This window comes from Rutilus rutilus (genome assembly GCF_951802725.1).
Source record: "Rutilus rutilus genome assembly, chromosome: 19".
NCBI classification, from domain to species: Eukaryota; Metazoa; Chordata; class Actinopteri; order Cypriniformes; family Leuciscidae; genus Rutilus; species Rutilus rutilus.
The window spans coordinates 2,542,495-2,614,583 of NC_140232.1; the positions used below are offsets into that span (position 1 = coordinate 2,542,495).

At 40.9% G+C, this 72,089-nt stretch overlaps 2 protein-coding genes across 2 annotated transcripts; both read left to right on the forward strand.

Annotated features, from left to right (window-relative positions):
- Positions 1-26,839: 26,839 nt before the first annotated feature.
- Positions 26,840-33,978, forward strand: LOC311278778 (zinc-binding protein A33-like). The gene is made up of 6 exons (XM_084389812.1): positions 26,840-27,490; positions 30,802-30,897; positions 31,112-31,342; positions 31,420-31,442; positions 31,524-31,642; positions 33,054-33,978. The coding sequence occupies exons 1-6, from the start codon at positions 27,089-27,091 to the stop codon at positions 33,539-33,541; spliced, it is 1,359 nt and encodes a 452-aa protein (XP_084245938.1). The 5' UTR covers positions 26,840-27,088; the 3' UTR covers positions 33,542-33,978.
- Positions 33,979-44,661: 10,683 nt separating this feature from the next.
- LOC311278776 (nuclear factor 7, brain-like) lies at positions 44,662-53,640 on the forward strand. The gene is made up of 6 exons (XM_084389810.1): positions 44,662-45,311; positions 46,195-46,290; positions 46,505-46,735; positions 46,813-46,835; positions 46,917-47,035; positions 52,708-53,640. The coding sequence occupies exons 1-6, from the start codon at positions 44,910-44,912 to the stop codon at positions 53,205-53,207; spliced, it is 1,371 nt and encodes a 456-aa protein (XP_084245936.1). The 5' UTR covers positions 44,662-44,909; the 3' UTR covers positions 53,208-53,640.
- The last annotated feature ends 18,449 nt before the right edge of the window (positions 53,641-72,089 follow it).

Genomic DNA, 72,089 nt, shown 5'->3' on the forward strand with positions numbered 1-72,089 from the left:
CGGTGCGGAAACGATCGCTGCACTGCTGTATATGAACGGATCGCCGGACCGCATCCGTGTGCAGTGTGAAAGCTCTGACCTGTTAAAGGAGAACTCGGCAACTCTGGCGAACTCTAGTCACTTCTTCGCATGTTTTCCCCACGAGCTCCCCCTACAGCTGTGGGGGGGTGTATATTTCACAACACGGTCGTAAAAAACTCACTTGCGGCGGCCTCCTCCCCCTCTCTACCGCTGCTCATGTGCGTTTGTTTTGATCGGAGCAAGCCAACTGTATCATGTGGAGCTATGTCTACCGAGGTGGGTAATCTGGTAATACATCATACATGCGTGTGTGTTTATGTCGAATTGCCGTCAATTCGTGTTTCGCGCTCGTTCTCGTTTTCGTTCTCACGAGACTTCCAATTTCTATCTTGCCGGGACGGTAGTCCCCAAGTTGCAAGGTTGGTTTTCCGCCTGGGAAGGCTGGGGGGAGCGGGGAAAGTCACCAATATCACCAGAACAGGTTGTTTAACCATCCAAATGATTTCTAGACAGTTTTATTAAGTTAAAAAAGTTACCAAGTTCTGCTTTAACACTGCACACGGAGTATGTGTGAAACGGGAGTTACACCGTGTCCTAACTATGGAAAGCCAAGAGCGCCAAAAACACGTGCATTTTAGCACGTCAACAACGCGTATTTACGTAATGCGTTAAATAGGCCTACACTTTGAATACGCCTGACAAATCAGTCCGTTAAATACATGGAAAATACGCGTGAAATACACATTAAAAATCAGTTTGAATGGGTCAGTGTCATTGGCTGCTGAAGACTTGGGTCTCACCATTTCTGTGAGCTTAGGGGGGTGTACCATTCACAGACTAGGCTACCACCGTTCAACATGCTATAGACCAGCTTATTCAGCCTATTTATTTTGTCCTTTTTTGTATAGCCTATAGAAATAATATATTTCAATTGCAGTTTCATGAAAATGTAGGTAAAAATAAAATTGCCTTGTTTTTCTCCACTCATGCCTTTTTGTAAATAAACACATTAGTGGACATTATAGCTTTACCATCAAATCATTAACATTTGTGTGGGGAAATCAGTTCCAGTGGAGGTAAGCAGTCAATGCAGGTTTAAGATACAGACCATCGTAATCAATATCTGTCTTTGGGAAACAACGTGAGCTTCTGTTGTGCTTACATTTACAGCTATAGCTAACAGGTGGTGCTTACTGAAACCTTTTTGTTCAGAGATTGGGCACTCATCAGACAAACAGTAATTAGGTACACAGGTGATATTATCAATTTAAATGAATTTAAAGACTTTAATATGGTATTTAAGACTTTATATATAAGTATTGAAGACTTTCAGGATTAGAATGAGAGCTTGTGCTCAGGTCAGGACAGGTATAAGAACTTGATTTGGCTTTCCTGACAGCAGAAGTACTGTACTAAAGTCCTAGGCCACCCTGATCATTGGTATTAAAGCAATGTATCTGTAAAAATGATGAGACAATTTGTTAAAGCACTTTATAACATTAAAATAAACATAAAAATACTAAGTAGCCTATTATGTTTTTTTTTCACACACAGTTGGTTGATGGTTAATTGACTCTAACATTTCCATAGCTTAATTTCCCTGTTTCGGTTTCGGTTTCATTCATCCACTTTCACTTCACCCATGTATGCGTGATTGTGCGTATGCGTTTGTTCCAGGTACAAACAACATATGACAAAAGTACTGCAATTGTATTCACCCATGATATTCATTACATTTTCAGCTTTTGAGTTTCGCATAAGAAAAAGTCATACAGGTCTGGAAAAACATAAGGGTAAATAAATGAATAAATGTTGGGGTGAAATGTTCAAGTAAGGGTTAGGGTTGGTGTCTTTTATCATATTACTGCGGCGATTTTACCATGCATAAGGACTGTTTTAAACTGTGGTAAAATCCCTCTAACACAGCCTTGAGTGACTTACTTTTGTATTGACATTATATCATGCTCTGCGTAAAATGCTGATACGGAGACTAACTATATAAAGGGTAGATTTAACCGCTGATTTGGATGTGCTTCTGGGTTTGTTTATAGCTCTGATTGATTTAATTCTGAATGTCTTAATGGAGCTCAGAAAACATCAACATCTCTGTGGGTCTTCGTGCTTCAGTCCTGCTACATTCACGCTGCCTCAACCCTTACTGCGTACACTGGACTCCCACATACACAGCGTATCACTCCACTACTCCACGGCACACTTCAGACGCACAAACTGAGCTCGAGTCATGGAATATTACTGCAAGCAAAAAACACTGCATGTAGAAAATATTTAATTTTATTGGGGCCTTTATAATATTAATAATAATAATAATAATAGTCTAATAATAAGTATAATACTAATATAAAAAATATTAAATAAAAAGACATGATCAGTAAATCGATTTGAAAGGCTGTGGGATGGGATTACATTGTCATCCTTAATTCAAAATAAAACATGAATTTATTAATAATATTGATTTCTGATAATCCCAGGTTGCTATGGTCACAAGGGTTTGTTTATGCATTAAATGGATGGCCATGAGAAAAGTGTTGTTCCCTCGACGTATAGGATCTCGAGGCCATGACTCCACATCGCGTGGCCACAACTTAAGGATGCTGTTACTTTGACAAAATGATCTCGTGGCCACGACAAAACTAAGTGAACCAAACATGTCCCCTCCCGGTCACCGTACCACTGAGAGTCCGATCAGACAAAACTGTCTCCTTATAGAGCTCCCCCTACAGCTTCGGAATAGATATTTGACAACACTGTCGTCAAAACTCGTTGGCGGCTCTCCCCCCTCCCATCTTATCCCGCTGGCCATTTGTTTTCAAAGAAGCCGGCGAACGCACGGAGCCATGTCCACTGAGGTATGTATGATACACAGAAGGCTAGCATATAAATGTTTAGATAGTGTATGTGTGCAGTGCCGTAAAGCAATTCGTTACATCGTGAGCCCGCCGGCATAAAGTTGCAAGGGTGGTTTTTCTGCTCAAAGGCGCTAGGGGGAAGGCCACCATTCAACCCGAAAACAGTCATAAAACCATTCCAATGACTCCAAAGCTGGTCAGTTAGGGTAAAAAAACCTGCATAGTTCACCTTTAAAGGTACACTAAGTGAGATTTTGCTTATGTATCGCTGGCTGTATTTGTCCCTATAGTAGCTCTGGTTTAGGACTCTATACCTACTCCTGTCGGCCTGGCTGTATTAAAGGAGAACTCCGGTCAATTTTAACATTGAGCTCATTTTTTTGTCAATTTGGAGTGCTGTCAGTACAGAGAACAACGACAAAAAGTCCAAAGTAGTCGATTGCCGAGTTCACGGGCGTGATCATAGTGGCAATCGACTACTTTGGACTTCGACCGAAATAAGGATGTAAATACAGGTATTTGCGCTGGCTTAAATAACATCATTTTTATCCATTTCTTTCACATCTACTGCAGTCAGATTCACTCGTGTTCACTCTGAAGGAATCACTCACATGGCTGTGCACTTGTAATGACACATCAAGGATGTTAAGAGGCTAAAAGCAGGTTTAAATATTGCCCCATTGAAGTCAACAGGGTGCAAATTTTAAAAAGAGGATAACATGGTGTAGGCAACACCGATTTTTGTCGTTGTTCTCTGTACTGACAGCACTCCAAATTGACAAAAAAATGAGCTCAATGTTAAAATTGACCGGAGTTCTCCTTTAAGTTTGTTTAACCAAAGCTGCATGTTTATCTTTGTTCCGTTCCTATTTGTCCAAGTTTATCTCTGTTTCAACACTACTCACATCCATTATGGACATTCCTGGATTCAGTCTGAACAATATTTAGTGCACAGGAGGTGTTTAGTGTATTCTGAGGCGGATGCTTTATTGCTCTGTGAGTCTTCTCCCTGCAGCGGAAGCTGTGACGGGTGTGTGTTCATGCTTGGTCCTGTGTGTGATCTGTGTGTGGGAGATGCTGAGGTCATTGCAGTTAGTTTCATCCAGCAGGAGCAGCGTGTCTGGACATTGTGTTTTTCCACTTATGTCTGAGTGAACACCATTTTAAAGATTTTTCTCAAAAGTGTTTATTCATTTGGGTAAAACTTTCAATTAGCAAAAAAAGACTGAAAGCACCTTTAACTGTGCAAGCAAAAAACACTGCATGTTGAAGATATTTTATTTCGTCTGGTAATTAATAGGCTATTGGGGGCTATAATAATGTCCATTTCTGATAATCCCAGGTTGCTATGGTCACAAGGGTTTGTTTATGCATTAAACGCATGGCCAAACTTCACATTGGCCATGTGAAAAATATATGATTCCCTCAACATAGGATCTTGAGTTTTCACATTGCGTAAAAATGTTTCTAATGTTGACTGTTTCCAATGTACGTATCTATTTCTTTAGAAGTGTCAAAAGGGAAAATATAGAATTTGGAAAGTTTGACGCCTTTGGATGACCAGTGCTTTATTTTTTCAGTAAGTTCCCTGAAAGTTTCCAGACGTCACCAGATACAAAGATACAAAGACAAGAGAAGACAGCTCGGACAAAAACAGCCTCGCCTGAATGACAGACCATGCAGGCTGACACACACTCTTAGCCTAAACTGCTTGTTTTCCAAGAGATGTCTGTCCAGGTGAGAAGCATACACCCTCCAATATACACACACACACGCACACGCATACACACACACACACATGCACACACACATAAACAAATAAAGCCACTGCTTGTGTTAACATATATATGCCGCTGACTGATACAAACCGCCCTCCTCTTCCATCATGAGGATAAGCCACTTTCCTGTTATTTTTCCTGACACTTCACTGACAGGGGTCACCATGGCGATGTGTGATTGACACCTGTGAGGCGGGGTCCGGTTGCTGTTTCAGCAGAGGTCAGGGGGTGATGCATTGTGACATGAGTTGAGTCACAAAGCCAGCTTTCACCACACACATGCCAACATGAGTCGTGACCCGACCACAGATGCACTGCCAAATTCAAAGAGAACAGTTTGCGGTTGAAAAAGACAAGGAAAATGTGAAAGCATGACATTGCTTTTATGGCAGATATGGAAAATCAATTCCACAAAACAGATTAATGCAGATTAATAGATTTCAAAGATAAAACTAATGCTTTTGATTTCATTTTGGATGCTATTTCATTAATAATGAATTCATTAACAATAATGTGACAATCATTTTGACCTTATTGATAGCCTGATGCATGTTACTCTCTATGGGATTTTCACACTGACTGTTTAGTTTGGAACAGGGCACGGTTTGCATGAAAAATTGGTAATGTGAAAGCTGTAATGCGGACCCGGGTGCACACCAGGGTACCGAACCTGAAGGAGGTGGTCTGAGTTCGGTTGCACTCGAACTGTGCCGCGATTCGCGTGAATGTGAAAGCAACACGGACTTGTGTATGCGCTGGTTCAGAAAGTAAAGTAATCTGTGCATGCGTTTTAGTCGATTACAATGTATTTAGTTCAATAAAACACATGTAAGGTATGATAGTGTTGATGATTTGCCTTGGATAGGAGCGAGAGTGAGCCTGCTGTGTATTCGCGCATAGCGAGTGCAATCAGGGCAGCAAATGTATGGCAATCCACCGTCTCCTCAAAAGAGTTTGTTTGCAAGCAGCAGAAAGCCTTCATGCGACACTCATACAGTAAACCTGTTGTTTACTCTGCTGCGCATCATAGCACCAAAATTAATAAAAAAAACACAATACATTTACCATATTCTGTTGTCTATCATGTGCCGTGCACGTTTGTGATGACGTAAGACCAGACCAACGATGCGAGGGGCGCAGTGTGAAAACGCCCTTAATCTTCTCCTAAACTAAACTATTAATCGAACGGGAAATGTTGACTCTATATCAGCAGCTAAAAGCAACCATACATTGCGTACAGAAAATGTTATAATTTCCCCAAAAAATCTCAATCAACTCTGTCTTGTAGTGAGATGACTTGGTGTGGATGAATTCACCAGACAAAATAAATTAATTGCTTGAACTCTATTACATTCTATTTTAACTTTCAAAAACGTACTCAATTTGTGCAGACATCATCAGCATGACAGAAAAATTATGTCAGGTTTAAGTGTTGGATTTTGCAATTGGTTAAGATCATTGGAAAATTATTTATGAAGGCTGCATGCCATGCCAATAGAAAAACACGTCATATATATGCCTGCTTGATTCGCTTCAGTAATTATCAGACATGACTAGGCCTACTAGTATGATATACAGTTGTGTTCTAAAAAGGAGGCAAATAGCGGACAATAGCTGACCATTGAGTGTGTGTTTGTGCTGTGGTTATATTAAGTCCTTCATGAGGTGCAGATTAAAAACCGGTGACCTGATGCCTTAACGTTCCGTGATGGGGCACTGGTGACGGGATGAAGGATCAGAGAAGGCCAAGAGGGTCCAGGAGGAGGGAGAGACCATATAGGATCCAGCTGAGGAAGGAGCTGGTGGAGCCACGATGATGGATCCGGGCAGAGACAGGCAAGGTGAAGACCCAGGTGGAGCCAAAGTCAAGTCAAGTCAAGTCAAAATGTAGTTCTATAGCACATTTAAAAGCAACAGATTTGCACCAAAATGCTGTACAATAAAACATTGAGCATATAAAAAGAAACCATAAAAAGAAACCATGCAACATACAGAATATAAACACATTATATTCTATTTACATTAAAAAAAAACTAAAAAAAAAACCTTTGATTAATCTAATCTAATCAAAAGCCAGAGAGAACAAATAAGAATTAAGAGCTGATTTAAAAATGGATAATGAAGGAGCAGACCTCACATTTAAGGGCAGACTGTTCCAAAGTTTAGGTGCTGCAGAAGAGAAGGCTCGACCACCCTTAGTTTTACAGTGAAAACGTGGGACAGTTAAGGTGGAGCCAAAGGGACAAAGACCCAGGGCAACACTGCTGGATTGGAGGACCAAGACAGAGCTGCAGGCTTGCGGGACCGAAGACGAAGCCAGGGGCCTCAGCAGACCAAGGTGGAGGCGGTGCATGTGAGGATAAAGGAGAAACTGTAGGGATGGAAGAACCCGGTGAAGCCAAAGGGGTGGAGGGCTGAGGTCCAACCGAAGGCCTGGAAGTCCTTGGTGGAGCCAGGGTGACAATGGACCAAGGTGGAGCTGGAGGGACTGAGGGATGATGAACCACTGTGGAGTAAAGGGAGCGAGGAGTCAAGGTGCAGCTGATGGGTTAACAGGCCGAGGTTGAGTTATGGGGCTAAGAGTCTCAAAGTGGAGCAGGGGGATCCAAACACTTAGGCCAAGCTAAGGACCGGGAAGCTTGAGGTGGAGACAGTCAGCTGTTAGGAACCAGCAGAAGGGAAGGAGCTGACGAGCTGGACTGGACCAGCAAGGATGGTGAGGATTTGAACAACCTCCATGGTTGTGACAAGGAAACTTGAAACGATCTCCATGGATGAGACAAGGAAACTGATAAGCTGAATGGAACCAGCGTTGGAGGAAGGATTTAAGGTGGGACCCGGACTTCAAACACACAGGACAGGACTGACAGAGAAGGAAGACGTTTGAAGGTGGGGAGAATGGTGGGAACTGACTCCCAGTCAATCAATGGCTCCTGGCTTGCCCATTTCCGAGGTGGACATGGCAACAGGCTCTGGCTCCTTCTTGAGCATTGCCTCTGGCTCTTCTTTCATCGTGGGCATTGGCTCTGTGTCTGTGGTGGGATTGATGAGGAGTGATGATGGACTAGGGAGGAGTTTTGAGTTGAGGTGGTACTAGGGAATGAGGAGCGACCCCACAAGGACAGGATTGGTCCTTGCTTGCACCGCTGTCTTCATCCACAGTGTTGGGAGAGACACTCAGCCACAGCACATAATTCAGCAATGAGGTCTGTAGTCCGTGAACTGTGTTCTATACTGGAACCAGAGGAGTGGAAGATTGCAGCCTGACTGGTGATGCATTAGACCAAGGAAGATCTGGGGAAGCAGGAGACCCGGGGAACTCGGGGACCACCACAGCGGAGAAGGGGCCCAGATGTTCAGAAGCGAGGTGGCAGCATATGTGATTGCAAGTGGTCTTGACTTCAGTGGTCACCATTGGGAAAAAAAGACAACAAGGTGATTGTTGGCCATGGCCAGGACAGGAATTGCTTGTGGTAGGGAAATGGCCACATCGGCCATGACAGGGAGAGATAACTCCTCTTCAGCTGTGACAGGTCTGGCAGGAAAGGAGGTTTGGGGTTAGAAATAGAGTTTGCAGCATTCTCCATGGTCGAGGCAAGAAGCGCAGGACCCTCCGAGACCACCAAAAGTAAGAGCTCTGGGACCGCTACACTAGAGACCACAGACTTGAGAATATTGGACTTGGACCAGCTGACTCAAGCTCCGAGATGGACTGGGCAGCGACCACTGACCCTTGGTTGGACAGGGCCTCTTGTGGGAATGTGCACCAATACTAGAGGTTCTGCGCAAGCGGTAGCATTCCTGTCTCTCTCTTGAATCCAACACGGAAGTGAAACTGCAATTCATTGACTGGCCACTAGAGACAGGCTCCAAAAGAGAGTCAATCTCATATATCCATTTGATTTACAGGTGGATTGCTGCTGCATTTTCAGTTATCCGGGAGTGACGCGCTGCCAAGATGACTCCACTTTGGGCTTCAAAAATGCTCTTCAGAAACCTACGGGTAATGTCACGGACACTACATCCATATTTTTTTACAGTCTATGATTCTGAGGCTTGAGTAGACGCTGGAGGATTAGGGAGAACTAGAGTGACTACTAACTGATTCCAGAAGTCCTGGAAGAGATGGAGTGGACTGGGGGCATTGGTAAGTCCTTGAGGATTCGGGAGGATCGGCGAGATTGCCATCCTTTTCAATATCTTCTACCATGAAAGATGAACCATTAAAGTCAAGGCATAGGAGATTTACTATACTGGATTGTTCATTGAGATAATGATACAACACTTTTACAAAAACATAAATATTTCAATGATTCATAAAATTATAGCACATCACTTATTAATCACTAATGAACGTAGTCATGTTTTGTAACTGATTAGTTCATCATTAACTAATAACTTATAAATGACTTCAAAAATTGTTGCTGACATATTCTTACAACAAAATCTAATAACCTAATAATAATGTGTAATATGGTAGCTAGTCTTGTAAGCAGTGCTCCGACATACAGTATAGCACAACTGCACCTCCGGCGACCCGAGTCGATTCCCAGCTCGAGGTCCTTTGCCGATCCCATTCCTCTCTCTTCACCCCTTTTCTTTCTGATCTCTACACTGTCTATTCAATAAGGCCATAAAAATGGCAAAAATAAAAAATTATAGTGTGAATTGAAGGTGTGTGTGTGTTAGGACTCCTCTTGTCCATCACAAGAGATTTATCCTGAAGACTTGTACATAGTGAGAGATGTAGGTAGTCACGAAATCAGAGAATCTCCTAGAATCACAATCAGTCTGTTCACTTTTCAGGAGTGGTCTTAAAAGAGAGGCATTTCACTTCCAGGTGTAAACCTCCATCAGTGTGGCTTGACTGCTTGTGAACGCCTGAGACTGATTGTAATACCATGCGTAAAAACAGCCGCAGAGTTTCCAACAGTGATATAGTTCTACAAATGGGAGAAAACCTCTCACCTCACAGTTTTCCAATCTAAAATGAACCACTGCACGGAGATCATCAAGTTATCTCTCAGAACTAGATGCCTAAATACTCACCATGGTACAGACATAAACGCATAACCCTCCCACATAAACTCAAAGTCCCTGCCCTCTAGCCCTGAAGATAACACAAACACACACACCCTTGAAAGAGTTTGTCCGTGTGCGTAAGCATCTCGCCCATCAGCACTTGCACTCTATTCTAGCAGAAGCATGGGGTTGTCTCCATGACAACAGGATGGACACAGGGGTACTGGTTGCTATGAAGTTGCTAATACTTGTTTCTTTAGGGATTGCAGTTCCAAATCTTCGTGAAGGGCCCTGTTATCCTACCCGGGGGTAATGTTCAAATAGCCACGTAGTCGCTTAATCATGTGAGGTGTGAGTATATTAACCATATGACACATGAATTTTGCTTCAAGATCCCTCTTTTGTGAAAAAAGAACCATAAATGTAAAATTGTACGTTCAAAAAATGGATAGTTGAGACTCTAAATTCTGACTGGAATAGAGCTTTTAAAAACCTTTATAAAATTCCAACATCTCACATTCTAAATCAGTGTTGCTTCAGAACACCTGGTTAGTTGTTATAAGAACTGTATATTCTGATTATTAATATTAATAATGAAACGTTTGAACATTCTTGAACATCCTTTATGATATTGCATTTTAAAGTCGGCATGAAAGTGAAGTTGTGCTCGTCTTTTCTTCTCCATTATGTCGTATATCTGAGTGAAACGCTTCTGGAACAAGAACAGATGTGGGCGTGGCTTGATTGTGTCTGTGTGGGATTGATTGGATGGTTGTGGTTTGCTATTGGCTGATCTCATGTGAGTGACAGGTTATAGCCCCGCCCTCGTCATCAGAGAAGAGAAGAGATGCTGCAAGAGGAAGATACAGTATTCTGATTCAAGATTATTAAAACAATAATGATGATGTGCACCTATCAATCATTTAGAATAAACACTGCAATGTTCCATAAAAAATGTAATTTCATGATAGCATGATAGAAGATTGGTTAAGTTTTATGCATAATAGACCAAAACAAACCTCATTCATGTTAACTCTACTTCTAAAGTTATTTTCTGGTTTTAGCTGGTCACAAGTAAGTTTGTATTAAATAATGTTAGTATGTACTCATGTGATATGCAGTATGAATAATATATTACTTTTAGCTTAGGGCAGACACAATGTACTTTTAGCTCTGGTTGGAGTTTGCAAATGATTTTTCTGGTGAGGAAATTGCTGTTGTTTACTTGATATCGTGCATGTATTGTGTGTGAAAAAACAAAACATGTTTCCAGAAATCATCCAGTGTATAGTCCATGTCTGTCATCTATTGGTTGAGTAGAGAGAGAAAAGAGTCATTTTATTTGATCAAGAAGACAAAAATAATTAAATGAAAAAACACCAGATGAAACAAACAGCTTTGCAGGATTAGACAAGACAACGACCAATGAAGAACTGAACAAGTTGAGGAGTATAGTGGGATAATGAAGAACTGAACAAGTTGAGGAGTATAGTGGGATAATGAAGAACTGAACAAGTAACAGGTAAAAACTAATCAGAAACCATGGAAATGAAAATGAGCGGCTGAGAAAACTAATTCAAACACAGGAAGAAAACTTAATCAATGGAACAAATTCACATCAAAATAAAGTCCCAAAGAAACAATAGGACAGGAGAAACATGACAATGCCCTTTTCCAGTGTCATTACATGAGCACGTCACACACTTATAGGCTGGGTAAAAATATACATTTCTCAATTTAAATCAATTCTCATTTTTATGAACTGATATCGATTCATAAACTCTAAGAATCTATCTTTTGGTCTGTCCTGTTTTCAGTGTATGCGTGAACTGACCATTGTAGTGCGCCTCCCATCCAATAAGCTTTGTTACTTTTGATATGAAACAACGTCTCAGATTTCAAATTTACCGTCACAGCCATTAACACGATAGTTAGCTAGAAAAATAACTTTAGAGAGGAGTATTTTGATAAATATATGAACCATTTTACATATTCATATTTTTCTTTTACTTTTTTTTAAATATTTTCGAATAAATCCGTCAAGATTTAATGGCAGCAACCATTTAAGTTGCTTTATTTTAAAAAACGAATTGGAGAAGAAACATTATTATGTAATTATAAGGTTATTATTATAACTTTATGATGTTTAAAAAGTACTTTATTTTAAGTGTTTATATACAAACAAATTTTATCCTTCAATATTATAGTAATGTAGTAGCCTACTGACATCGTGTTTAGGTACAGATTTTTTTTCCTTGAGAAAATGTGCTTTTTGTTCTTGATATATATATCCAAAATAATCAAAGCAATCTAATCGCCAGCTTGCGAATCGAAATTGAATCAAATCGTGAAATTTGTGTCAATACCCAGCTCTAGTCAGCCCTATAGTGTGCATATAAATTGTATTTTTTAAACACTGTGCTGGATTGTCATTTGTCATAAGTGATATAGTTAAAAAATATGTGATATAAAGAAATAAGGAGAGTCACTTATTTTCCTCTGCTGAAGTTGGAAACCCTAACTGAGATCAAATTTTGGTAACGATTTATCAAAGAATGAGCAGAATCTCTGAGCTCTCTGCCAGCTCACTCAAGTGTGTGGACTTTAATCGTGATATCAGTAATGGTTTAGCCCAGCCGTTGAGACCAGAAGATCAGATCAATCTGCCTATTACACACAGAAAGAGCTTTGATCAGAAGCCGAGAGAAACAGAGCATTACGCTGCGGTAGAAACAGAGGGATAGTTAAGAAAAAGAAATAAAAGGTGAGAATTCAAAAACAGCACGGGCAAATGTGTTTGGGTTTTATGGTGTGTGTGTGTGTGTGAATAAGTGGGAGTAAGCAGAAATGAAGTGTGTGCACATGTGTGCTATTGTGGGTGTTATAATGTGTGCCACAAATGTTGAGGTATAAGGTCGTACTCTGTAATCATCTCCTCTTGCAGCCTCAGTCTTGAGAGGATATCGAGAGATAATAGTGTCACGATAAGGGCGACTAAATAAGAACCAGAAACAATGAGGGTGTTTCTAACATTAAGAGCTCCTGAGACACTTGGACAAAAAGAGAGAAGAAAATACAAATGCATGAATTTACAGGAAGAAGCAATGAGAAGACGTACAGAAAATCCTGTAACACTGACAGGGTGAAGCATGTGCGTTTCATGGATTGCACTGTTGTCTGTCAATGTCATGAACCCTTGAAGTCGACTCATAGCAAGCAATTTTGCGTTTAAAAGACGTCTAATAGCGTCCAAACACAACCGGACTCAAACAAGGCTCGACTAAACCAAGGCAAAATTTGGGCTGTCACTGAAAATGTAATAGACGTCTAAACCATCGCCCAATAATAGACTAGTCATCAATAAGATAAAAAAGAAATGAAACCAGACACCTTGTAATCACTGATGACTTTTCTTACATGATGGAATATCATACATCTCACAAATTATTTTGGCAAAAACGACATGTAACCAAATTCAAATTCAAATTATTTTGGCTAGAAGTGTGTTACTCATAGCCGGACTATATCAGGTCTATAGTTAACCGAGAAATGACGGCTATAGCTTGCTGGGAATATCTGTGAGGCTACGCCATGACTTCTGTGCTTTCAATTTTGTTTGGGGAGGAGCATTTTCTAAAAATACTCTGAATGGACACAAGTCTCAGTCTTCCCTGTCCAGTCCTGTCTCATCTGGCCTCGTCTCAGCCTGTCCTGTCCGTCAGTCTGTGGCTGGCTGGATCTTGTTTCTTTGTTGTTGTATCGTGATCATTCACTTTTGAAATGAGTTTGGGTGACCATGGCTTTAGAAATCTTGGACTGATTTTTATATATAGTTTATAACTGATGCTGCAAGTATTTTGTGTGACTGACGTGATGTGCAGGTTTGCATTTGCAGTTCAGTCATAGTGAAATTCATTTAGTCTCATCAACAATTAGGGGATTATCTTTTTCATTTTTGATTGAATGTTATGCAAAAATCTATGGAAGCTTGTTTCCGCCACTGAATAATAAATAAATAATAATAATTGCGACTTTTTATCTCACAGTTCTGACTTTTTTCTCACAATTGTGAGATATCAAGTCAGAATTGTGATTTTTTTTCTCAGAATTGCGAGATATTAAGTCAGAATTGTGAGAAATAAAGTCGCAATTGTGAAATATAAAATCGCAATTCTGAGAAATAAAGTCGCAATTGCGAGATATAAAGTCGCAATTCTGAGAAATAAAGTCGCAATTGCGAGATATAAAGTCGCAATTCTGAGAAATAAAGTCGCAATTGCGAGATATAAAGTCGCAATTCTGAGATATAAAGTCGCAATTGGGAGATATAAAATCGCAATTCTGAGAAATAAAGTCGCAATTGGGAGATATAAAGTCGCAATTCTGAGAAATAAAGTCGCAATTGCGAGATATAAAGTCGCAATTCTGAGAAATAAAGTCGCAATTGCGAGATATAAAGTCGCAATTCTGAGAAATAAAGTCGCAATTGGGAGATATAAAGTCGCAATTCTGAGATATAAAGTCGCAATTCTGAGATATAAAGTCGCAATTGCGAGATATAAAGTCGCAATTCTGAGATATAAAGTCGCAATTGCGAGATATAAAGTCGCAATTCTGAGAAATAAAGTCGCAATTGGGAGATATAAAGTCAGAATTGCATGATATAAAGTCGCAATTGCGTGATATAAAGTCAGAATTGCGAGATATAAACTCGCAATTATGTGTTATAAAGTCAGAATTGCGTGAAATAAAGTCGCAATTGTGAGATAAAAAGTCACAATTATCTTTTAAAATGTTTTATTTTGTGGCGGAAACAAGCTTCCATAAAAATCAGCATTATTCAGCAACTAATTAAAAAAATTTCTGTTATATTTGTTATTTGACAAAACAAGACATATTTTGGTTTATTATATTTCCAAGCAAATCTTCAGTGTATGAAACGAGTGTTTATCTCAACAGAACCGTCAGCATTCAGATTGACATGTCTCGGCAGAATTAATGACCTGGTATCTGGAAACCGGCGGTTATCATGGCATTGAACTGTGCTGTCAGGTCTGATGGATGTGTGTGTGATTGCTGTTGTCATCTGTCTCCTGTCTGTAATATAACTCAGGCTAGTGTAATTTTCCAAGACCCAGGGAGAACCTGTCTAACTATATTTTGCATACCTTGCTGAAAAACTCCCAGTATTTTTTTGTTTTGGATGCTGACTGTGATTTCAGCTGGACATGAGTGTGGATGAGCATCCTTGATGGTCCTGGAGCTAAAGTCCAATCAACTTGTAATGGTTAGACTCAGGGCTGATAATGGGACTAGAAAGTTGTTCTAAGCTTCTAGAACAACTATAAGCCCGTCTATTGGCCCAATGGCGGATTTCCAATAATACGGGTGAAGGTTTCTGCGTGTTACAGTCTTTCCTTTTACGCAACAAGATTAAATGAAATACATTTTCTCTTATGTATTACCTCGTTATTTCATCTGACTCCATAAATGAAAAAGGTTTTAATGATATCTGGGCATCATTAAAAGTGAGCGAATGTTTGATTATTCTTTTTAACTCTTTAATTAAGTTTTACCCGCTCAGATTAGGAAGCTATATCACTCAGAGGTCCTGGCGTCTTTCACAGGTCTCACAACACAATCTCACCAGTTTTAATTGAGGTAATTGGCTATAATATCTTAGATGGTCGGATTCACCCTTAATCAAAGATACTTTGATAGCCACCATGGAATTGCACACACTTGAACTTAATTTAATCATTTTTCTTCAGTGGAGGTTTTGGCCACTATTATAAATGTAAGTCGACCAACTTTACTTCTCTTATAATAGCTTTGGATTGGCCAAGCCTGTGATTTCTCACGTACACTTTTCTAAAGTAACATTAAATTAAAACAGAGGTAATTAGACACACCTAGATTTAGGTGGACCAAACAGTGTTCGCTGCCCTAAACGGAAATAACTCGTCTCTGCATCCAAAGTACACTTGAAATGATGGCAAATATTAGTCGTTATTAATCTGACGCAAAACTTGTGGGAATATACGAATCCGATAATCTAAATGGGAAAACAATCTCAGAGTCAGTCAGAATAAAATCAAATGTTTTCAATTTATTGACCAGATAATAGAGCAATAATTCAAAATCCAGTTCATACAATAAAATCATCGGTCAATCAACTACAGAAACAATAATTCGGAAATCGAGGAAATAAAGAAACATTTACCTGGCAACGAAAACTACACACAGCGGTCGTGCGGGAAGTCAACCTACAGACTCCTTTTCCTTATAAACCCAGATAATTCAATATTCTTACCAAATGGTGGCGTCTGTCATTATAATTAGATTCTGGTTCCCTATTGAGGGGTTCACAACTGTGAGATCAGGATTTGTACTTGAATGGGTTCTTGTTTTCCATACAGGAGGTATAGTCTGAATGGAGGATCTGGGGGAGGGAACTCCGTTAAGGGACACATCACTTTTCTCATGTTTTATAACTTCTTTTAGCTTTTCATTATGGTTGGGAGAATGAGACCATTTTACCAGGCGCACTGAGACACGATGATACCAAACATGCATATTTACTTTTTGTACACACTTAACATTGCATAGGTTTTCAGTGAGTTTTAGGTGAGGAGAAGAGGGAGACTGTCCAAGTGAGGTGTGAGCTGCGTCTCGGATGTTGCTGTTACGTATGCCGGATAGAGTTCAAATGTTAAACAAACATTCATCAAACTATCATTCCTTTGTGGTTTTAGTGGCTGTTAACGGTTAGCGTTAGCAATAGCCACTTTTCCACTTTCAGGCCAGTGCGAGCCAGGGTTAACCAGGGCTAACAGCACGCCGGGCGGGGCCAATAGCCTCGAACCTGGAGCCGCGAGGCTAACATCAAGGTGTTTCCACTGTTGTTTCCATAAAACCCGCCCTTAACACGCCTCTCTGGAACAAATGTCACACAACTAGCTGACTGAAAACTACTTAAAAGAGAACATAAAGAGAGAAACAGAAGTTATATGAGTTAACCAGAGTATAATTTTTGACAAGTCCAGGGCTGTGTCCAAAATCGTCCCCTAAACCCTTAAAAAGGGCAATATTTGAGGGGGCAGACATTTGTAGTGGTGTCTGAAACCATAGTGGACGTTATTGAGTGCACTCATTCAATCCCACAATGCACCGCAATAACGAGTGCATAACTGATGAGGGTCACGCCGAATGAATTCCCGCATCTCGCCAGAAGATGGCGCCGCAGCTTGGATACATCCATCAATTCTCCAAACCGCTGGTCTAATGTGGCTACAGCATAATATCATACAGGAATAAATTCCTTTTTAATCGATTATTAAATTGTTTAATTAAGGCTTATACATGCTAGTTTATATGACAGAGTTCAAGATACATCTTTTCATCTTACTACTCCAGTTTGCTCAGTTTCAAATGATTATTAAACAGCAAGCACCAACTATGCAAAAGCGGCACTCAGTGTCCGAATTCACTCATTCGTTTTCATTCACTCCTTCAATGAACTATATTAGTGGAGTAATGTAGGGAATCGCAATGGTTAGTATATGTAGCCTTTAGCATCGCATATAAATATATTTCATACAGTGATCTGATCGCAATTGGACGTTGTTTTAAAGGGGTGGTATAATGCCCTTTTCACAAGATGTAAAATAAGTCTCTGATGTCCCCAGAGTGTGTATGTGAAGTTTTAGCTTCAAATTCCCCACAGATATTTTTATATAGCATTTTAAAGTTGTCACTTTTTGAGGGTGAGCAAAAATGCCTCGTTTTCTGTCTGTCCCTTTAAATGCAAATGAGCTGCTGCTCGGCACAAGGGGGCGGAGCTTCAAGAGCTTGTGTCCTTTTACCTCACACACACATGCACTGAACATTTCAAAAACTTTTAGCCTTTTATGTTCAAACCGGAGTCAGACAAAGATGGATAGACTCAAGAAGAAGTGACAACATGTAGAAGCAACAGGACATTTCTGAATGGTTAGTTGATGAATTTATGTAGTTTATGTGTAGTATCTTCTAGTCATTGATTAGCATATTCTGTCATGATAATCTATAAATCATGTTCAGGGGGCGGAGTTTATGTAAATTTTAGGGTTGGTGATGTCACTAACCCGGCAGGAATGTGGTGTAGTCTCTACCAGCCGTTTGTTGTAGTTCTTAAAAAGTGATTTCTGTAAAAGCAAATATCTCCCTTTGCTCTGAACTTTGAGCGTCGTAACTTTGCAGATGTTGTTTATGCTCAAACAGCAACATTACACACTAACTAAAGTTAGAAAAGTGAAATCATAATCAACCACCCCTTTAAATACTTGCTGGTGTCTGAAAGTGAGTTTGAGCTGAAACTTGTTTTAAGTGTCATAGATGTTGAGGATAGCCTGCTATAATAACATGGGAAATGAGCAGCGGTGTTGACCGTCTCCTGACTCGGGTCTTAACCACTCCTTCAGCCCCAGTACGCCCAGCTTTGGACCAAGGTATTAGGTGATCACGGGAATATAATACTTGTCTTTTTGTAGGGGAAGATAAAAAATAATATCTTTGCTTTCAAATTACAAATAAAAATAAGAGAAAATGTCCAAGTTATCTCTCAATTTTCTCAAATTTAACTCTCAAAGTTTAAACTTATCAAAAATTAGCACAAAAATGTAACAATGTCAGTGTTATTTTGTCATTCCATGTTTCCCTGTGTGTGTGTGTGTGTGTGTTTGTTCCTTTGATTGATTCATGCCGTTCACCTATTGTTCATTACTTAACTCATTAGTTCCCTTTGTTTGCTCTATAAGCCCTCAGTTTGAGTTAGTTCTTTTGTCTGGTATTGTTTGTGTTGAGTGTGTAGTTTTGGCTCATATTCTCCTGTGTGTTCTCCTTTGTGATTAAAAGACCCTTTGTGCATGTTTGACTACACGTTTCAATACATCGTTCATGGAACATTTTAGTTGGACGGTTTTTTAAATGTTACTTGTTTCAGAGCGTTCAGAGAACATTCAAAAGTAACTTTCCAATAATATGTGAAGAATTACAAAATGGAATGTTCCATTAAAACATTTTTAAAAACTGGATGTTTTGAACATTCAAAGAACATTCACAAATAACATTTTAATGGGAACGTTAGTAAAACGTTCTTAGAACGTATTTCTGTTAGCTGGGTTGAAACATTATGATTAATAATGCTACATTTTTCTAAATGTCATAATCATTTGTTAACAAACAAGTATTCATTACTTCAATTAACTCATTGTTTCTGCATTAAATTATTACATTGTTTAAATTAATACATTTTTCGCTAACTGTGATTTTGTATATGTACATTTCTGAAATGCGTAAATTAGACAGTTACCTCTGATAACAGATCACTCTAAATTGTAATGTGGACTCCGTAAAGTCCACTTTTCTATAAAGCTGAAATGATGTGTATTGTGGAAAGCGCTACAAATAAATGTGAATTGAATTGAATTAATAAAAGATAGGATTTATATGTAAATTGCCCTCAGCCTTCCAAAAACAAAAAACACCCTCCCTGCTCCACCAGAGTCTGTGTGTCACTGTGCGGCATGTCTTTGCCAGTTTAAGCAATCAGACGTCTGACTGGCACCACTGTGTTAAACGCTCTCAGACTGGGGGGTGTGTGTGTGTGTGTTCGAAGCGCAACCGGCTAGTTAAACCTGAGCGGTGATCGATGGAGGACTCAGCCAGAGCGGAGGCCTGGAGAGATGAAGACACACACACACACACACACACACACACACACACACACACACACACACACTGAAGCGTGGTCATGCAGAAGGGATTGTTAAAAGGAACAACACATGGTAAGCTCAGTTGTACAAACAAGCATGGTATTGATCAGAAACGCTCACAGGACTATTTATACATGTACACGAACACAAACACTTATCCACAGCACGACCATCACAGGCTCTTTAAATAGACATGGCTCTCCGTTCCTGCCTGACTGGACCCGTATCATTCTGATCAGGTGTATCTGAAGGAGATCACAGTGTGATATCATCTGAGACGCACCAGCTGGATCTGCAACTGAGGACACCAAATCCATTCATTTCTTCATATATGCAATTTACAAAAGAGGATGAGACTTTATGCAGACCGCTTGAAATCCTGAGTTATATTTGGTCTTTTAAAGGACATTTTTTTTCCATTCATATTTTTTTGCATTGTAAGTATTGAGTTATTTTTATGTTTTAAATGTGTTTACAATTTTTTAGCTTAAGACCTTTTTTGTGAATCAAAAAGTTTAAGCTTAAATGGATGCTGTCGATCGTTGCTTGTTCTTAATAATTGCATCTTTGCAGAAGCAGTTGACTTTATATAATTTGAATAAAGTACTTTATGAAATGAATGAGTGTATTATTTAAGGACGATGCCCCTTGCTTGCTTAAATTATCCGTGTTCGTTTGGCAACTGCATTCCCTTCTTTCTTACTTTTCTAAACTTTTTTAGTTTTACATTTATAATGCAGTTTCTAGAGTAATCAATTCTACATGAAAATCTTCATTACTTTATTATCACCTTTTCTTATTTTTCCCTTGACAATTCTTTCACTCCCAAGAACAGACGGATAGAAACACGTTACACACAATATTGAACTTCATGATGAAACATAAGTACCAACATCTTTTCTTATACATCTGAGATCTTTCCATATTTTGATGCACATCTGAGTTTAACAGATTATCCATAAAGAATAAAAGGGGCGGGTCTTGGTTCTGTGCATCAGTTGTTGATTGGATGTTGAAATGTGGGCGTGACCTTGCGGGGGCGGGGCTGAAGAGCACTAAAGGATTAGTGAAGTCCTGCGTACATCATCAGAGAGTTTTGATTACATTTTGTTTAAACTATGAAGTCAAACCATTTTTTTATAAGAATTAAACATGTACAGATTAATCGTTCACACAAAGATCTATAACATGCATTTGAAAATAGATGAATTTCCATTTCAGTCCAACTGAGTGATGAGGCTTGTGTTTGTGGGGTTTTTCTTCCACACATTCAGAGGCTCTTTGCTCTTTGTTACGATCTCACATTGGTGGTTTTAGTTTGGGTTATGTGTATGGGTGATGTGTATGTCTGACCTGTCAGTGTGTTTAGAACAACATTAAGAGCTCTTCTCTGTGAGCACTGCTTCTGTTTGCAGGGCTTTTGCTTGAAGAGGGTCACGAGGGCTTCATCTGGGATGTTTTCAGGAGCTAAGAGCTCTCCTTTGAATGCTATCTGCCTAATTCAGAAGATTCATTCACACTATTGCTTGAACACACACACTGATCAAACGCGTACCTTGAGTGCATAGTAAGGTGGATAAAGTGCACTTAAGAGTATTGCTCATATACTTCAAATCCAACAAGTACATTGTTTTAAAAAGTTGAATTTAAACATTAAAAATGTAAACATACTTTCAAATACTCTTATTTTTCATCTAAATTTAAGGAAATATTTATTTAATATACTTAAAAAGTTTGAAAAACTTGGAAGTTTTTCACTTCGAAGTAGTTTTATAGATAGATAGATAGATAGATAGATAGATATATAGATAGATAGATATATAGATAGATGATAGATAGACACAGATGGATGGATAGATAGATATATAGATAGATAGATAGATAGATAGATAGATAGATAGATATATCTACATATACAGATAGATAGATAGATAGATACAGATAGATAGATAGATTGATGATAGATAGATAGACACAGATGGATGGATAGATAGATATATAGATAGATAGATAGATAGATAGATAGATAGATATATCTACATATACAGATAGATAGATAGATAGATACAGATAGATTGATAGATTGATGATAGATAGATAGACACAGATGGATAGATAGATAGATAGATAGATAGATAGATAGATAGATAGATATATCTACATATACAGATAGATAGATAGATAGATATATCTACATATACAGATAGATAGATAGATGATAGATAGATAGATAGATAATAGATAGACACAGATGGATAGATAGATAGGTAGATAGATATATAGATAGATAGATACAGATGTATAGATAGATAGATAGATAGATAGATATATCTACATATACAGATAGATAGATAGATAGATAGATAGATAGATAGATAGATAGATAGATGATAGATAGATAGATAGATGATAGATAGACACAGATGGATAGATAGATAGATAGATAGATAGATAGATAGATAGATAGATAGATAGATAGATAGATAGATAGATAGATAGATAGATGGATAGATACGGATAGATAGATAGATATATCTACATATACAGATAGATAGATAGATAGATAGATAGAGAGATAGATAGATACAGATAGATAGATAGATACAGATGGATGGATAGATAGATAGATAGATAGATAGATAGATACAGATGGATAGATAGATAGACATAGGAAATCTGTTGACTCCTTTTGAGATTCATCCATTCACAATATTGTTTAAAATAGATATTGTGCAATTTTATAACTATAGCATATAATAAAATACGCTGTAGATTTTACTGTAGATTCAGAATAGAAATAAAATCAATCCATCTGGACTCCAGTGACGTACAGCTGTTTTAGGATGAATCGCTTTACATGGTGAAGTTTCAGTCAGAGACAGGCAGGGTCACTCTCTCTCTCTCTCTCTCTCTCTCTTCCCTTTTCTTTCTGTTTCTTTAATTTCATGACCCATCCACGGCTCTATTTCTCCTCCTCACACAAACACACAGACTCGGCCGTTTGTAAAAATCACTCGACAGCTTGTTATTTTGCAATGACTTGTAAATGGGTGATGAATGCTCCACAAATATGGGAAACGTCAGAGATGGGAAAGGTTAATAGACAGTAGAAGTTTTCATGTTTTTTGATAATGAAATTCAATTCACTTCCAATGTATTTGTATAGTGCTTTACAAATCGCTTTACAGAGAACAGAAGAGTGTCGTAAACCCCCAGTGAGCAAAACCACCATGACAAGGGAAAACTCCCGTTTCATGCTGAAGAAAACAACATGTACAATATAAATATGATGTGAGTAAAAGACACTCAGTGATTATTACAGTATTCACGCAGCAATAAATATGTGTGTGTTATTTATGTACTGCTCAGTGGGACTGTAACGGTGGCTGTTGAGGAACGAGAGTGGGATCCAGATGCAGAAAATATTTTTTCAAACAAACACACACACACACACACACACACACACACACACACACACACACACACACACACACACACACACACACACACACACACACACACACACACACACACACACACACACACACACACACACACACACACACACACACACACACACAAAACATCCATAGAAGGACAACACCAGACCAAGAACATGAGAAACACTGGGGTATATTTTAGGGCTGTTGGAACGAATTCCGAAATTCGAATATAATTCGAATATTAAAAAAATCAATACTATTCGAATGCTGAAGTTACTATTCGAATATAGCTTTTTTTTATGTTTTTATTTTTTTAATTATATGCAATCTTGCCTTTCTCGCCAACTTGGCTTACACACGAATGTGAAAATGAAATGCTTTTGTTTCGTCTGATAAACAATACAGTTTTTGAATCGTAACACAATTGTGCGCGTTATCCACGCTGCATCGTCATAACAATACTGTCAATAATGGCGGAGAGCAACGTCTCCACGGAAACGGAGATCACCACTCCTGACAATTTGAGAAGCGATGTGTGGAAGGTGTTTGGATTTCAAACCATAAATGGAAAAATCACAAATAAAGAGGTGGCAATTTGCAGAATATGCTAAATCAAAATGAAATATCACTCCTCAACCAGCAACCTTAGGGCACATCTGACAACGCTACACCCTGACAAGCTAGGCGATCTGTCCAAGGGACCGCCACTAAAACAGGCAAGAATGACTTCTTTTCTGCCTCTCTCTTCATCACGGGGCTTACCAGCTGTCCGCCAAAAGGCGATTACAGACAAATTGACACGGTTTATCTGTAAAGACATGAGACCGATCAACATCACGCAGGGGTCTGGATTTAAAGATTTTATTTACGAGCTTGAGCCAAGGTACACGGTTCCTAGCCGCGCAACAATCACTGACAGAGTTGTGAAACTCTATGACACAACATCAGACAACATCAGACATATGATCAGTGGAAAAAAGATCGCCCTGACCACAGATGGCTGGACGTCACTTGCCACGGAGGCATATGTGACGGTCACCGCACATTTTATAGATAATGACTGGGAATTAAAAGATGTAATTCTCAAAACGGCTGAAGTGCAGAAAAGCCACACCGCCGAGAACGTTGCTGAATGCATCTCAAACATACTCGAAAAGTACAACGTTAGTCGTGATTCAGTGCTTTCCATCACCACTGACAACGCGGCTAATTATATCAACGCTGTCGAGAGGCACCTGCAGGCCGTCAATGTCCCGTGCATGGCACATACCATTAACTTGGCTGTGAGGAAAGGGCTGGCTGTGCGAGCTATAGAAACTCCAATCAGCAGACTGAAGGCCACAGCACTGCATTTTAACAAATCCACTACCGACAGCTACCTTTTGGAATCCAAACAAAAGCTGCTTGGTCTTAAACCTGCTAAGCTAATAAACGACTGCGCTACCCGATGGAACAGCACTTGTTGCACCAGCCGAGCAACAAGCTCCGGTAGCAGCGGTCATCATGGAAAAGAAACTTGGTCATCTCGAGTTGACTACCAGCGAGTGGACCCTTATGGAACAGGTGAGTGACAAAAATTATGTACGCATGCAATGTATGCATTACATGTAATAACCGGGTGACATTGATTGACCAATTAATAGGCTAGATTTTTCATTAATAATAGGCTACAGAAGAGGGCATAGCAGCATATTCATAGCTGCATTACGTTAAGCTGCTAGCCATAAAGTTATTCTAATTATGTTTGTGTGTATTTTCGTAGGTGAGAGCAGTGCTTAAGCCATTCAAAGTGGCCACTGAGGCGTTATCCACCGACCGATTTCCAACAGCATCAGCTGTTCTCCCGCTGAAGTATGTACTTTTGTCAAATCTTCAGCCATCCACCGGTGATCCGACAGCACTCAATGAAATGAAAACTAAGATAAAGACGGACCTCTACAATCGATACAGTCGGGACAAAGATGCCTTCAACCTGCTAAATACGGCTAGCTACCTTGACCCGCGTTTCCATCGGCTAATTCATTTAGAACGAGACCAACGGCATGAGGTACGGGAGAAAATAAAAAGAGAGATAAGTCAGCTGCCAGTGTTTGCGGAGCGAGCAGCCATGGTTACGGGGATAACGCGCCAGGAGAAAACCGCTCTCAGTGCTATGGGGGATCTTTTTGGAGATGTTTACCGCCAAGGAGCAGACGCATCAGGTGGTGCATCAGGCTTAGATATAGGAGCCGTGCTAGAGCAAGAAATGTTGATCTACGAAAGTGAGACCCCACTACCCACCGATAGCAACCCATTATCATGGTGGAAGACGTCACAGTCTAGGTACCCCCACCTTGCTGAGCTGGCACGGCGCTACTTGAGCATCCCGGGGACCTCAGTTAGAGCAGAAAGGGTTTTCTCTACGGCTGGGATTATAGTAAATAAAAAACGCTCTGCACTAGATTCAGAAAACGTTGATCGTCTTGTGTTTTTGGCCAACAACCTTAGGGATTAAATCCTGCCAATGTTTTTTGTAATGTTGAATGCAAATGTTATGCACATTGATTTAGGCATCTTCATTTTATTTGAATTGTTTTTCTTCAATTTGTAAAGAATCGGTTGTGTTCAATAGAAGATGTGCATTGTGCAGTTAGTGATGCAGTCTCAGCACCCATTGTTTTATTAATATAAAAAATGTCCATTAAAGTTGACACATTTTGACAAAGTCATTCATTTTGTTCCGCTGTTTTATTGTTAATAATAAAGCGATTAATGTTAGCTGTCCCTCTAGTGGACAGAACGTGTAACAACAACCAAATGCTATAGTGGCATTGACGATCCATAAGCCTGTGTAATGTCGTAAATATTAATAATAGGATTAATTTGAGCATTTAATATTCGAATATTAAATAAAATAAGGAATGGAATTCGAATAGTATTATAGAGGAAGATTGACAGCCCTAGTATATTTACAGGTATAGTCTAGGGGCCTGTACCATGAAAGCCGGTTTAGGGGGATAGCCAGGTGTGTTTCAGGTTAGTTTGCACCAACCCTGGGTTTTAGGCACCATGAAAGTGGTTTGGCTTTTAGCGTGTTCATCGCCATAGTAACTAACGCTCCACGGTAACCTGGTCCGGGTCAGGTGATGTTCCAGGTGAGAGGTTGCAAACCGAACTTGGACCAATCAGCTGTGAGCAAAGTGTCACATGTCTGATGTGATAAAGTCACTCCACTTGTTTCCACTCTAAGATCACTACACAGCAAATTACTTTTAAAGACAAAATCGTCCGGCTTTTAGAAATGCTTATTTAGAATCATAACTTTGTATGATTTAGATATTATTTATGTAATTATTGTACCCTTAATCGATCACACATGTACAATTTTAGTTTATCAATTATTATTACGCACAGTTGAATTTAATACATATATAAAGGTAACATAAATACGCTTTAGAATCAACAGATAAAGCTATAAAATGACTGCATGTGAGCTTAAATGTTCAATTCTCTCTATACCTTTATCAACTGTATAAACTAACTTCACAACTTTTACTTGCACTGATATAGCAAGACTTTTCCTTTTAGTTGTCCTCATTCATAGACAGCTATTTTCTTCTTGCTGTGTAAATTTGTTTAAATTCTTTATATTTTTCAATCTCTTAATATTCTGTAGTGAATCGCGCTGCTTCTCTCGTGAGAAATGAATCTCAGTTTCCCTCTTTCTCAGCCTGTGATTGGCTGATCGCTACTGATGTCACTCCTAAACTCCTAAACTCAGGATCAAAGCCTGAGCTGACAGAGAATGTTGATGAACAGCATCATGGTACCAACAAAGTCTGGTTGGATTGGTTTGGTTTTGTCAACTCGTCCTGTAACCCTGAGTTTGTTCAACTACCATCATGGTACAGGCCACTGATGTTGTTCTTTGACCTGTTTAAACACACCAACTTGATCAGAAGCTCCACCCTCTTACAACACTAACCAGGAAGAGACGGACTTGTTATTTCTCTTTTCTGTCATTCTGACTTTGTCTCGACAAAAGCAATAAAGAATCAGCGATCGGTGGAGTACGAAGAGAAAAACTTTACAGAACAATTTGAGAAGTTTGTTTCTGAACAAGTTTGTTTCTGATCTTTGTGATTCTCATGGTGATTTATTTTTTAAACCGTCGTTCAGAAAGTGAAAGTAAAGTTTAGATTGCTGGAGCTCAAACAGTGAAAATGGATTCACTAAATGTATCTGCAGAAGAACTTTCTTGTCCTGTGTGTCATGAAATCTTCAAGGCTCCTGTTATTTTATCCTGTAGTCACAGTTTCTGTAAAGAGTGTCTTCAACAGTTCTGGAGAACCAAGGAATCTCAGGAGTGTCCTGTCTGCAGGAGAAGATCCTCAAGAGATCCTCCTCCATGTAATCTTGTGTTAAAAAACTTGTGTGAGTCGTTCCTGAAGGAGAGAAATGAGAGGCGTTCATCAGGGTCTGAGGAGATCTGCAGTTTACACAGTGAGAAACTCAAACTCTTCTGTCTGGAGGACAAACAGCCTGTGTGTTTAGTGTGCAGAGATTCAACACAACATGACAATCATAAATTCAGACCCATCAGTGAAGTGGTTTCATCATATAAGGTAAGACAAATGTTTCTTGATTCACATGTAAAGAATCATAGCGAGTCATAAACACAGATCGTTCCGATTACTAACGTATCCTCGGTTCCCTGAGATCATGAGCACTGCATCAGTAACTGACGCTTATGAGGAAAACTTAGTTTTTCCCTGAATACTGAAGCCTGATTGGTTCACGTCTCTGACCTGTACAGACAAAGGGCTTTTCAGTCCTCCAAAACGGACAGGACCGACTGCCTATTTAAAGCTGCACTCAGTAACTTCGGGATTTCTTCGCTGTATTCTCACTTTTTGCTCGCAGGTTTCTCTCTAGAGCTCCCCCCACAGCTTCGGAATAGATATTTGGCAACACTGTTGTAAAAACTCTTTGGTGATTCTCAGACACCAGAGGCTAGTAGATCAACGACATCAAAGCAGATGGGATATTCTTTAAAACGTCTTCTTCATTCGGGTTCAAACAGCGTGAGGGAGCGCAATAATGACGGCATTTTAGCAGATTTCTTTTGGCCGTAAAGCAATTGTTTACATCGCGAGACCTGATATCACGCGATACTTCCTGACTCCCCAAAGTTGCAAGTGTGGATTTTCCGCTCACGGGCACCAGGGGGGTGCGAAACGACCACCATTCAACCCGAAATAAGTAATATAACCATTACAATGACTCCGAAGCTGTTCAGTTAAGGTAAAAAAAGTTACTTAGTTCACCTTTAAGTCAAACTGAAAGCAATTTTCGTCAGAATTTTTCTACTGATGAGCAGCAGCGTCGACTTGTGTACAGTTGCACGACAAACTAGACAATACTCATTCCCGTTATCTCAGGGAACCAGGGTTACGTTAGTAACTGGAACATTCCCTTTTGATACTGTTCACTCGCCTTGCATAAGTAGCTGACACTTATGGGGAACGCAATCCGATAGCGCCGTGCTACTAGCGCAGAACAGAAGAGAGCTTTATGACCTGAGCTCTAAAGGGCATCTTAAGCCTGGTTTATACTCGACGCGTCCGCACGAGCGCGAAGGTGCGCGCGGCAAGAGTGACGTCATTGCGGTGTGGGCGGTCGTGCGCGTTGGGTTCGCAAGACCCAATTTCGCCTGGCGGTGTGCGCGACATTTTTTGTAACAACGCGCGCGGCGCCGCATCCGAAGATGAACGACTTCGAGCCGAATCTGGCCGAGCTCGAACTTCTCACCACACTGGCACCCAGTTTGCACGTCTAAATGAGTTGCTTACATTTAAAAAATGAGCATACAATAGCATAAAAAGTATTTTTAATGAACATAAAAGTCCATGTTTAATAAAAATGTTCATGAAACAATGAAATGTTTAGTGAAATTAGAAAATATGTAAGAGATCGTTAATTTATTTATATTGTACACATTCTCATATCCATATATTTTGTTTTATTGTCACGAGTAATAATCTCAGGGTTTACTGGGTTTTACACGATTCTTTTTTTAGTGTGGTAACAGTGGTGTCTACTAAAATAAACATTGTCACGTGTGTATAGCTTTCTTCTTCACACTGCTGATTCCTGATGGTTTAGAGGACAATTACTCGAGTCGCCCCCTGTCGTTTCAAAGAATAGTACAACGGCGAGCGCGTCAAGTATAAACGCCTCGTCCGTTTGGGGAGGTGCGCGCGCAGTTTGCGGAGACTCGCGCTGCGGAGCCAGGCGAAAGTATAAACAAGGCTTAAGGCTCATAGCCTTGTCTTGGTCTTGTCTTTATTCCTTAAGCATGTGACAGAAATGTCACACCCCTTTCCATATTTGGAACATCAGCTCCCAAAGCAATAATGACAAGTGATAATGTCGGTACCGTACTAACTTATAAATTCTTATAAATTCTTATATTACTTATAATATTATATTATTATTACTTATATAATAATATTTTTTATATTACTCTTTAATTACTTATAATACTTATTATAATAATATAAGCGCGACTGGACCAGAACTTAATCAGATTGGTAAAGTTTTATTTCATTGGGGACATAATTACTGATTATAATGACTTATACCGTCTTTTTACACGTCGCGCTATGGGGGGAGAACACTTTGTAAGCATAAAACCATGTCTGTATTTGTGATCGTACTCTATACTGCTCAAAACTCGCGTCACTCAGTAGCAAATTATTAAAATATGAAAACATACATACAAACTGTGTCTGTGAGTCAGAAGTGCCAGACTGTACTAGCAAAGATTGAATTACCCACTTTCTAGAATCAGCCTTTGTGCACAGACGGCCTTGTACTCTCGCAGGTTCTGGAAACAGTCCTCCGAAAAATACGCAGCACACAGTCAAATATTTTGGTTGTACTTTTCTGGAGCAGTGTTGTAAATAAAGCTTAACCACGGTTTTCTAATTTTGTCCTCTTTTGGAAGGCCAAACAAAGTAGTTTCACAGCGTCTCCACGACATGCCGGCGCCAACGGCAACAATAATACAGCGAGAATAAAAGTTACACCTTCTTTCTTTGCGTAAACATCTGGGCGGTGTTATGAAACTCTGCGCACATACACTGACGTAGATTTGTGGCGGCGTGTTTGGATGAAGCGTTATAGGAAGGCGTGACTGAGCCTTAACTTTTACAAAGAATATCTCTTTGGGTTTGAGACTTTGAGCTTTGTAACACGGCAGATCTTAAACAGCCACTAAAGAAAAAGAAAAACAAGAAATCGCATCATATCCTTTAATAATGATATTTTCTCTTGAAGAGTTGCTGGATAGCTGCAGGTGTCGAAGCGCTGTTAATCCGCTGCTTGAGGCTTGTTTCAGCGGTGAGCAGAAAGGCTCCTATCTTCTTCTCTTTGGAGACAGCGAGGAGATGATCTTCGCACTTTAAAGAGAAAACTTCTGATGAAAACTGTTTTCAGCGCGATTTAAATATTCAGTCGGCCCCGTCCGTTTTGGCGGGCTGAAAAGCCATTTGTCTGTACAGGTGCACAGACGTGAACCAATCAGGCTTCAGTATTCAGTGTTGATCTGATTGAACAGGACTGCAGTGATCAGGACTGGTTGTGTTTAGACCAGCTGAACTACATTATAAATGCAGTTTCATAGATTTGAGGAATTAGCAACTACGGGGGCAAATACATTTTCACGCCGGCCCAGTTGGTATTGGATAACTTTTTTTGTTTCAATAAATAACATTGTCATTTACAAACTGTACTTTGTGTTTACTCAGACTTTCTGAATCAATTTAGTATGAGATGGGGGCAAATACTTTTTCACTGCATTATATGATCATATCACTGTATTGTCTTCTCTTCACTGTAATCTGGTGTTTTATGTATTTTTGTTCAATTCTAGGAGGAGCTCAATACAGCACTGAAGTCCTTACAGAAGAAGCTTAAACGCAATGAAGAAATGAAAGCAGAGTTTGAGAAAACAGTTCAACACATCAAGGTGAGGAAACAGAGACGAGAGTCATTTTCATTACAGCTGTTGGATCACTATATACAGTTATGATCTGATATAATGGATAACAGTTTATTATTTCTGTAAATGACTAGCAGCAATCTGCTTCTGGATCCATTTTATGTCGGTTATCCGAGTTTATCTTGAATATTAATGATGTGTGTCGATTGAGATGATTGAAGTGAATGTGCTTTGATTTCAGTCTCAAGCTGAGCACACAGAGCGTCAGATTAAACAGCAGTTTGAGAAGCTTCATCAGTTTCTCAGAGATGAAGAAGAAGCTACAGTCACTGCACTGAGGGAGGAAGAGGAGCAGAAGAAGCAGAGGATGAAGGAGAAGCTGGAGGAGATGAACACACACATCTCAGCTCTTTCACACACAATCAAAGACATGGAGGAGATGATGAAAGCCAATGACGTCTGCTTTCTGAAGGTCTGATTTCAGATCATTGGTTGATTGATTGATGATTGATTGAGTTCTTGATGATAAATGGTGTGTTTGTTCTGCAGGAGTTTCCAGTCTCAATGGAAAGGTGAGTGATCTGCTCCTGTCTCTGGTCTCTCTGGTTCTGATCCAAAGCCACTGCAGTTCTGACTCCTGAATGTTCTTCCAGAGTCCAGAGCTCACAGCCGGATCCACAGATGGCTTCTGGAGCTTTGATTCATGTGCCACGATACTTGGGCAACCTGCCGTTCAGAGTCTGGAAGAAGATGCAGGACATCGTCCAAAACAGTGAGTCTGACAGCAGGAGATCTGAGCTGGACATGATGGATGGGTGGAGAGTTAGAGGCTCTTCATGGCATAGATAGATAGATAGATAGATAGATAGATAGATAGATAGATAGATAGATAGATAGATAGATAGATAGATAGATAGATGAGTTTGGTGTTTGTTAGGTTACAATAATAATAAAAAAAGTCTCAACTAGAATGTACATTTCCTGAAGAAAATAATAATAATAACTAGAATGTAGTGGTGCTTGCAGTTTCAAAACTTGAAACCAGGCAGATGCTGAAACAATTAGCATTTTGCTAACACATTTATCATGTTGTTAACATTATTAGTATGTTCTTAGCATGATGCTAACATTATTAGTATTTTGCAAACATGTTTTTAACCAAATGCTAACAAGATTAGCATGTTGCTAGTTGCTAACACAATCACAATGTTGCTTGCATGTTTTACCAAGATGCTAATATGATTAAAATGATGCTAGCATGATTAACAAGTTGTTAACATGATGCTGGGATAATTAACATGTTAACATTGTGCTAACATGATTAGAATGCTGCTACTGCGTTTTAGTTAGCATTGTTGACATATTTCAACACTTAGTTAATCGCTATTAGCATGTAGCTGTTCTGGAAGCATGATGGAAGTCCTGTTTGCTAGCATTAGTCAAAGGAGCCAACCACCATGTCTCTATGATGTTCTGGTGCAGAGATATAGGTCTTGCTGAACAGTTGCTAGGGTACTCTGTTTAGTTGCTAGGGAGTGGCTTGGCAGCTGCCAATGATGTTACTTCAAAGGCTGCTTGCCAGTATGAATGATATAAACCAACCGCAACTCCTCTATGACATTCAGATTAGAAGATATCCCTCTTTGGATTTGGGTTGTTAGGGTGCTCGACAATGGTTGCTAGGGCGTGGCTAGGAAGTGTTGAAGGTGATTAATGTTTGTAAGCAGTGATGCTTTGCCTTCACTAATACTAATAATCATTTATCAAGTAATAAGTCAAACACAACAGACAGTCATAATAAACTAATTTAAAACAAAACACAGACTATAAGAGCAAATGAAGATGATCAGATGCTGAAGATCAGACACACACTTACAGTTCTTCATCTACAGCATAAATCTCAACAGATCTCATTGATTTATTGTTATTTAACTTTCCCAAAGTATCAGTTTCTCTTGATGGACACAAATGTCTGAATCTCATATTTAATGTTTGTAGTTGATGCCGTTAAACGCTGATGATAAAAACGAGTGTGAAACTAATAACAGCACTGACAGTGATCAGAGGAAAATGTGTTTGATCAACAGGACGAGTGTCATAATTCATAATAATCTGTGTTGGGTTCACTCTTGATCATTATATGAAGATCAGAATAAAAGCATCTGTTGATTGTGTCTCATCAGCTCCTGTGATTCTGGATCCAAACACGGCTCATCCAGATCTCGTCCTGTCTGATGATCTGACCAGTGTGAGATACAGCAGGATCAATCAAACTCTTCCTGATAATCCAGAGAGATTTGACGAATATTACTGTGTTCTGGGTTCAGAGGGTTTTAACTCAGGAACACACTGCTGGGATGTGGAGGTTAAACAGAGTTTATCCTGGAGTCTTGGAGTAACTACAGCATCAAACCAGAGGAAGGGAGGTGTTTTCTTCAACACTGATGTCTGGAGTGTGGAGTACGGAGTGCTTTTTAGTTCTGGTTTTCGTGTTAAACAGAAGCTTGATCGTGTGAGAGTGAATCTGGACTATGACGGAGGAACGGTGTCGTTCTCTGATCCTGTAACTAACACACATCTACACACATTCACAACCACCTTCACTCACACACTCTTTCCATTCTTCTGGTGTTATCCCTCTCTGAGGATCTTACCGGTCAATAGTCAGTAAACGTCACTCCTGTAGATCTGGATCTTCCTGCTTTCATCATGTTTCCAATATTTAATCCATATCTCATGAGTAAGAGTGCTGTTGATCTGAATATCAGTACGGTGGCTGTGATTGGGCCGTGATGATCACATGACTGATATCCAGCACTACGGCAACACTCAGATCAATAAACAAGAAGTTTTCATTTATATTCCACTTCACACAATTATACCGATTAGAGACCGCTTTAGCATTCATGTTTTCAGGAGAATTGACATTTACCCGATTATTTCAGTCAATGTGTGTTTATTCATTTCTAAACCTTTTGCATCACAATTATATATGATTATATCACACTATTAAACCAATTAGAGACCATTTTAGACAATTACAGACAAGTACAATTAAAAAAGTTAAAGATAAACACAAGGCATCGTGGTCCAGTTCAGAGTATGTACAACAAAGAATAATAAAAAAAAATAAAAAAAAATAAACAATAAAAGGTGCTATATAATATTACGCCATGTAACATGAATTTGAAAAGCTTTTGATTTAAAAAAATAAAAATTTATAAGCTTTTTGTTTTGTGATTTCATGTTTGAAAGAGTTTCAAAGTATATTGTGAGATCATTATTATAAAAGGTAATATATGAAGATTTCTTTTGAGTTATTTTGTTTTAGAATATAAAACTTTGCCAAAATAATTAAGATTAATCATATAATATTGTTTTTCAGAAAAATATGGGTTTTGAAAAAGAAAAATGTCATGAGGTTATAAATTAAGAGTTCTGTTGAATTTTTTTGTCATGTCTATTTTAAAGTCAGTCCAAAAAGAAATATAAAAGGGGCAATAAAAAAACGAAATGTTCAATATCTTCAAATTATGTGTTAAAAAAAAGTACATTTATCTCAAACAGTATGAATATATCTACTAATGGCTGCATTTACAGGATAACATCTATGAATAATTTTGTAAATGATTTCTTTTACTTTATTAGAAATAACATATTTATATGGTAATGTCAAGATATACAATGAGGTTTAAGCCATTTTGATTTACATAAAGGATTGGATCTGACATTAAAGGAATTTCTTATAAAACTGTTATTAAAACGTTTATCAAAACAAGAGAGACCATTTACAAAAAGTTGGGGATTTTGTAAGATTGTTAATAATATATACATTTGAGAATTGGGTTAAGATTAGGGATGCACGATATTGCATTTTGGCCGATATTCGATATGCCGATATTTTCCAACTAATTCTGTCCGATGCCGATACCAATATATATACACATTTTCCCCCTGATATATTTACACTTTAATTTTATTGAAGAGAAATCCAAGTCTCTCTCCTGTACTACCTTTACAGTATTACACTCATGTGTTGTAGATAAGGCAATACACAAGACAAACAAAACAACATTTGATTCTACCATAAATGTATAATTTTACAAATGTAGAAAGACATTCACCTCTGAAAAATAGGCAAATTATTTCACTTGGAGAATAAATGATATGCCAGTGCCACATTTTATTTTTAAGTTCAGACTTCAAACTTCAGTCCTTAGGAGTAAAATAAATAAATAAATAAAAAATTATTTTAAAATTGACATCTTCTCCTACTTGAACAGGTCTACCAAATGCTCCCCTGTTTTCGGTGCTGATGCAGTGGCGACCCGTTCATGTAACATGTAAGGGTGACGCTGCCAATAAAGCAACTAAAAGCTGTCACAACGAACCGCAAAAGTAATGATTATGAATATGTCAAATATAGCAAGGAGACATTTTAATTGTTTATTAATAAACAAGTGTTTTCTGTGTCGGCTGCAAAGATGAAGTTGACGATGACTCGCGATCTTCGCAGTAGTGAACGCGCCAGAGAGAAATGCACATTTCGGATTACATAGTTTTCTTTCGTTTTGAATTGTTCTGTTTAAAAATATGATTTCAAGCATTCTGAAGATAATAGATATATTTCTCAGGTCTGTGAGGCAAGTAGGCTATGCTGAGTTTCGTTTCATTTATGAGACTAGCTCCAGTTCAATCGCAGACGCCTCCGTGTCGTGATATCTATTATCTTGGTAACACTTTACGGTAAGGGTACATGAATTACCATGAATTCATGCATGAATTATGCATTCATTCATGCATTAATATCTCATGAATCATCAGGAACTAACACAAGTTCAACGTTTTTCATTCATGACTTCATAGATGAACACCACCTTAATTAAAACATTAACTAAGAGGAGTACATCATCATGAATTATGATTTATTACGCATGATCATGATGTTTTCTTTGTTCACAGTTATGCCACCATTAATATCACATTGTTCATCAGTGTTTCAAAGGACCTAGTCAACACTTTAGTTGAGGGGCCACACACACATGATGAAGTCATTGATAGATAATGCTTAGTTAATGATGACTACTGTATTGGACAGACCCCAAAATAGACCAATCAAAGCTCATAGCACACGAATTCTGTTGACATTCAAATACAGTAGTCATCATTAACTAAGCATTATCTATCAATGACTTCATCATGTGTGTGGCCCCTCAACTAAAGTGTGGGCCCAGATACCGGCGTGTGGGTAATTAAAGTGTGGGCTGACTGTGGGCTGGCCCTAAACACTAAATGGAGTGGGCCCCCATTGGGGCCAGTTGTGGGCACCATACCCACAGCAAACAGCAAACAGTAAAAAAAAATCTGTGTGGGACCACTGTGGGCCCAGATACTGGCGTGAAATGCGGGGCACATATGGGCCCCACACTAGGGACCCAGAGTGGGCCCACAGCAAGCCCACGCAATCAGTCATTGGGTTTGCATACTGTGGGTGCACTGTGAAAAGTGTCTTTATCAAGAAAGCATTGATAGCTTTAACTTGCAGCCTGAATATGTCATTTTTATTTAAAACAAATACAGGGAATGTGTCTGACAGTAAAAAATTTACTTACACAGAAAAAGAGTGACCTGTGCCTGAGTGCCTCTCTTTTGGGTTTATTTAGCTGTTTGACACACATCAAAATTGAGGAAAAAATAGAAGACAACTGAAAATTAGTGAAATATTACATAAATCTATACAAATACATTTTTTTTTTTTTGTGATTATTGACTAATTAATTTGACAGGAGTTCTCAACTCTGGTCCTCGAAGTGCACTGTCTTGCAGTTTATGTCCAGACCTGATCAATCTCACTTGCTCTTTTAAGCAAAAGAGCTCGATTAGCTTGTTCAGGTGTGCTGGGCCAGGGCTGGTGCTAAAGTCTGCAGGACAGTGGTCCTCAAGGGCCAGAGCGGAGGTCCCCTGCAAAATGTTTGTAGTTTCTGCTGATCCTGAAGACCTCGATCAGCTGGTTCAGGTCTGCTTAACTGGGGTTGGAGCTCAATGCTGCAATCAGGATTAGATGGCAATAAATACTGAAAAGAGAGAGGACAAACAACATTTCAAATACAGTATTTGTTCAGGGGGTGAGGAACATCTCATTTAAAACATTTGATTCCCAAAATATGAACATAAGCAAAATGTTTATGAAAATACAGTTATTTATATGGTGCAAAGAAAGTTTTTGTAAATGTCTATGACAAATCTACAATGCAAACACTGAGAATGTGTCAGACAGTGATTCCCACAGAATACTTACACAGAGCAGCACCAATTATCTGATTACACACATGGAAAAGGGAGAAAAAGAAACAAAAATTTATATTTCAGTAAAATATTTACAGTATCTGTATGGACAAACGTTCTGATGAAATTTATACATTCAAAAGAAATTATTACATTAATGATATTAAATTAATGGATAGTATTTCATGGCCTAAATGTTTTACTTCCATTATAACTTTACATAATTAAGTTAATTAAATATTACAGATGGTTGATTTCATTTCAGTTATCAATTAAAGTTATAATTGTAAAATCTGTTGTTTTTAGGTCAGGTTAACATGATAGTTATGACCCCATGTAACGCTATATGTAAGTTAACTTAAATAGCCTAACTGATTTGCTGTCTGTCACCGCGCAGTGTTTATCGGTGTCTATCAATTATAAATGGTCATAATCATATTTAACGAGATGTAATAAGAATGTGTAGCTTATGTATTGTATTTACGCCACATAAATCCTTGATTACATCGCTATTTAAAACTTTAAAACAAAGACATGACTTGACTTCAGCCCGGCCATGTGTCTAGCTCGGCCCTAGTTCATCACGTAAACGGGAAAACAATAATAAACCAAATTATAATAACACCAAAAGTGTAAAACACGTACAGGTAATGAATTCATGCAGTATTAAAGTATACATTACCTCGAAGATTACCAAAAAACGGTCTGTCTGAGCAGCTAACGTTAGTCGACCATTATCACCGTTTCATTTAAACAGCAGCAGAGAAACGTTAGCTATACTGTATAGCCTACAATCAGATAACAATAAAAAGAGTGTAATTTAATACCAATTAATTAATTACCATTTTGTCCCATTTCAGTCATTTTAATAGAAAACTCAAATTACTAAAATTCAGCGAAAAAATGTCTACTTGTCGTCCGGGATCATGGCGTCTGCCTCGTAACACTGCTCTCTCTTCTTCTTCCCAGATGTCTTTGCATCTCCCGCGAACACGTCGGAGAAAGAAAAACCCGTCAAAATAAAAGTCCCCATAGAGAAAAATACCTCCGTTACATTAGACAATTGCTGATTTAAGATATAAATGTTTGACATAAACTGTAGCCAATCAGCGACCTCAAATCTAGTCAGCTATGGGCGATTCTGTTAGCGCCCCAAGCTGCGCGCGCCCATCTCTATCAGGCAGCGGTCTATGGCCTGGCTAGCTGGATGCGGTCATGCTAATGCCTTGTTTTGCTTTCCATGATTACTTTTTAAAACAACGGGGACAGATCCAGCATGGACAGTTACCGGAGTGAGGGAAGCAACTGTCTGAGAAATTAACTAAACAGTTTGAGGTCAATTTCAAATGCAAACGGAAAGTTTGTGCAATTTGTTTGTTTTTGTGTAAGAATGCCTCAGCCTTCTAATATGGCATTAAATAATTACTGACTTTTTCACAGAGCCCTGGTATCATGCAGTTTGTGTTAAATTGTATTTGGGTGGTTATTTTAATAATAATAATAATAATTTTTATTTTTATTTATATAGTGCCTTTCCAACGCCCAAGGTCGCTTTACAAAGATATGTAAAGGCAGTGGTTCTCAAACTGGGGTACATGAGGTGACAGATGGAGGAACGGGTACAAAATGCTGAATTTTGCCGTTCATTTAATACTACCTCACCTTAAAATAAGATTTAAACTGAGAATGTTCTATCTGGTAAAATGCTGTAAATACATGACATCCGATCAAATTACCTCATCTTTTGCAGTCAAAACGTTCTGCATTTAAGCAGTGTGTAGGCTATATGACAGGTCTCGTACAGACTGCCTCGGCAAATCGCGCTATACTACCATTCTCGACAATGTACGTTACCTTTATAAAAGTAGGGATTTAGCACTTACTAGCATGAAGAACAAATATAGACACAGGCTGAGCATGGAGATCGATATAAGAATCAAATTCTCTTCGATACAAACACATACCCTGTGTGAGTTCCTGTGTTTAATGTTTATCACATTATATGAAGATCCACACGATTGCAAATGTGACATTGATTTTATACAACAGTTTCAAATATTGTCCCGTACTGAAAAAGGTGTGACTAAAGAGTGGGGATACGCAGAAGGGTGTTAGTGGGTACAACTCTAAAACGTTTGAGAACCACTGGGACTGGGTTAAAGAATAGAACAAAATAAACATCAACATAAAAGCACAACACGCATATCAAGGGCAGAAAGTAGGCCTAATGTTCAGAGGTCACTTACAAAGTTAGGTTAAAGACACAAACAAAAAGGGATTCAAACAAATAGCATATCAATAACAATGTAGAATTTACAGACTTTGAGCTGAAGAGTAATATACAGATAAAATATGTGTTTTTGATGGAGAGAAGGGTGGATGTTCTGGATGTCTTGAGGAAGAGCATTCCACAACCTCGGAGCCACTACGCTAAAGGCTCCCATGGTTATTGAAACCGACTGAAAATGACACAGCCACACCTAAGATATTTTTCACCAGCCGCCACTGTTTTTTGAGGAAAACATTCCAGGATTTTTCTCCATATAATGGACTTCAATGACAACCAACGGTTCGAAGGTTCAATGTCAGTCTCAATCATAGGTCTCAATGCAGCTTCAAAGTCTCGACACGATCCCAGCCGAGAAATAAGGGTCTTTTCTAGTGAAACGATCGGTCATTTTCTAAAAAAACAAAACAATTATATACTTTTTAACCACAAATGCCCATCTTGTACCATCTCTGAGATGCGTCACGCATTACGTCATCACGTTGGAAAGGTCACCAAATTTTTCTGAATAAATAATAATAATAAATTAAAACAAAGATGTCAGACGATTTTGAAGTTGGAGGAGAAAATGAGAGGGAGTTTTTCACCCTTCCCTTCCTTTTTGAACCGGAGTACACAGACAAATAACTTAGACAGATGTCACGCGTGACCTTTCCAACGTGATGACGCAATGCGTGGCACATCTCAGAGATGGTACACAACGAGCATTTGTGGTTAAAAACTATATAATATTTATTTTTATTTTTAGAAAATTACCACTCGTTTCACTAGATAAGACTCTTATTCCTCGGCTGGGATCGTGTCGAGACTTTGAAGCTGCACTGAAACTTACATTTGAACCTTCAAACAGTTGGACCCCATTGAAGTCACTATATGGAGAAACATCCTGGAATGTTTTCCTCAAAAAACGTCATTTTTTTTCGACTGAAGAAAGAAAGACATGAACATCTTGGATGACGAGGGGAAGAGTAAATTATCAGGACATTTTAATTCTGAACAGTGAACTAATCCTTTAATGCTGCGCAGTTTTACCCGTTTAAAACAATCATACTAAAAGTACATTTGAACGAAACCACAGTATTTTCAAGTTACAGCTTAATGTTTTTGTGCAACATATACTGTATTTAATTTCACTGCCATAGACTTGATAAGAAGCATTACTGAAGTAGGCTACAAACAAATTGATATAATATGTGTACAATAAATCATATATATTTGCTTACCTGTCTATTAAAACACATGCGATAGCAAGTCCAAGTTTGTCGTGAAGCTCTCCATCTCGAAAACTCCACACCAATATTGATCCTTGTTTTATTTCTGTTTTTCCCAAAGCCTGCTTACCTCTGTTAATCGATGTTTAAGTTTTTTTTGTGGAATTTCTGTACTCGCAAGCAATAATCGTGATCCATGATGACTGAACGACACCACAACAGCAGCTGCAATATCATAGATATTGAAACGGACGCTAATGAGGAATCTTTGTATATATATATATATATATCTATGGTTTCTACAAGCGAAACCGAGGATAGCGCGGATATTACGTCATTGATTACATTATTTAAAACGGGAATTTCTCTAGATTTACAAATCCTTGGGAACTTTTGGGATAACAACTGCATGAAATATATCACACTGTGCAAGTGGTTTTTGAATATTTTATTTAAAAAATCTTATATATTGTATCTATAATGGGACCTGCCACTTGTTCATGACATAGACAGTAAAAGAATTGGACACAGCGACCCCATTGGATTCAAGTCAATTAGAAGCTCTCACTTCCTGATGGCTGAGCGTACTGCGCAGACTCAAACTGAGCTTGACGACGTAGATGTGACGTGAGCAACCCGTCTGTCTTCTAGTAGCTGTGCCAAGAGAAATCTGAATCATTCCCTTCTGAAACTTGCAGAGACGGAGAGTGTGAGTAGGAGCTGTCCATTAGCTTGGAGCAGGAGAAACTTTTGCTAAGTATTCTGATGAATTATTTTGTCATTTTGCCTCCACGTCCCCCCGATTGCCCGCGAGCTTCTCCTCCTGTCCGTACGGTAATCTCTCAACTGTGCGACAGAGAGTCGCCTGGTTATGACGCAATCGTTAGCCTGTTTTTACAAAAACTGCTTCTACGGGGCCATAACATAAGATACAAGGTAATGGAGCCTTTTATACATTTTCGTGTTTCTTTAGAAATAAATAATGGACAAATGCAGTCTTTAAACGCCTCAGATGTAAAGTTATTTACTGTCAAAGTGACGCCAAAATGAATGGGAGTCAATGGGATGCTAACAGCAGGTGATGGTCTGCTAATCAATGGCGGCCCCCGGGGAAGCTTCAGTTTCTGGCTGAAAGATTACCCCCTTGGTCATGTACTAGGGCTTTAGTACTCGAGTCCGGTCTTGGACTTTTTTTTCTATGGTCTCGGACTTGTCTCGAACTCGCTGGCATTCAGACTCGGACTTGTCTCGGTCTCGGCCAATGGTCTTGCCAAATATGGCTTTTGGTCTCTACTGAGTCCAGGTGTCTTTATTATGTTCCCAGTAAGCACACATATGTCGCCACAATATTAAAACAAAATATAATTGGAGGGAAAGTGAAACACTGGCTACCTAATAACTAGCGATGGGCATTTTTCGTGAGCCGGCTCGTTTGACTCAGCTCACTGAAGCCGGCTCTTTTGACTCTTTGACTCGCTGAAAGTCCACCGCTATGCAACGTGAATATTCACATTTTTAATTGTCCATAACAACCTGAAAACTTGCCTGCTTGCCTTGCACATCTAATTAATGGGCAAAGTTTTCCGACATTTTTTCTTACCTTCTTTTTTTTTTTTTATGTGGATGTTATTGAGCTTGTAGAAGTTTAGCTCTTGCGTTCTTCTGAACATCTCACTGAATGACATCTGAACATTGCCCGATGTAATTTCTGAGTCATATCACTCAATAATCTGCCTCTCTTTTAAATGCCTATTCCACGAGTATAGGCTCCAATGACTGGCTGTTTTAAAATATAGCTAATATCGAAACAAAATAACCCAGGCAGTCTCATCTACGAGACGTTTAGGCCTCCTCCAGTAGTACTGACAGCTGGGCTCATAGCTTGCAGGTTTGCTTAGTGGCAAACTTTTTTCATTTGATTGGTTCAACCGCCACCAACCCGAATTTAATTAAAATATTATTTTTCGTCACGTCATCCGTCCGATCCGCGGTTTATCCGCATCTCTAGTGTGTGTGTGTGTGTGTGTGTGTGAGTTGGCTCGGCCCTCCCTCATGCAGTTTAATTGGTTGACATTGCGTGTATGATTGACAGGAACAGAATGTGAGGCTGATCAGACAGTCGAAACGAATGTGTGTGCTCCTTTAGGCCTATATACATTTTTTTTTTTTTTTGTTCTTTGAATGAGTCAATTATTTTAAATAAAATTAAAATCATTCATTATTTCATTATTACATAATGATTTAATTTCTATAGGCTATATTTTTTAGCAGACTTTTTTTTTCCTGCAGTCTTGTCTTGGACTCGAACCTCTTTGGACTTGACTACAGCCCTATCATTGTACACACACGGTCCGTGTACTTTTTGATCATTTCATTTCCTGTTTGGAATGGAATAACGAGAAATGAAAACCAGCTCGTTTATTAGTTTTTTAGTTTAGTTTAAAAAACGAAAAATTTGATTTTGGCTCGATCTTTTGTTTGTGGTTTACAAATCGGTTTATGGGTTCGATATTTCATTTGCACACGTGGGCGGCGCTGAAACGCCCCTTTCATCTGATTGGTCAAACCGCTCCTCCTTCAGTAAGCTACGAGCTTTTCTTTCTGTCAGGCAGAATAAGAGTCAGTACGAGTGCGGCACGGACTCGAAATGTCAAAATAACATGCATCATAACGTGCAATATAAATATGATGTGAGTAAATGATTATTACAATATTCACGCAGCAATAAATATGTATGTGTTATTTATGTACTGCTCAGTGGGACTGTAACGGTGGCTGTTGAGGAACGAGAGTGGGATCCAGATGCAGAAAATATTTTTTCAAACAAACATAATAAAAGTAAATCCAGGCAAAACTGATAAATGCAGACACATGCAAGGAAGGCAAACAAAACTGACAACAAGCGCGCGCACACACACACACACACACGGTACAGAACAGGAAATAACAAAAGTGAACACAAGACAGGAATCATGACAGGTATAGTCTAGGGGCCTGTACCATGAAGCCGGTTTAGGGGGATAGCCAGGTGTGTTTCAGGTTAGTTTGTGCCAACCCTGGGTTTTAGGCACCATGAAAGTGGTTTGGCTTTTAGCGTGTTCATCGCCATAGTAACTAACGCTCCACGGTAACCTGGTCCGGGTCAGGTGATGTTCCAGGTGAGAGGTTGTAAACCGAACTTGGACCAATCAGCTGTGAGCAAAGTCACTCCACTTGTTTCCACTCCAAATTAAAGATCACTACACAGCAAATGACTTTTAAAGACAAAAACGTCTGGCTTTTGGTATTGCTTATTAAGAATGATAATTGTGAATGATTTAGATATTATGTCATTATTGTACCCTTAATCGATCACACATGCACAATTTTTGTTTATCAATTATTATTATTACGCACAGTTGAATTTAATAAATATATTAAGGTAATATAAATACGCTTTAGAATCAATAGATAAAGCTATAAAATGACTGCATGTGAGCTTAAATGTTCAATTCTCTCTATACCTTTATCAACTGTATAAACTAACTTCACAACTTTTACTTGCACTGAAATAGCAAGACTTTTCCTTTTAGTTGTCCTCTTTCATAGACAGCTATTTTCTTCTTGCTGTGTAAATTTGTTTAAATTTGTTATATTTTTCAATCTCTTAATATTCTGTAGTGAATCGCGCTGCTTCTCTCGTGAGAAATGAATCTCAGTTTCCCTCTTTCTCAGCCTGTGATTGGCTGTTCGCTACTGATGTCACTCCTAAACTCCTAAACTCAGGATCAAAGCCTGAGCTGACAGAGAATGTTGATGAACAGCATCATGGTTCCAACAAAGGATTGGATTGGTTTGGTTTTGTCAACTCGTCCTGTAACCCTGAGTTTGTTCAACTACCATCATGGTACAGGCCACTGATGTTGTTCTTTGACCTGTTTCAACACACAAACTTGATCAGAAGCTGAAAAAAAAAGAGAAATAACATGTCAGCCTCTTCCTTGTTAGTGTTGTAAGAGGGTGGCTCTTACAACATTAACGAGGAAGAGACGGACTTGTTATTTCTCTTTTCTGTCATTCTGACTTTGTCTCGACAAAAGCAATAAAGAATCAGCGATTAGTGGAGTACGAAGAGAAAAACTTTACAGAAGAATTTGAGAAGTTTGTTTCTGAACAAGTTTGTTTCTGATCTTTGTGATTCTCAAATCATTTATTTTTTAAGCCATCGTTCAGAAAGTGAAAGTAAAGTTTAGATTGCTGGAGCTCAAACAGCGAAAATGGCTTCACTAAATGTATCTGGAGAAGAACTTTCTTGTCCTGTGTGCTGTGAAATCTTCAAGGCTCCTGTTCTTTTATCCTGTAGTCACAGTTTCTGTAAAGAGTGTCTTCAACAGTTCTGGAGAACCAAGGGATCTCAGGAGTGTCCTGTCTGCAGGAGAAGATCCTCAAGATCTGATCCTCCATGTAATCTTGTGTTAAAAAACTTGTGTGAGTCGTTCCTGAAGGAGAGAAATGAGAGGCGTTCATCAGGGTCTGAGGAGATCTGCAGTTTACACAGTGAGAAACTCAAACTCTTCTGTCTGGAGGACAAACAGCCTGTGTGTTTAGTGTGCAGAGATTCAAAACTACATGACAATCATAAATTCAGACCCATCGGTGAAGTGGTTTCATCATATAAGGTAAGACAAATGTTTCTTGATTCACATGTAAAGAACCATAACGAGTCATAAACACAGATCGTTCCGATTACTAACGTAACCTCGGTTCCCTGAGATCATGAGCACTGCATCAGTAACTGACGCTTATGAGGAAAACTTAGTTTTTCCCTGAATACTGAAGCCTGAATGGTTCACGTCTCTGCACATGCACAGACAAAGGGCTTTTCAGTCCGCCAAAACGGGCAGGACCGACTGCCTATTTAAGTCACACCGAAAGAGTTGCTGGATAGCTGCAGGTGTCGAAGAGCCGTTAATCCGCTGCTTGAGGCTCGTTTCAATGGTGAGCAGAAAGGCTCCTATCTTCTTCTCTTTGGAGACAGCGAGGAGATGATCTTCACACTTGAAGGAGAAAACTTCTGATGAAAATAGTTTTCAGCGCGACTTAAATATGCAGTCGGCCCCGTCCGTTTTGGCGGGCTGAAAAGCCATTTGTCTGTACAGGTGCACAGACGTGAACCAATCAGGCTTCAGTATTCAGTGTTGATCTGATTGAACAGGGCTGCAGTGATCAGGACTGGTTGTGTTTAGACCAGCTGAACTACATTATAAATGCAGTTTCATAGATCTGAGGAATTAGTAACTACGGGGGCAAATACATTTTCATGCCGGCTCAGTTGGTATTGGATAACTTTTTTGTTTCAATAAATAACATTGTCATTTACAAACTGTACTTTGTGTTTACTCAGATTGCAATTTCTGAATCAATCTAATATGAGATGTACACAAAAACAGAAGAAATCAGGATGGGGGCAAATACTTTTTCACTGCATTATATGATCATATCACTGTATTGTCTTCTCTTCACTGTAATCTGGTGTTTTAATGTATTTTTGTTCAATTCTAGGAGGAGCTCAATACAGCACTGAAGTCCTTACAACAGAAACTTAAACGCAATGAAGAAATGAAAGCAGAGTTTGAGGAAACAGTTCAACACATCAAGGTGAGGAAACAGAAACGAGAGTCATTTTCATTACAGCTGTTGGATCACTATATACAGTTATGATTTGATATAATACATTCCAGTTTATTATTTCTGTAAATGATTAGCAGCAATCTGCTTCTGGATCCGTTTTATGTCGGGTATCTGAGTTTATCTTGAATATTAATGATGTGTGTCGATTGAGATGATTGAAGTGAATGTGCTTTGATTTCAGTCTCAAGCTGAGCACACAGAGCGTCAGATTAAACAGCAGTTTGAGAAGCTTCATCAGTTTCTCAGAGATGAAGAAGAAGCTACAGTCACTGCACTGAGGGAGGAAGAGGAGCAGAAGAAGCAGAGGATGAAGGAGAAGCTGGAGGAGATGAACACACACATCTCAGCTCTTTCACACACAATCAAAGACATGGAGGAGATGATGAAAGCCAATGACGTCTGCTTTCTGAAGGTCTGATCTCAGATCATTGGTTGATTGATTGATGATTGATTGAGTTCTTGATGATAAATGGTGTGTTTGTTCTGCAGGAGTTTCCAGTCTCAATGGAAAGGTGAGTGATCTGATCCTGTCTCTGGTCTTTCTGGTTCTGATCCAAAGCCACTGCAGTTCTGACTCCTGAATGTTCTTCCAGAGTCCAGAGCTCACAGCCGGATCCACAGATGGCTTCTGGAGCTTTGATTCATGTGCCACGATACTTGGGCAACCTGCCGTTCAGAGTCTGGAAGAAGATGCAGGACATCGTCCAAAACAGTGAGTCTGACAGCAGGAGATCTGAGCTGGACATGATGGATGGGTGGAGAGTTAGAGGCTCTTCATGACATAGATGTTGTTAACATGATGCTAGCATAATTAACATGTTGTTAACATGGTGCTAATATGATTAGAATGTTGTTACTGTGTTTTAGTTAGCATTTTTGACATGTTTCAACACTTTTTGTGTTGAATAGTTAATCGCTATTAGCATGTAGCTGCTAGCATGTGAAGCATAATGGAAGTCCTGTTTGCTAGCATTAGTCAAAGGAGCAAACCACCATGTCTCTATGATGTTCTGGTGCAGAGTTATAGGTCTTGCTGAACAGTTGCTAGGGTACTCTGTCTAGTTGCTAAGGAGTGGCTTGGCAGCTGCCAATGATGTTACTTCAAAGGCTGCTTGCCAGTATGAATGATATAAACCAACTGCAACTCCTCTATGACATTCAGATTAGAAGATGTCCCCTTTGGATTTGGGTTGCTAGGGTGCTCGACAATGCTTGCTAGGGCGTGGCTAGGAAGTGTTGAAGGTGATTCATGTTTAGAAGTCAAACACAACAGACAGCCATAATAAACTAATTTAAGACAAAACACAGACTATAAGAGCGATATAAAATGAAGATCAGACACACACTTACAGTTCCCTTACGAGAACGTTCTCTCGTACTGCTTTGCAAACGCTGTGGGAAAACTCCTTTTCTCGAGAATATTGAAGCCTTTATTTTAAAACACATTGCAGCTGCACAGCAAGAGCATCGAGGTGATTGGTTGTGCTGCGGCAACTGCATAAACCTATGGCGAGTGAACAGGAGCAAGCGATCCAATAGGAGCGCTTGGCACCCTGCCAGAGAGTATAAATAGGGAGAAAACTCGCCATATGACAGATATTTCTCCTTCAGCTCAGAGACTTACCTCGCTGATTCTCCGGATAGGAAGCCGCTCGCTGTCGAAAAGCCCCTTCAGTGGAACAGCTTCGCGTCTTCAGTGGACAGCGCTCAGCAAGCGTTTCCCTGTGGCATCCGGCGTGTATCCTACAAGATAGTGCATTCCTAAAAGAGCTAAAACGTTGTTTTAACAGCAGAGCGCGTTGATTCAAATGCCGCTCCTGTCTGTGAATCCTGCGGGGTTCCCCTGCACGTGTCAGACCGACACACACAGTGCGCTGTCTGCCTCGGCCCTGAGCACACCGAGGCAGCGCTCACTAAAGGCGGCTGTCATTTCTGTGACAGTATGCCTGTCTCCGTCCTCCGATCAAGACTCACTCTCACTACTTCAGAGAGTGAACCCGCCCATCTTCCGTCTTCGGCGCCCCGCGAGCCCCGTAGGAAGAAGCGGCACGATCAGAGGATCCCTGAACGCGGTGATTTCAGAGCGTGCACGCCGGGTCCTTCCCCGCATGCCTCGCCGACGCCCTCTTCTCCGGTTCTGTTCGCTAGAAGCGACCAACACCCCTTTCTCGAAGCGGCGGGACTCGTTTCATTTGGCGGATCTGCTGAAGAACTGGATGACGCAGTTTCTATGGCGGCATCTGAAGGTGAGGATTGGTCGGGCTCCGCGGACCCCACCAGAGCAAACATCGACGCCGAACTTCTTGACTCGCGCTGTCGACGAGCTGGGTCTCTACTGGTTTTCTCCAGCTGAAGCCGCCTCGACGAGTGGTACCTGCTGGGGCACCAACAGGCCCCCCGCCAACGCGCCGCTCCATTTCTGCCCGAGGTCCACAAGGAGCTCACTAAGTGCTGGCGCTCCCCTTTCTGCGCGAACACGCTCTACTTCCTCCACCACGCTCTCCACTGTGGATGGCGCGGAGGAAAAAGGCTACGTGACGCTCCCCCCACTTGAAGAAGCGGTCGCCGCTCATTTGTGCCCTCCCACTGCAGGAAGTTGGAGGTCAAAAGCGGTTCACCCGTCTAAACGGTGCAGAACCACTTCGGCTATGGCAAGCTGTGCTTATACCGCCGCCGGCCAAGCCGCCTCTGCACTTCACGCCATGGCGACGCTTCAAGTGTTTCAGGCGAAACTCCTCCGCACTATGGACGAGTCAGTACCTGACCCAGACAGCTTCAAGGACCTCAGAAGTGCGACGAACTTGGCACTACGGTTTTAGCAGTAATAAATGCAGAACATGGGCCCGTCTTTTGTCTCGCACCCCTGCACCAAAACGCTGTTTTTACAGCGACCCACAAAATACACAAATCGAGCAATATTTCTCTCATAAATCCATGCCGGTCAGGGCCCCCGAGTCTGGGCGTTCCACCGTCAGATATGATCTTACCCCTGGCTCAGCGGGCTCTGGCATGGCAAGCCATCCCCGGGGTTTCAGAATGGGTAATGAACATTATAAAGCGCGGCTACTCGCTTCAGTTCGTCCACAGACCACCGTGCTTCCGCGCTGTTATCCAAACTTCAGTAAGGAGCACAACAGCTCATGTCCTCCGCACCGAAGTTTCATGTCTGCTGGCGAAGGGGGCTATCAAGTTAGTACCCAAATCTCAGAGCGAGTCGGGGTTTTACAGCCACAATTTTCTCGTTCCGAAGAAAGACGGCGGCTTGAGACCCATTCTAGATCTCAGACATCTGAACAGGGCCCTCATGAGACGGCCATTCAGAATGGAAATGTACCCCTCCGAACGTTTCAGAGGATCTTGGGCCTCATGGCTTCAGCATCATCAGTACTCCAACTAGGCCTACTGCATTGCGTATGCGTCCTCTTCAGCTATGGCTAAAACCTCAAGTACCATCCCATGCATGGCGCTCGGTCCTTATGATTATCAGGGTGGATCAGTGCTGTATCAAAGCCATGGACCCATGGAAAAACACCGGCTGGTTCCAGCAGGGTGTGAGTATGGGCTTGGTCTCAGAGAGGAGGGTCGTTTCAACAGACGCTTCCAACTACGGTTGGGGAGCCCTGTACGAGGGCAGGCCTGCCTACGGCCTCTGGTCGAGCTCGGAACAACGCCTTCACATCAACTGCCTCGAGATGAGAGCGTTTTTTATAGCCCTAAAAACCTTCCTCCCATATCTGGCGGGACACCAAGTCTTGGTCCGCACGGACAACATGTCTGTGGTGTCCTACATAAATCGCCAGGGCGGCATCAGGTCCCCAAACCTGTTAGCCATAGCCACACAGCTACTGCTATGGGCTCAAACCAACCTGCGCTCACTCATGGCAGCTCACGTGCCAGGCACGATGAACATAGGAGCAGACATGCTTTCTCGGGGCAATGTTCCCCCAGAAGAATGGTCACTCCATCCCCAGACGGTTCTCCTGTTATGGGAGGTCTTCGGCAAGGCAGAGGTAGATCTCTTCGCCTCAGAAGACAACTGTCACTGCCCAATCTTTTTCTCAAAGAGCAGGGATGCGCTGGCTCACGAGTGGCCCAGCCTCCCCCTCTATGCGTTTCCCCCGGCCTCGATGCTCCCTCAGGTCATCAAACGGATCAGGAACACGAATTGCGGAGTACTCTTTGTAGCCCCCCTCTGGCAAACTCAGACTTGGTTCCCAGAGCTAATGCAGATGTCAGAAATAGCCCCGTGGCCAGTCCCGCTAAGGAGCGACCTCCTTGCGCAGGCGAACAGGACTATCTGGCACCCCCGTCCCGACTTGTGGGCCCTCCATGCACGGCCACTCAATGGGTACCCCAGGACCTCCCGGAAGGTGCCTTGAATACTATTACGGAGGCTAGAGCCCCTTCTACAAGGCGCCTCTACCAATTTAAATGGTCAGCGTTCTCCAGCTGGGGTTTAGCTCAAGACCTTAACCCACACACTTGTGAAGTAACAGCGGCGCTTTCCTTTCTCCAAGAGCTGCTGGACACGGGACGCTCCACCTCCACGCTCAAAGTATATGTGGCAGCTATTGCAGCCTCTCATGTGCAGGTGGACGGCTCGTCCTTACGCAAGAGCGACCTTATAGTTCGCTTCCTCAAAGGAGCCAGAAGGCTTAACCTGCCTCGACCACCTTCAGTGCCGGCTTGGGACCTTTCACTGGTCCTACGGGCTCTTAAAGGACCCCCCTTCGAGCCACTTCAGTCGGCTGATTTAAGACCTCTCTCTCTTAAAACCGCTCTGCTGTTAGCACTGGCGTCAGTTAAAAGAGTAGGCGACTTACAAGCTCTCTCCACAAGCCCTTCCTGTCTTGAGTTTGGACCTAACGACTCTAAAGTCTTCCTTAGACCAAGACACGGATATGTACCTAAGGTGCTCTCAACACTGTTCAGAGCCCAGGTTATTTCTCTATCAGCCCTCCCAGTCTCGGGAGTAGATATTGATGCTCTCACGCTCTGCCCCGTCAGAGCTCTGAGAATATATTTGGAGCGTTCGGCCTCTTTCAGACAGTCGGAACAGCTCTTCGTCTGTTTCGGAGGCCACACCAAAGGGTTGTCAAAGGGTTGCCGGCCACGAAACTCACGCTATCTAGATGGATAGTGGATGCTATTGCTCTGGCATACACCTCACTGGGCCTTTTGTGTCCCATAGGTGTAAGAGCTCACTCCACAAGAGGCATGGCTTCCTCTTGGCCATGGTCCAGTGGAGTCCCTATCGAAGACATTTGTGCGGCGGCCAGCTGGCCCGCTCCGTCCATGTTTGTAAGGTTTTATAATCTTGAGGTCCCTGCTCTGCAGGCACGAGTTCTCTCCATCTAGGCCCTGGCTCTACGGACCCAGGCCAGTGTATAACTCAGACACTTGTTGTGACTTCACTATTTTATGTGGGTATCGATATTCAAGTTCCATGGCTCTTTGACCCAGGCCTATACATGCTTAGTGGCCTTTGTGATTCACTACATGTTTACATATCATTTAGACCCGACATTCTGGTCTGTGATATTCAGAAGGCTCTGTTATGGTCCCGGGGCTCCCTGGATTCTCAGAGTGGTCACAGGCAAATAGCACAGCGTTTTAAATTGGGTTCCCACAGCGTTTGCAATGCAGTACGAGAGAACGTTCTCATAAGGGAACGTACTAGGTTACTTACGTAACCTCTGTTCCCTTAGAGATAAGGGAACGAGTAATGCGTTGCCATGCCGTGCTATTCGCCCATATCAGGTGCTTAGCTTCAGTCGAATAGACCTGTCATATGGCGAGTTTTCTCCCTATTTATACTCTCCTGACGCGGCCAATTTGGTGCGCTCGAGTCTGGCAGGGCCTATTGGATTGCGCGCTCCTGTTCACTCGCCATAGGTTTATGCAGTTGCCCCAGCACAGCCAATCACCTCGCTTCGCGGGCTATGATGCTCTTGCTGTGCAGCTGCAATGTGTTTTAAAATAAAGGCTTCAATATTCTCAAGAAAAGGAGTTTTCCCACAGCGTTTGCAACGCAGTACTCGTTCCCTTATCTCTAAGGGAACCGAGGTTACGTAAGTAACCTAGTACGTTTTTCATCTACAGCATAAATCTCAACAGATCTCATTGATTTATTGTTATTTAACTTTCCCAAAGTATCAGTTTCTCTTGATGGACACAAATGTCTGAATCTCATATTTAATGTTTGTAGTTGATGCCGTTAAACTCTGATGATAAAAATGAGTGTGAAACTAATAACAGTGATCAGAGGAAAATGTGTTTGATCAACAGGACGAGAGTCATAATTCATAATAATCTGTGTTGGGTTCACTCTTGATCATTATATGAAGATCAGAATAAAAGCATCTGTTGATTGTGTCTCATCAGCTCCTGTGATTCTGGATCCAAACACGGCTCATCCAGATCTCATCGTGTCTGATGATCTGACCAGTGTGAGAAACAATTGGAACAATCAAACTCTTCCTGATAATCCAGAGAGATTTAACTATTATTACTGTGTTCTGGGTTCAGAGGGTTTTAACTCAGGAACACACTGCTGGGATGTGGATATTAAAGAGAGTTCACGCTGGAGTCTTGGAGTAACTACAGCATCAAACCAGAGGAAGGGAGGTGATTTCTTTAGCACTGATGTCTGGAGTGTGGAGTATAATTCATACGGACGGCCTTCAGATTCTGGTTTTCCTGTTAAACAGAAACTTGATCGTGTGAGAGTGAATCTGGACTATGACGGAGGAACGGTGTCGTTCTCTGATCCTGTAACTAACACACATCTACACACATTCACAGCCACCTTTACTCACACACTCTTTCCATTCTTCTGGTGTTATTTTAACTCTCTGAGGATCTTACCAGTCAATAGTCAGTAAACGTCACTTCTGTAAATATGGATCTTCCTGCTTTCATCATGTTTCCAATATTTAATCCATATCACATGAGTAAGAGTGCTGTTGATCTGAATATCAGTACGGTGGCTGTGATTGGGCTGTGATGATCACATGACTGATATCCAGCACTACGGCAACACTCAGATCAATAAACAAGACGTTTTCATTTATATTCCACTTCACACAATTAGACCGATTAGAGACCGTTTTAGCATTCATGTTTTCAGGAGAATTGACATTTACCCGATTATTTCAGTCAGTGTGTCTTTATTAATTTCAAAACTTTTTGCATCACAATTATGATTATATCACACAATTATACCAATTAGAGACCATTTTAGACAATTACAGACAAGTACAATGCAAAAAGTTCAAGATAAACACAAGGCATCGTGGTCCAGTTCAGAGTATGTACAACAAAGAATAATAATAATAATAATAAAGAAACAATACTGTGATAAAAGTTGCTATATAATATTACGGCATGTAACATGAATTTGAAAAGCTTTTGTTTTTTTTTAAATATTTTAATAAGCTTTTTGTTTTGTGATTTCATGTTTGAAAGAGTTTCAAAGTATGTGAGATCAAGGTAATATATGAGGGTTTCTTTTGAGTTATTTTGTGTTTTAGAATATAAAACTTTGCCAAAATAATAGTTTTTTAGAAAAATATGGGTTTTGAAAACAAAGAAAAATGTCATGAGGTTCTAAGCTAAGAGTTCTGTTGAGTTTTTTGTCATGTCTATTTTAAAGTCAGTCCAAAAAGAAATAGAAAAGGGGCAATAAAAAAAACTAAATGTTCAATATCTTCAAATTATGTGTTACAAAAAGTACATTTATGACAAACAGTATGAATATATCTACTAATGGCTGCATTTACAGGATAATCACTATGAATCATTTTGTAAATGATTTCTTTTACTTTATTAGAAATAACATATTTATATGGTAATGCCAAGTTCTCTTACGAGAGATTCTCTCGTACTGTGTAGAATACGCTAGGGGAAAATCCTTTTCCACGAGAATACTGAAGCCAAAAAATTATCCTTAATTTTGTATTAATGTAAAACGCGTTGCGGCAGCATACAGACATAGGCGAGGCAGCTCGCGCGCCTATTGGCTGGTCTGCTGGCAACTGCTTAAGCCTATCGAGCGAGACCTAGAGTGACGTCAGACCCAATGAGGGCGCTTCGCGCCCTCTGCGTCACGTCCCGCCGAAACGGGCGTGGCTTAGGTCTATAAATACCGCTCGCAGGCTTCATATCTCAGATTTTTCATCCTTCAGCGAAGCAACTCACATCGCTGGATCCGAGAAGAAGCCGCGCTGTTGAAGAAGCACCTCAGCGGGACAAGTCGACGAAGCTGCTGGCCGCGCCGCCTTCATCGCCTTCCTGCTGCGCTATCCAGCGCCCATATCCTTTCTCTGCACTGTGTGTGTGTGTTCGCCGGCGCGACTCACACTATCTAAAAGAGCTGCGTCTTTTTCAAGATGCCTTCTTGCGGCTCGTGCAAAGCCACACTCAGCGACGGGGACCGCCATGTCATATGCGCTTCCTGCCTGGGTCAAGAGCACGCAGTTCTCGCGCTCGCTGACGGCGGCTGCCCTCACTGCGAGCTGTTGCCATTAGCGACTCTGAGGACTCGCTTGGCACTATTCAGCGAGACTGCGCCCACACCTGCTGTTGTGCCGCGCCGTAAAAAGCGCCGCGCTCAGCGAATCCCGGAGCCCTCTCCCAGCCGTCAAAGCTCGCCGGTGCGCCCGCCTGCTTCTCCGGTTTCATCAGCTTCACTTCCGGACGGACAGCGGCCGCGGTCTGCCGCCGCTTCTGTCGATGACGCTGATGAGATCGACGCGCTGCTGCGAGAGGGGGATTCCTGCTCTCTCCTAGCATCAGGCAGTGAGGATTGGACGAGCTCTGAGGATCCCGCCCCCCCTGCCCGTGCTTCTACGGGGAAGAGAGCGAGCATTGAGGCGGAGCTCATGCGCGTACTCACTCAGGCCACGGCGAGCCTCGGCCTCGAGTGGATTACGCCTGAGCAGCCTGCTCACAACCGGCTGGACGGCTACTTCCTGCCTGGGGAGCGCACTTCACCTGCATCCAAGCCAGCGCCTTTTCTTCCTGAGCTTCATGAAGAAGTCGCTAAGTCTTGGAGCTCCCCTTTTTCGGCCAGGACACGATGTCTCTTTGGCGTTCTCCGCTGTCGACGACGCAAAGAACAGAGGCTACCACTCCCTGCCGCCGGACGAAGAGGCTATTGCAGCTCACTTATGCCCGCCCTCCGCTGGACGGCGTGCTAAGATGGCGCTGCCCTCAAAAGCCTGCCGCACAACGTCAGCCCTGCTCCGCCGCGCTTTCTCCGCCGCCGGGCAGGCCGCGTCAGCATTGCACACCATGGCCACGCTCCAGATATACCAAGCCGATCTCCTCCGTAAGCTGGATGAGAGAGGACCTGACGCAATCTGCGTGCCGGACTTGAGGAGCGCTACAGACCTCGCTCTTCGCGCCACCAAGTCGGCAGCACAGGCCATTGGACGGAGCATGGCCTCGCTCACCGTGTCTGAGAGACATCTGTGGCTGACGCTCTCGGACATGACTGAGTCAGAACGCACCGCGTTCCTCGACGCGCCGCTTTCCCCTGCCGGCCACTTCGGAACCTCGGTCAAAGACTTCGCCGATAGGTTCGCTGAGGTACAGAAAGCGACCCAGGCCATGAGGCACTTCCTCCCGAAGCGCTCCAGTTCTGCAGCAGGCCGTGCGAAACCGTCTGCTCAGAGCTCACAGCCTAAGCCTCCGCCCACCGCCTCCTCTTCACAACGCCGCCAAACCCAGAGCTCGAGACCGCGCTCTCGCTCATCCGGCCGCCGCCCCGCCCCGCGTGGCCCGCGGCAAAAGGTTGCGTTGAAGCCAGAGGCCCCGAAAACGCCCTAGCACGCCTAGGAAAGCGACGGTGTCCAAGTCCCGCTGCGGCCGGACTTCCACCAAAGCTTGCCGCTCGTCCAGTTCCAGGAAATGTGACTGGTCCAGCGTATTTAGCAGCCAACAAGCCGGTTCCATTGCCCGCTTGCCTGCACAAAAAAGCTGTTTTTACGGCTACCCAGATAAATCCCTTAAAGAGTGTATTTTCTGGTGTCCCGGCCACGGCCGACGGTGTTTCATGTGTAGAAAAAATGCCCACTACTCAGTGCCCATTCCTACACACAAGCACAGCCCTTCACACAGGGCTCGCGCACATAAAATCGACTCAGATCGATTGCGCTTTAAACGTAGCAAACGTGCCCACTACCCAGTGCCCACAAACGCTACTTCCCACATGTCTCACAGTCCCTGTAAATACAGGACCAGTATGCATACGCTCTGCTCACGCGAGCAATGCTGTAAAAGTGGTGTATGTGCCCGCTGCTCTGCGCCCACTCCCACACACAGACATGAGACTAGCCCAGCCCTCCCCCTCTCAGTTAGACACTGCAGAGGAGTCGAGCGCATTCTGCCCGCTGTTATCAGCGCGCCCCCTGCCTCAGATGTCATGAGCGCGACGCTTATGTCACAGCACACAAAAGCCGCTGTATCGCGAGCCGATCAGAGCGTGCTTCGCATCCAGCCCCTAGCTACTCGCGCACTTGCATGGGAAAAGCTTCCCGGGGTTTCGAGATGGGTGCTGAACATCATAAAAGAAGGCTATTCGCTGCAGTTTCGCCGGCGCCCTCGCCGCTTCATGGCGCGCGTCGAGACCACGGTAGAATCGAAAGTAGCTCATCTACTTCGAGCCGAGATTCTGAAACTGCTGAGCAAAGGGGCTATAGAACCCCTATCTCAAGCTCAAAGCGAAGGGGGGCTTTACAGCAGATACTTCCTGGTGCCCAAGAAAGACGGGGGTCTCAGACCCATACTAGATCTGCGGCAGCTGAACAGAGCGCTTCTGAAGCGCCAGTTCAGGATGCTCACGACCAGAAAAATCCTCGCGCATGTCCGCCGAGGGGACTGGTTTGTGTCAATAGATCTAAAGGACGCGTATTTTCAAATACAGATAGCGTCACGTCACAGGCGATTTTTGAGATTCGCCTTCGAGGGCCAGGCATATCAGTACACAGTCCTGCCTTTCGGCTTGTCCCTGGCACCCCGTACATTTACGAAGTGCATGGACGCAGCGCTCGCACCCCTCAGACTACGGGGTATACGAGTGCTGAACTATCTGGACGACTGGCTGATTCCAGCCCAATCTCACTCTGAGCTCGTGGAGCACAGGACCATTTTACTCGATCACCTCGAGAATCTCGGTCTCGCAGTGAACTGGGAAAAGAGCTCGCTATTCCCCAGACAGATTATATCTTTTCTGGGAATAGAGCTGAACTCGCTGCTAATGACAGCACGCCTGTCATCTCAGCGCACACTGGACATTCGGCGCGCAGCCGGCTCGTTCCGCTGCGGCGCGATAGTCCCTCTCAAAACATTTCAAAGGATGCTAGGTCTGATGGCCTCAGCATCTTCAGTTCTCCAGTTGGGCCTTCTGCGCATGCGCCCACTGCAGTTCTGGCTCAGAAAGAGAGTACCACGCACAGCGTGGGCCTCTGGTCGGCTTCGCTTCAAGGTCAATCAAGCGTGCATTGCAGCCTTGAAAACCTTGGGAGGCAAAAGACTGGTACAAATCAGGTGTAAGCCTGGGGACTTCCTCGAGAGTGATGGTGGTGTCCACGGACGCATCCACCTCGGGATGGGGAGCGCTGCTCGAGGGCAGACCGCTTTTTGGCCAATGGTCAAAGCAGGAGAAGCTCTTACATATCAACTGCCTCGAAATGTTGGCAGTGAGCAAAGCGCTCACGCGCTTTTGTCCCCTCATAAAGGGACACCACGTGCTAATACGTAAAGGCAGGGCGGTCTCAGGTCCCTGACTCTGTACAGGCTAACCAGGCGCCTCCTGATATGGGCCCGCAGCAACCTGCTCTCGCTGAGAGCAGCGCACGTGCCAGGGCTCCTAAATATAGGACCAGACAGACTGTCCAGGAACCAGGTTCCGACAGGGGAATGGTCTTTGCACCCACAGACAGTCCAGCTGCTGTGGAAGAAATTCGGCAGAGCGGAAGTAGACCTGTTCGCGTCTCAAGAAAACGCTCACTGTCCAGAATTTTTCTCGAAGAGCAAGGACGCGCTGACCCACGAGTAAACCTCGCACGGTTATGTTCCTAAATCCCTCAATACACCGTTCAGAGCACAGGTCATCTCCCTGTCTGCTCTGCCGGTCACTGAAGGAAATATGGACGAAAGCTCACTTTGCCCAGTCAGGGCGTTAAGAGCTTATGTGTCTCGCTCGTCTGTTTTTAGACAGACGGAGCAGCTCTTTGTTTCGTTCAGCGGGCGTTCTAAGGGACTAGCCACTTCGAAACAGCTCCTATCCAGATGGGTAGTGGACGCAATAGTGCTAGCTTACACAACCAAGGGCATGCAGTGCCCGCTGGGTGTCAAAGCGCATTCCACGAGAAGCATGGCTTCATCGTGGGCCTGGTCAAGTGGGATTGCCTTGCAAGATATTTGTATGGCGGCAGGCTGGGCCTCTCCGTCTACATTTATAAGGTTTTACAACCTAGAGGTTCCCGCACTACAGGCCAGACTACTGTCGGTCTAGTATGGCCAAATCTCATAAACTGACGCTGTCAGTTATGCAGCTATTTGAGTATTGCAGTGCTGCTCTATGCTGCCATAAAGGAAGATAGTGGCTAAACCCCTCCTCTTCCAGGATTCCCTGTGAGTCCCCTGGGTGATTGTGTACTGTATGAACTCCGGGCTGTCGCCCTTGAGTCTATAGTATCAGATCCCAGCACGCACGGCGTTTTACAGTAGGTTCCCCTAGCGTATTCCACGCAGTACGAGAGAATCTCTCGTAAGAGAACGTACTCGGTTACTAACGTAACCTCGGTTCTCTCTAGAGAGAGGAACGAGTACTGCGTATCCTGCCGTGCATGCACGCGCTCTGGTTGCTTCGACTATGAAAAACCAGAGATATGAAGCCTGCGAGCGGTATTTATAGACCTAAGCCACGCCCGTTTCGGCGAAGCGCCCTCATTGGGTCTGACGTCACTCTAGGTCTCGCTCGATAGGCTTAAGCAGTTGCCAGCAGACCAGCCAATAGGCGCGCGAGCTGCCTCGCCTATGTCTGTATGCTGCCGCAACGCGTTTTACATTAATACAAAATTAAGGATGATTTTTTGGCTTCAGTATTCTCGTGGAAAAGGATTTTCCCCTAGCGTATTCTACGCAGTACTCGTTCCTCTCTCTAGAGAGAACCGAGGTTACGTTAGTAACCGAGTACGATATACAATGAGGTTTAAGCCATTTTGATTTACATAAAGGATTGGATCTGACATTAAAGGAATTACTTATAAAACTTTTATTAAAACGTTTATCAAAACAAGAGAGACCATTTACAAAAAGTTGGGGATTTTGTAAGATTAATAATATATACATTTGAGAATTGGATTAAGATAATTATGCCATTGGGGATAGCCTTAATTACTTTGTTTAATTCTTTTTCATTTACAAAAAAATATATATATTTTGAAATAAAATGAGGGGAATTGTCATTATTATGGTAGTTTATTCATGTAAGCCGTGTTCTATTATTATCCTCGTGTGTGTTTGCTTCATGAGTTCGTCCCTCACATCCATTCTCTGTTCGGTCTATGTTGTATTAAGTGTGTGTTGCCCGTCCTGTCCTGGTGTTATTTGTATTACCCTCATTAAACTTTTCTAACTTTTCTACATTCTCCATGTACAACGACTTCTTATTATGAATGATATCACCATTGTTCAAATAAAACACCAAAACTGTGTTTGTACAAAAGTGAGCAGAACAGTAATGCTTGTTTGTGATAATTAGCCAAAGCAATAGGAAGTTTACCAGTTACAGTGGGTACGGAGAGTATTCAGACCCCCTTACATTTTTCATTCTTTGTTATATTGCAGCCATTTGCTAAAATCATTTAAGTTCATTTTTTTCCTCATTATTGTACACACAGCACCCCACATTGACAGAAAAACACAGAATTATTGACATTTTTGCACATTTATTAAAAATGAAAAACTGAAATATCACATGGTCCTAAGTATTCAGACCCTTTGCTGTGACACTCATATATTTAACTCAGGTGCTGTCCATTTCTTCTGATCATCCTTGAGATGGTTCTACACCTTCATTTGAGTCCAGCTGTGTTTGATTATACTGATTGGACTTGATTAGGAAAGCCACACACCTGTCTATATAAGACCTTACAGCTCACAGTGCATGTCAGAGCAAATGAGAATCATGAGGTCAAAGGAACTGCCTGAAGAGCTCAGAGACAGAATTGTGGCAAGGCACAGATCTGGCCAAGGTTACAGAAAAATGTCTGCTGCACTTAAGGTTCCTAAGAGCACAGTGGCCTCCATAATCCTTAAATGGAAGACGTTTGGGACGACCAGAACCCTTCCTAGAGCTGGCCGTCCGGCCAAACTGAGCTATCGGGGGAGAAGAGCCTTGGTGAGAGAGGTAAAGAAGAACCCAAAGATCACTGTGGCTGAGCTCCAGAGATGCAGTCGGGAGATAGGAGAACGTTGTAGTAAGTCAACCATCACTGCAGCCATCCACCAGTCGGGGCTTTATGGCAGAGTGGCCCGATGGAAGCCTCTCCTCAGTGCAAGACACATGAAAGCACACCTGAAGGACTCCAAGATGGTGATAAATAAGATTCTCTGGTCTGATGAGACCAAGATAGAACTTTTTGGCCTTAATTCTAAGCGGTATGTGTGGAGAAAACCAGGCACTGCTCATCACCTGTCCAATACAGTCTCAACAGTGAAGCATGGTGGTGGCAGCATCATGCTGTGGGGGTGTTTTTCAGCTGCAGGGACAGGACGACTGGTTGCAATCGAGGGAAAGATGAATGCGGCCAAGTACAGGGATATCCTGGACGAAAACCTTCTCCAGAGTGCTCTGGACCTCAGACTGGGCCGAAGGTTCACCTTCCAACAAGACAATGACCCTAAGCACTAGGGTTGGGTATTGGTTGGGTTTTATCCGATACCAGTACCTACTCGGTATTTTTCAAACGGTTCCGGTGCTTAAACGGTTCTTGAAACGGTACTTAAGAAAACTAAACCGCACAAACTTTATCAAAAAAATAATACCTCTGTGTGTGTGTGAGTGTGTGTGTGTGTGTGATTTTTCTGAAAAAGATTTTCTGATTTCTAATTAAATGAAAAATTGTGCCGTTTAAAAGGCTACTGATGTAGCCGAAAACACTTGAGTTAAGATAAAATTTTCTTTTACAAAACAGAGAAATATCTGACACTGAGCAGAAATATTTAACACACACAGTATAGCCTCATATAAATATACTTGATATTGATATACTTCATACTTTATATGCAAGATTTGCAGTTGGCATTACCATACTAGACTTACTAGAAAAGGAACACTGGCAGCTGAACTTGAACTTTAGTCAAGCATGTCAGAGGTTTTGGGTTCTAATCCGCATTCGTCTTTTTTTTTTTAAAACCGATCATGCTCATCCGTAGTTGTATATCAAGCAGGGACGCTTTGTGTCCATTATATTTTGAGATTTCACCAGAACGAATAGATATGAGGCGCCATAGGGCTTAAATCAAACTTCATTCACGCACATATGAAACCCTTGCATACACATATACTAGTCACACATACATGTATACTGCTGAATGCTCAAACTAATACATATGAAATGCACAACTTCTAAAGTCGCTCATGCACACACACGCAAACTCTACACACACGAGACGCGCGGAACTCTCTGCGCACATACTCATCTGAGACGCGAACACACACACACACAAACTCTGCGCACATACTCATCTGAGACGCGAACACACACACACACACAAACTCTTCGTGCACATACTCATCTGAGACGCGAGCGAGCACACACAAACTCTCTGCGCACATAATCATATAGACGGCGCCTCATAAATAGATCGATCTCCGCAACGTATTGAAGCGCGCGAGTGCGGTGTGCGCGAGCCACAAGAGAAAACACTGTATCCGCGCCACTGATCGCAGCGGCAACGAGCACTTTGATCACTTGATTTAAAAAACACATTTCAGCGTTAGATCGTCTCTTATTTAACAAACGAACTAAATGAATGCTCTGCTGGTTTACTGGATATGTTTTATTATTGGATCATTCGTGCCGCGAGATGTTTTATAGGGGGCGGTTAAAAACGTCAGGCACCGAAATCAGGAACCGAAAGTTTCGTTCTTATTCGGTCTCGTTACTACCGTTTACGTCGGAACCGGTTCCCTATTGGAACCGGGTTTCGGTACTCAACCCTACTAAGCACACAGCTAAAATAACGAAGGAGTGGCTTCACAACAACTCCGTGACTGTTCTTGAATGGCCCAGCCAGAGCCCTGACTTAACCCAATTGAGCATCTCTGGAGAGACCTGAAAATGGCTGTCCACCAACGTTTACCATCCAACCTGACAGAACTGGAGAGGATCTGCAAGGAGAAATGGCAGAGGATACCCAAATCCAGGTGTGAAAAACTTGTTGCATCTTTCCCAAAAAGACTCCTGGCTGTATTCCATTGCCAAAGACTCATTGCCAGCAGCCATATCACCCTGTAGCCCAAGACTGGTTGCCCACTGAAGCTAAGCAGGGCTGAGCCTGGTTAGTACCTGGATGGGAGACCTCCTGGGAAAACCAGGTTGCTGCTGGAAGAGGTGTTAGTGAGGCCAGTAGGGGGTGCTCACCCTGTGGTCTGTGTGGGTCCTAATGCCCCAGTATAGTGACGGGGACACTATACTGCCAAAAGAGCACCGTCCTTCGGATGAGACGTTAAACCGAGGTCCTGACTCTCTGTGGTCATTAAAAATCCCAGGATGTCCTTCGAAAAAGAGTAGGGGGGTAACCCCAGCATCCTGGCCAAATCTGCCCCTTGGCCTCTGTCTATCATGGCCTCCTAATCATCCCCATATACTGATTGGCTTCATCACTGTCTCCTCTCCACCAGTAAGCTGGTGTGTGGTGGGCTTTCTGGCGCAATATGGCTGCCGTCGCATCATCCAAGTGGATGCTGCACATTGGTGGTGGTTGAGGAGATTCCCCCTTCTATGTAAAGCGCTTTGAGGTCTCAGAAAAAGCGCTATATAAATGTAACGAATTATTAGATCAAAAGGGTTCTTCTACTAAATACTGAGCAAAGGGTCTGAATACTTAGGACCATGTGATATTTCAGGTTTTCTTTTTAATAAATGTGCAAAAATGTCAACAATTCTGTGTTTTTCTGTCAATATGGGGTGCTGTGTGTAAAATAATGAGGAAAAAAAAAAGAACTTAAATGATTTTAGCAAATGGCTGTAATATAACAAAGAGTGAAAAATTTAAGGGGGTCTGAATACTTTCTGTACCCACTGTATATATAAAGAGTTCAGATGTAAAAGCCTCTAAGTGCCATCTGAAAATGACAATTCATAGGTAATTTCATTCAGTGAAATTACTGAACTTAAATATACGAGCTTCATAAAAATTATTATTCTAGAAGAAAATTTCAGATGGCACTTAGAGGCTTTTGCATCTGAACTCTTCATATATATATATATATATATATAGGCAGATTATGTCTAATGAAGTAACAGAAATGGGACTGATGTACTCAAATATAACTTTATTAAACACTAAACACAATAATATGCTGATTGGCAATCAGAGCAGACAAATGTTCCCCGTAGGTAACAGTGGACAAAGTTCTACAATAAATAAGTTAAAGTGTATAAAGTCTAATAATACATAGACTACAGTGAATAAAGTCGAATAAATAGATACTGTTCACATACACACACTCAAACACTGCAAGAGACACTTCAAACCAAATAGGCCGTGCACACACACTAGCACGGCAGTTCACACATCACACTAGTGAACACTGCAAAATAAGCACTGTCCCCACAGGAGATATTGCACAATGCCCATAGGCCGAATACGGGGATATACCAGCCTGATCTCACGGCAATTCGTACGAATTCATACGACCTTTTGAACCTTTTGATTTTTGCTAAATCGTACAAATTTTACGAATTGCCCAATTCATATGAATTCATATGAATGACCTACCCCTGACCCCATCCCTAAACCTACCCATCACGTGGGTTTAGACAATTCGTACAAATTGGTCGTGAGATAGCGTTGGCTATACTGATTGCCAAACAAACAGACAAAAACAAAAAAAACATTCAAATTAGCAGGCTACCACAAGCAGGCCTCCAACCCTAGGCCCACCTAGGTCCAGGTCCACACAGAACAGTGGTGGCAGGTTTCCAAGGCACACACATACATCCAAAGAAACGAAAAAATTAAACCGAATGATTAAAACCAGGAAAAACAGTGGCTAGTTGGACAGACGAAGGCAATCCTTGTTTTTGAAACCAGCCTAGATGAATTAGAACTATATGCACCGACCGTACCAATGCAGTTTAATGGTGTGGATGACTAACAGCTGTGCACACTCGCTTGTTGCTGCAAACCCGTGTAGAATTACTACTCGCTATTATGTAGTTTCTGCAGACTCATAACTGCGTCTACTATTTACTGGTCACCATACGAACAAACGCCAGGCCGAGGTTCTCCCTTTGCACAGCTGATACTCCAAGAGGCTCACTCTTCAACTCACACCACACTAATGTTCTCCTGTCCATGTTCTCCCGTCCATTCGAATAATCAGTGCCAGACTGAGCCGGCCTTCAAGCTACACTTCCCGTATCAACCACCCTACCCGCTACACACATACATAGGCTATATATATATATATATATATATATATATATATATATGATTTCTACAAGCGGAAACCGAGGATAGTGCGGATATTACGTCACTGATAGGCAACAATGACAAGGGACGTGACATTATTGAAATTTCTGGAATTTCTCTGGATTTACGAATCCTTGGGAACTTTTGGGATAACAACTGCATGAAATATATCACACTGTGCGAATGGGTTGTGAATATTTTATTTAAAAAAATCGTACATATTGTATCTATAATGGGACCTGCCACCTGTTTATGTACTGTCATGTCCTCACACACACACACACACACACACACACACACACACACGTACACACACGAGCGGGCACACATCATTCAAAAACAACAGCTTGTCTACCATGAATGCATATGATTTTGTGAAATTGCAATGATTGGTTCATTGTTTCTCTCGGACAACATCGATCCAGTGTCTTTCCTTCAGAAAGAAAGAGTGTCTTCAGTGTGTACGCGTCAGTAAAGACAGGTTGTGTGACAGATGGCTGCACATCTGTGTGTGTGGATGTTTCTGAATGGATGCTTTACATTAGAGCTCAGGGGTTTTGTCACTGTATTGAGCTTTACTGAAGGTAAGCTGATTTAACTGTAACGCAGCTCAAGCACGGAAGCTTTAATGGCAGGATGAAAAGAATCTGAGAGAACTGAAAGCTTTTGCTGAACATTCACCCGCCCACAGACTCCAAGAAAGAAAGTCATACAAAGTATCTTCATTTATGTGCTCGTCAAATGAGAGAAACAACTAGATTTGCTTGAGTATTCTCTGCATGTTAAAAACTCAATGCTGGTTATGTGAATGTTGAGGGAAAATTACATTGTATCATTCTTTAAACATTATGGAATGTTCCTTGAAACAATGTAACGTTTAAAAATGTTAGGTGAATGTCCAACACATAAAATAAAACGCTCCATGAATAGGGTTGGGAATCGTTCGAGTTTTAGCGATTCCAATTCTTATCGATTCCTAGTATTGATTCCAATAAGAATTTAAAAAAATATATTATTCACATTTTTTCAAAGTCTTTTTGCAAAGCATTTCATCGCAGCTGAATACCATGAACAAAAATCTACAGGCTAAAGAACGCTTACAAGTAAACACTCAATAAGACTTAATAAATAAATACAAATAAATACAATAAAAAGATACAAGTGTTTTAAGATTATCAGATATTCAGGTACAGAAACTGAAATCAAATGTTAAATAACACTGCACCTTATAAATAAAATATACATTACAAATACAAAAGTTATTCAGCCAAGAACAGCTTGAAATGGTGTAAAATCACACTAAAATGCAAAGAAAGGAATTGATAATAGGAATTTAAATTAAAATTGTATAGCAAGTATCCGATTCCTGAACTTGATTGAAAATTGATTTTCGATTCCCAATCCTATCAATGAACGATGTATAAATAATGTTTTTTAAAAACAGATAACTTTAAAGAAACATTTTATTAACGTTACTGGAAGAACGTTATTTTTTATTATCTTTTATCAGCCATGCTTTTTGTCAAATTCGGTTTTAGTGAGAGGGTAAGCCTGACATTTCAGAGTCTGATATGAATCATACATAAACCCAATCAGTTTGAAAAGTCTGAGTTCAAGTCTAAATGGGTGAAATATATGTGGAATCACGATGATTCAATCAGGTGCGATTGATCTATCAGACAGAAGACTCAATCCAGCATGAATGAGGTTTCAGTGAGAAATGTGAAGTGGAGGCATGCTGATATAGTTAAAGGTTAGAGGCTTCTAACGTTATTTCTGTGTCTCTGACATCCTTCAACCCTTCATTTAGATGAGATTTAATCTGGCTCTAGATCTGAGACATCTAAAACAGCTTTGGATTTGTGTTCATTTTTGGATAAAGGGATATTTTATTGTTAATTTAAAAGTTTAAAAGAGTGAATGAAAGTCCCCGTGATTACATGATAATGTTTTCACACAAACTTGCAAATATGTTTTTTTTTTATCATTTGTGTTTTTAAGATTAACCAAAATCTTTTGGGTTAGGAACGACACGAGTCAGTAAATGATTGTTGGGTGACCTATACCTTTAAGACTGCTTGTCTTATGATCTTCATGGTTGATTGTTATTCATATTCATCCAAACGTCGCTCTCATCAGCGTGGACGGCGTCAGATGTTCACTAACGGTATATATCACTGCACAGGTATTTCAAACTTTTTTACCCCAAGCGAAGAACAAAAATGAACTTCACTGTAACCATTGAGAAATAAAAATTCACACTTGACCACAGTTAAGTATTTAACCCTAAGGCATGACCCTTGGCCATCAGAGTGAGTGTCTGTCGGTTCACACACTCGCACACTGAAGAGGAATAAGGCGTCATCTCTCAGATCAAACCCAGTTCTGCAGCTTTAGCCATTACAGTATTGATCTCTTATACCCTTACCCACCGACTCAAGAGTCTGCTCTCCTGAGAATATACTCTGAGGCTTTAATATCCCTCAGGGTAAGTGAAACACAAGGCAATCTATGAACCATTTTGAAACAAAGGGAGCCTGATGTATACAGTGCCATCTGTGTTTCTCTGAATATTGGCTGATCAGTTCCGAACACAAAGGTCAACAAATGCGAAACCAAATTTAGGGTCCTTGTGGACATATTGAGTGGTATTCATGACAATACTGCATTAAACATAAAATAGCAATACACTGGCATCAGCATTACTCTTTCACATCACACTGTATTTACTTTGAACATTGTTCAGTGCGAAACATTAATAGTGAAAGGCAAGCAGAGAATATGGCCACCCAGAGGAGAGATGTGGTTGCTTTTCCTAAGCTCAGGAGACTATAGATGTGATCTCTCATTGTTCAATCAATAGCATTTCAGATGTTTCTTCTCAAATTTCTTAGGAGAAATAAAAAGACACAAATGAGTCATGAGAAATATTTGAGAGCAAAAGAGTCAAAACTGAGAACGTGGTGGAAGAACCAACATCTCTTTACTGTTTCTTTCAAGACTCCGTAATAGGAATATTTTCTTGCTCAGAGGTCGCTCTTTCTAAGCTCACGAGACTCAGTTGAGATTCTCAAATATCCCTCACTTTAGTATCAACAGTGTCTCAGATGTTTCTGATACAATTTCTTAGACGACATAAAAGTAGACCCAACTGGGACTCGAACTCATGCTGTCTGAGGTGCAGTTGTGTCTCGCTGTCGAAGTGCGGCTCACAAGGATATGAATCTGACACAGGTTTCTTTAAAGTGGTGATTCTCTTATACGTCTCGTTTAGGTCTTCAGATGTCTTCAATTTTATTTTAGGAGAAACATGTTAAATTTTATTATTTTATTTTCTTAATATTGTAAATACTGAAACTATCATTTAAATACCACACATTTCAGAATATTAAGGGTCACTAGTTTCTTCAAAAGCCCAGCATTGTAAATGCAGCACATTTTCCAAACACACTAAAAAGGATTAGATAAATGTAAGATGTTTACTTTAAGAGATAAATACAGTACTTTCTTTTTATCAAAAGTAACAGTAGTGTACCAGTACTTCATTGTTGTTCATTTTTTCAGTTAGCTTTGAAAATTTAGTCTTTTGCATTTTGCATGCATGTAAATATAGGTCATGATTTTCTCTTTTAAATCATTAATAGACAAAACACTGCCTACACTAAATGACTTCAAATATGACAGTGCATGTATTGTGTTTGATTGAAATGGTGTGGATAAATGAGATTGAAGCTACCCAGAGTGAAGAAAAGTGACCTCTCTCACATCTCAAATGTTTCTGCTAGACATGAATGAGGTTGCATTAACATCAAATGGAGAGTTTAGCTTGAGACGCCTTTCTTTCTGCTGAGACAAAACATTCAAACTCTCTCCAAATTGTCAAAGTTTTAGATCTCATCATCATCATTACACACTTTGCCAGGCCCGGACTGGCCATCGGGAGCACCGGGAGAATTCGACTAATTTGGCCTGCTGCCAGCCAGCGTTTTTTTTTTATTTTTTGTTTTTTTATACTACTGCCTTTACCAGTGATCATTTTCGAATTCGTCATTCAATAAAATTATTATTATAAAATAAAATCATGAATCTGTTAGTCTTGACTGGCAAGGCTGCGATTCGACTTTAAGCCTCAGCCAAACGGTTAAAGAGAAAATGCGAGAATCACCCGATGATGGAGAGAAAACGGCCAGGTGGAACAGAGAGGGAAAGGACAACGGAAAAGAAAGCACTCAGAGAACAAGCATCAAAATGTTGCAAAATGAAGCTGTTCAGGGCTTCAGGTGCAGGTCAGTTTCATCTGTAAATACTGTACTTTTTTCTTCGTTAACTTAGAATTGAAATGCTAGCAAATGTAAGCGGTAGCGCCCCTATTACTATCGTCACTCAAAATACCAGTGTAAAGTTACATTAATTAGCAGACATTAACATGTATGTACTGGGAGCAGGGAGACAGAGTGATAGTGCAGACATCAACAAAAAATAATTCAATAACATTTTATTAGACAATTTAGAAAATTATGTCTGCCCATTTGTGAGGTTTAAAACTTTTTTCCTTTCCTTTTTTTTTTTTTTTTTTTAAATCAAATGAAGGTGGAGACAACCTAGCACTAGCTGTGGTAAAATGATCATCACACATTCAGCCAGGGAGTGAGATGACATGTAGAAGCAAAATAAGATTATATTTTTTTTAACATATTGTATGAAATATAGTGTTGCTAAATGTTGGATATTTAAGTACTTTTAAGATAAAAACAACAACATTTTGTCATAAATATAATAGTTTGATTTTTTACTAAAATAAATGGATATATATATATATATATATATATATATATATATATATATATATATATATACAGTGCTATGCATAAGTTTAGACACCCATACTAAAGTTGACTAAAAAGAGGAATAAAAAATCATCTTTTTGAAATTGAACTTAATGCCTTAATTAAAAAAATTAGGAAAAATCCAACCTTTAAGGACACCAATTTTCTTTGTGAATGAATAATGCATCGTAAATAAATAAATGTTCTTCCTTAAAATACATGGTGCATAAGTTTGGACACCCCTATGTTAAATTCCCATAGAGGCAGGCAGATTTTTATTTTTAAAGGCCAGTTACTTCATGGATCCAGGATACTATGCATCCTGATAAAGTTCCCTTGGCCTTTGGAATTAAAATAGCCCCACATCATCACATAGCCTTCACCATACCTAGAGATTGGCATGGGGTACTTTCCATAAGATCATCTCTCAATGCAAATCAAACTAGCTATTAGGCTAACTGAAATAAAACCATGCCAATCTCTAGGTATGGTGAAGGCTATGTGATGATGTGGGGCTATTTTAATTCCAAAGGCCAAGGGAACTTTATCAGGATGCATAGTATCCTAAAAAAATAAAAATAAAAAATACTTAAAAATAAAAATCTGCCTGCCTTTATGGGAATTTAACATAGGGGTGTCCAAACTTATGCACCCTGTATTTTAAGGAAGAACATTTATTTATTTACGATGCATTATTCATTCACAAAGAAAATTGGTGTCCTTAAAGGTTGGATTTTTCCTAATTTTTTAAATTAAGGCATTAAGTTCAATTTCCAAAAGATGATTTTTTATTCCTCTTTTTAGTCAACTTTAGCATGGGTGTCTAAACTTATGCATAGCACTGTATATATATATATATATATATATATATATATATGAGGCTGATGATACTGGTGGAAGGGAGAGACAGAGAGATATTTGGGAAAATGAAGAGAAGGAAAAGGGAAGTGAGGATACCGTTCAAGAGAAAGCCTTTAATTATTTTACACGACCCCAGCCTAAGGATTTAGACCAATAAATGTAATTTAGGGAAAAATAGGGTTGTCCGTGTTTCAAAATTTTATTTGGGTGCATAGGATGGCCTGGATGGGTGTAGGATTTCCCGGCCTGAAATTGTGTCCCAGTCCGGCCCTGCACTATGCTCAGATTTTTCTCCTTACCTAGAGAGAGAGACACTGGATCGCTCACATTTGTCTCCTCTAAAGTTTCAGAAGAGATTATAGCGTGTGTGAGAAGAAATTGTTGAATAAAATCGCTATTTCGTTTTTTTGGCGCACAAAAAGTATTCTCGTCACTTCATAAAATCAAGGTTAAACCACTGTAGTCACATGGACCATTTTAACGATGTCTTTCATTCCTTTCTGGGCCTTCAAAGTGTTCATTAAACAGCTGTCAATGGAGCCCGCCTGAGCCATCGGATTTCATCAAAAATATCTTAATTTGTGTTCTGAAGATGAACGAAGGGCTTACGGGTTTGGAACGACATGAGGGCGAGTAATTACTGACAGAATTTTCATTTTTGGGTGAACTAACCCTTTAAGACGTTTGCGAGTTATTCAGAAACGCGGCAGTGCATGTAGATAATGGCACAGGCGAAATCAGGATACCAAAAGAGGAAAGAAAAGCACGAAAAAGAGGAGAGAGCAAGACGGGAAGACAGCTATAACCCAGTTTTAAATAAAAAAAAAATCCTTTTTTTGTGCTATGATTCTGATGCTAACCTGCATTAAGCTGTTTTAATTATCATAAAATAGAAATTCAATTACTCACCACGATATTTATCCACTGGAAGTTAAACAATATTTCCAAGTATGTATGTTCTTCCATGCTATCGAGCAATTGTAATGTAGCCTGATGTAAATTCAGGCTTTCCGAAGCGTTGGAACTACTTTCTGTGAGGAATCGATCGACAATTATGATGCAGAACTAGTCATATACATCTGCTTAAATTGTTCTGGTAGAGTTTATGAAATAAACATTGTAATGATGTCAGATGCGTGAATGAATCATTAAAGTCGGTTAATTCCAGTGAATAGGAGAAACCCATTGATAAAACCAATCTGAATGATTCATTCATGATTAGAACTGATTTGGTTCTAATATAGTTCATATCACTGATCCGGTCGCTATTTTAGCTGATTTCTTTCTGGAGCTGCTGCTGTTAAACTTATTATTCACTCCCTTTCTCCAAGGTTAAGGTTAGGTTCTCCAATTCTCCATTCTCCA

What these genes read in the sequence shown, in the direction of transcription:
- LOC311278778 (XM_084389812.1), top strand. Translation starts at nt 27,089, where the DNA reads ATGGATTCACTAAATGTATCTGCAGAAGAACTTTCTTGTCCTGTGTGT. An exon ending in TTTCCAGTCTCAATGGAAAG is followed by an intron (nt 31,443 to 31,523) that starts GTGAGTGATCTG and finishes ATGTTCTTCCAG; the next exon opens with AGTCCAGAGCTCACAGCCGG. An exon ending in GCAGGACATCGTCCAAAACA is followed by an intron (nt 31,643 to 33,053) that starts GTGAGTCTGACA and finishes GTGTCTCATCAG; the next exon opens with CTCCTGTGATTCTGGATCCA.
- LOC311278776 (XM_084389810.1), top strand. Translation starts at nt 44,910, where the DNA reads ATGGCTTCACTAAATGTATCTGGAGAAGAACTTTCTTGTCCTGTGTGC. An exon ending in AAACAGTTCAACACATCAAG is followed by an intron (nt 46,291 to 46,504) that starts GTGAGGAAACAG and finishes CTTTGATTTCAG; the next exon opens with TCTCAAGCTGAGCACACAGA. An exon ending in TTTCCAGTCTCAATGGAAAG is followed by an intron (nt 46,836 to 46,916) that starts GTGAGTGATCTG and finishes ATGTTCTTCCAG; the next exon opens with AGTCCAGAGCTCACAGCCGG.